We start from the raw sequence: 72,089 nt of genomic DNA on the forward strand, positions 1-72,089 counted from the left end.
TCAGCATCGCTGTGTTGTAAAGTATATGATCATGTTCACGCTTATCAAACTTGATAAGTGTTTTCGTTATGTTTCCTTTTTTCTTTTCTTCTGAAAGCACTGAAGTGAACTTCCGCCTATTTTCACTATTCAGATAGGATTAGTTTGAACATGGTTTAGACGAGGTTGGGCAGAGTAATTATTACCAGAGTATCTAGTGCAGCTCGAATTTGTCTTGTCAGTAAAGTTTATGGACTGTTCAGTCCCACGCCTAGGAAAAGATTACGGCGTCTTTTATCTGCCATAAAATGAGCCGTAAATTGACCCAAGGCGATTCGCTGTGAATTGATATGTCAGATCAGATGTCGGTTTGTGGTTTTACATCCAATTAACGCACTTAGGGCTTCACTTGTGAGGACAAAATCCATGTTATTAGTTCTTAGAATAAGTGCAAAAAAAAGATCTGCCTATACTCGAGCACAGGATGACTAATAAATGTAGCATTAAAATAAAAATCCAGAAGCAGAAAGTGACATTATGATGTTTTGTTGGCCATATTTTTACCCGTGTATCATGACAGTATCATGACGAGCTGCTTTTCCCCCCTCTTATTAACTTCATGAGCAAGACACAAGAGGCTGCTGAAGGATTAAGAGATGTTTCCTGGACATTCCATTACATTAACTGTAAATACAAATGGATAAAAAGTATAACATATCCTTCTTTAATATATAACATTAGCAAAATTCCTTGGAAAAGAACAGCACACATGGACCAGACATTAGTGTTAGTGCTTGTGTTTGTTCAGAAATAAGAAAACCTGCAGCACTGGATCTGAGTGCCGTGTTGTGCAAAAAACTAACCCAACATTGCTTGTGTAAAGTGTGAAGAGAAGAGCTTAGAACTGAACACAAACAATGCAAAACAGTTAGATTTGTGTTTATTTCTAAAACAAAATCCTTTTTTTTTTCAGTTTTACATGGACAGCTTCCCGTTTGGACCGCAATCTCATCACGGTCCTTACCGGACAGGCAGTGGAAACCTTCGACAAGCAGTTTCGTGAGCTCTACTTGAACTCCCGTGGCGTCAACCTGTCTAAAATCCGTCTGCTTGACCTCCCTGAGCCTGATCCCATCCCTGTCCCTGTACCTGCCTCGGTCCCATCAGCTGCTGTTGCCAGGAAACTCATCAACCCCAAATATGCCTTGGTGGAGACGGCAAGCCGAACATCGTCAGACAAAGACCCGAGTCAGAAGGATACCTCGCAGAATCCCTTGCCTCTGCCGGTTAAACGTCACCGTGAGGCAATTGATGAACAGCCCAAACACCCGGGGCTCATAGGGTTACCAAAGGCAGAGCTCATTCCATACCTGCCTACATGGCCAGAACCGGACCCACCTAGTGATGTCATTGGTTTTATAAACATTCGGGACACGAGCAAGCCGCTGCAGCCACACTTGATGCGCTCGCAGCTGTTTGAAACATCACAGGCCATTCGTTTTAAGGACCCTTTTATCGCTCCACCAGAAGAGCCACTGCCTGAAAAGGCAAGTCCACGTGTTAGAGGTACCCACAATGCCAAAACAAAACCACCAGACACTCGAGTGTTACCAGAGGACAAACCTGAAGGAAAGGTTCCACTGGAACCCAAGTTGCCACCTGCACCCCCAGACACTGCAAGCTCTGACAAGACTGATTCACCTCCTAAAACAACAGCGCCTCCTCCTCCTCAGGATGAAGCACAGACTCAAAGACCTCCTCCAGGACCTCCTGTGCCAAAGCCACGCACCCTACAGCTGGTAATGACTGCAGGTGATGGACCAGAAAATGTGCAAGTCAGCATGGTCAAGAGAAACGACATGAAACCTAATGAGACATCCAGCTTGGAGGAGTACAGGGAAGCCCCTGAGGCACATAATTCAGCATCTGCCAATCAGGATTCAGACAACAAAACTAAAGACAATGACACGGACAGTAACAAAAGTCTTAAATTAGCCCATTCGACACAAGACGAGGGCTCCACAGCATCAGATGAGTACTACGAGTGTACCGACCCCGACCACAGCAGGCTTGCTAATGGCGGACTCATCGGCTCAGGACGACTCCCTGAGAACGCCCCTGTGAATTTAATGGCACGATTCTCACAATCCATGCTGGACCTGAGGCCGGATAAAAGCGCAGATCTGGACCCCACAGACAGGAACTTGCTGAATGTACACAGCAGATACACAGGAAAGGTAGGGGAAACTCTGTGTGTGTGTGTGTGTAAAAGTGGAAAGTGACTTTTATCACAAGTTATGTTATCTTTCCAGCCAGCCTCTTTAAACCTGGGTGTGTCCTAGGTATATGCGGGTAATAAAGGTGTGTTTCCAGTCCATGTGCCTGTATGCTAGAAAATGTACCAGGGTGTGTCAGAGTGTGTTGCAGCAGGTCTGAGCATGCTGTGAGAACTTCAGTCAGTTCAAAACGGACACATTTTAAACATCTGCATTGAAAAGAATGACTAAGAGAAATTTAACAAGATTTAGAAATCTTAATGTACTATGAAGCTAACACTATTAATTATAGTAGTTTTTGTTATAGTCTTGGACTAAGTTTTTCCTGCAGAAATCACTCAAATAACCACTCTTTACAGCTGTGATGAGCAGAAAAGTTAGAACCAAATCAAATGCTCTGTAGAATATATTTGCCCCACCTCTGTAAACAAGCCGGACTTTTTCTGTGGTCTAACATTTAAAATTAGCAACACTCCTTCCCTGACTTCCTGTTTCAAAAGGAAATCATGACATGCATGTGAGATGATGTCTGAAGCCGAGCGATGCTTGCAACTTTAACAAATTTCAGACAAGAGCCGAGTTTGATCGGAGCCTCCAGGTAGATGGGGATCTATCCAGTTTTGAAGGGAAGCATCGTAGTTTTTAAATCTGAAGCAGGAAGCTCCAGAAACTTTGGTACTAGCAGTGAGATGTTAGCCAGCATGCCACACAAGCTAACCAAGCTATGAACTGCATGACATATGTACAAAAAACATATGTACAAGGGTTGGTCTGTTTTCGTGTCATCTACCAGTAACAAGCTAATTTTTCTTGGACGTTTTCCATAACTGCTTTTGAAAAAGCTGGTCTGTGCATGCCAGGTCACAAGAATCAGTTTCAAAATGCAATGATTTACGATGCTAAGTCATCTAAGTACAGGCTTTTTTGTTGTGTTGATTTGTACTAATTACTTAGGATTTGAAGGCAGGAATACTAACGATTTTTCAATGTTTCCAACCTAAAAGTGGAAAAAAGCCTCCATGACCCCTTAAACACGGTAAACATGTGTTCTATGTGTGAAGTGGTAGTAAAAGTCATCAATATTGCTGTATATATTTATAAGTCTATAACAATTGGTGACTGAGCTCTGAGCTAAATGTCTGTATTGTGTATTACCTGGGTAGAGCGCTCTGCTGATCATGCCTGGAAGGATGATGAAGATCATTGGTAGCATTTTCAGGTAGCTGGCAAAGATTGATGCCCCTTTAGCATGGCTCAGGTTTTTTGCTGAAAGTGATCTCTGCACGATAACCTGAAGAGTCACGATATTCATTAAAATTATTCCTGTTACACAATTATTAGTGTATTTAGCAAAACAAATAGCATCATTTAGCAAAAAAAATCCTATTTCAACATATGGAACGTGTTAACTGGGAATTTTCTTGGTAGTGAAGCGAAACTTCCGAATAGATTTCGGTAAAATAGTAGTATGTTGTGTGATTTGTGAAGCTGCAGTCATGTGCTAAAATGATGAGGCTTAGCTCTTTTAGCAAGCTAACTTGGCTAGTTGGGAAATGTGTAGTGTAGTTCAGGTAATGAAGCTAACTTGTATGTAACTATGAAGTAGCTAATCACCTTAAGATGGATATCAAAATTCAACAGTAAACAAAATAATCTAAATTGAAGCTTTTTAACATAATAAAACTAACATGAATCTAACAACAAATAGTAAAATGCAAAAATTAATACACATAAAGTAGAGCTTAAAATTTATCAATATAAAATTGTACATTAGTTTACTATAAATGTAAATGTTATGTTAAATTTCATATGTTTATGTTTTATGTTACGACTGTATTGCTTGGTGAAGAGGTGCCAATATTTATGAATTAGCCACAGCATTAACTGTGAATTAGCTCTATGATTGCAGACCAATTAGATGTAAAATTCATTGAAGTGGAAATGACATGGAATGTGAACATTGGCCATTTGGTAGCAGTTACATTTCTCAGCCCTATAAACCAATAGAAAGCCAGTGGGTGGGACTTCACTTTGGACTCACTGATTTTGAGTTTCTTGTTATCAGTGTTGACAGTTTTAACACAGTGGCAATATGCAAATTTTGTGACACTACCTTCCCTCTTCCCTCACAGGTGTATCATCCAATGGAAATCCCTTCCATGCGTGAACCCTACAACAGAGCCAAAGTAGTGATCGCCAAACCAGGGGTGTACCATCGCCCTCCGAAAAGCAGCACCCGGGTAATCGGAGGGCACCGATACTGGCAGGGCAAACTCTCCATGCCGCAGCACGATGTGGGCCGACCGAGCCGCTCACCCAACAGGAGGATCCCGCCCGGAGGACTCAAAACCAGCCAATCACCGACTCAACGGATCTCTCACACGCACTCCCCTTCACCACGGAGGAACGACACGCAGATGCCGCTAGGAATCCATATTTCTAAACTCTCCAGTCTCCGACACCTCAGGGAAAGGGTGCCGGGAGTCATGGGTGACAAAAAAGTCGCACACGGACGCAAGGAAAATTAAAAAAAAAAAGCAGAAACAACGTATGCTAATTTACATTAGCATGTGACTACTACAAATCTAAATTCTTTTTGGTGTTCTCAACTGAATGCAAATTAATTCTGATGCCCTGAGGTACTTTTGGACCAATCCTGTGGTGCAGGTTGGTGGACTTTCAGGACTTCATGTGGTATTTCCGGATCTTGCTTTCAAAATGGTGGAGGCAGGTTAAAGGAAAATGGAAGAACTTTTAATAATAGTGGCCTTTCTTATCATGTACTGGTCCAAATGATTTGGTTCGTATCGTCGGTTGCTTTTGGAATGTAATCTCTACTGTTTGAATGTGGATTTACAGCCAAAATCGTAGCACATTACACTGACTTGCAGTTTAGCATGTACTGGACTCTTGGTGTCTAACACACCATGTTAAGGGGCTGCTGTGAATTGGAATGGTGATGGATTTGGGATCATAGTGGGTGAACAAGATAACAAGTATGTTACAAACCAGTTTATTTTTGTGTAAACACAAAAAAAAAAAAACAATACGAAAGCAAACTACAGTGTTGGAACCTTATTCCGTCATCGCACACAAACGATTTCCACGTCATTTTCACTCAAACAGATTTTCCCTTTCAGAGGAGATCAGATTTTATGAAATAGGTGTTAAATATGATTGCTTATATTTGTTAATGGTACATCTCAGAGCTTTACCAGCTGAGGTAAGGTATTTAAAGTTAGGAGGGAAAAAAAAACATTTTCTTAAATTCTCATTCTCTGGGTTTGCTACTGAATATGAATCTGCTTATATGACTTCATAGGGATTCAACAATCCTGTTTTTGTCCTTGCAATTTGTTTAAACGGCAAAAAAATGTTACTTGAAGTTGTTTTCCTGAGAACAGCCATGTCGCTGGCAGTAATTAAAGCAGGTTTTTTCAGAGGCTGCCATGTTTGTTTGGTTCTTTATTTTTCCTTGGATTTGGCGTGAGCTGGAAAGTTTTACCTGATCGCCAGTTAGTGTTAAGTCTACAGATCTTTATTTTGGCAGCAGTTCTTGCCTCAAAGCTAGAATGTTTTCTTTTCCATGTTTAAATTTAGCTGCCTGAATGTCACGTGAAAGGAAATTATATAATTTGCTAGCTAGCATCAGTCAGCAAATCTTACTCAGCTAATTCTATTTAAAATGCTGTTATGTGTTTCTGATGTGTGCTGTGAGGTTTTTTTGATTTCTGAAGAAAAACTAGCACTACATATGCTAAAATATTTTAAGGGGGTGACATGATAGTAATGGCTATCTGTAACATTACCTGTGCAAACTGCTAGCTAACCAGACACCCTAAACTAGACACCCTACTCAGTGGTGATGCTATTATGTAAGCTGAGATGCTGGCAAACAAGTGCGTGTTGAGGAAGTGTACATGTTCCGTAGTTAAAGGTCAGGCCATTATCTTTGTGTATGTGTGTGTGGAGGGTTTGCTAGGTGTGTTTACCTGATCAGTACACCAGTACCAGGTAGCCAGGATGGTTAATCCAAGCGTCATTCCCGGCCAGGGAAGGTCACCGTGCACTGGATCTCGGAAGAGGTGCATGGCGTCATGCCTTGGAAGGTGGCACGTCGTGTTCGGGATTATCTTCTTCGGCACGGCCTCAAGATAAATGCTTTCCAATTTGCCATAACCACCAATCTCGTTGAACGCTAGATGAAACAAAATGTAGACTCAGGGAAGAACATGTACAGGTGTAACCCAATATCTTGGTTCCCTTCATACATAAAGAGAGTACAGTGTGGTGCATAAGTATTCACCCCCCATTAAACTTTTCCGTGTGTCATAATGATGATCAATTTAAAAAGTGATAAGTTTTCACTCCAGGTTCTGTAAAACCACTGAATTAGTTCCCATCAGAGAGAGACCACCTTATCTCAATCGACAGAGTGTTGGAGAACATACCTAAACAATAAGCATCATGAAGACCAACATTCTGGAAAAAGTATTAGCTCTTCCATCCAAAACATTTGAAAGAATTAAAGAACACAGCACAACCCTGACCGTGAGGAGGCTGTCCACTAAAAATCAGTGACTGCAGCAAAGAGGCCAAGGGTAACTCTGAAATAGCTGGGCAGAAGCCATGTGAAATCTTGTTTGGAGTTCGCCAGAAAGCTTATTGCTGACTCAGCAAACATGTGTACAAAAGGTTCTGTGGTCTCGTTGAGACCAAAAATAGATTTTTGGTCCTTGACCAAAGCCTTACTTTTGGTGAAAACCCAACAATCCTCCTCAACTCATCGTCCCCACTGTGAAGCATGGTGGTGGCAGCATTTAGTTCAAGCAGGGACTTGAAAACTGAACAAGATTGAAACCAAATACTTGAACAATTGAGAAAAAAAACATATTCTAGTCTTCAGAAGACTTGAGACTTTAGGAGCTTGAGTACTTTTGCCAAGATTCAGAAAGCTGATAGAGATATCCCAGAATCAGCCAGAAGTGGTTCTACAAGTATGCCTATGAACAAGTTTTATGAATAAGTTTTTTTCTCGACTGTCCAAGTGTCTTGGAACACATGATGTGTTCAATCTTGTCCAGTTTTCGAGTCCCTGCTTGAACTTAATGCTACCACCATAATGCTTCACAATCTCCTCGGTTCTTCTCACCTCATGAGCAGAAGTTTTGAAAAATACAGTAGGCCCTCTTCCCATGTCCTTCAGGAAGCACATGTTAGTAAGAGATACTGAACGGGTGGGAGCTGGCACTAGCATGTAGTTCCTGCAGGAGAGCTGAACAGTGGGTTGGAATTAGATACGAAAATTCCAATTACGTCCATTTCAGTTCTTGGTTGAACTTATACAAGGTGGGGGATATGTAAACAAGGCGCTGTAACATGTTGGCTCTAAGCTCTTGAGCAGACAGAATATCCCAAATCTGAGCTGTCACACCCGACTCCTCAAATCTGTCTAAATATCTTAATCACTAGCATTAAGCCTGTTTTTTTTTTGCTGAGTAATAAATCTGGGAGCAGACAGGGTTGGGCAGCATTTCATAAAAAAATATGTCTGAGAGTCATTGTCCTGGAGCATTGGTGTATTTATGACACAAATCTGTATTGCAAACAAACGAATAAAAAAAAAAAAAAAGCTTTTCTAAATTTCAGACTGAATAGGTGGCTCACATAATGCAGTCTGGGAAGTGAGACGTTTTCACAGCGAGTGTGCAGTTGTGCATGAAGAATAGGAGATGATGGATGTTTACTTGGCACAGCGTGAGAGGGGGTGTATGGCATGATAGGGCAATGCTATCCTTTCTCCTCTATAATTATTTTTTTTTCTGAAACAATCCCTCCTTTTGTTAGGATCAGATCACAAGCTGTGATGGGATTAATGAGTGTTTGAACAACTGATTGTATAACAGCGAAGATGTTTGTTTACACAAAGTTAGTGTTCATCACGAAGTAACACAATAGGTAAGGAATAAATCACCATGGGGCATAACAAAATAGATCAAGAACCGATAGAGTGATCTGATTGCCAGAAAATGATTATTTTCCAGTAACGACACACCTGGAAGAGCTTTATTTATACCACAGCAATTTGCCACAATTTTTAAAACTGATTGAAGATATTCCTGATATAACAGGAATTATATATACATATATATGTGGAAAGAGAATCCAGTGTTAATTGCAATTTCCAAACATCTTCAGGGCAGTTTGTAGCTTCTACTATCTCAAAAACATGTAAATGTAACAATAAATGGATAAAAATGATAAAATGCTGTTGTGTCCATAGAAATTAAATACAAATTGAAATGATTGTCAAATTGCTGGAGTGTACAAACCTTCAAAATTAGCATTTTTTGTTTTAAAACTAGCTCTAAATAATTCAAGCACCGTGACCTGAAAATTCCAAACTCACAATATCAGTACTAATATTTTTTAAGAAATCTTGCACTCACAATTAAACTCCTCAAACAGAAACGAATCCAAATATATTAAAGTAATTCAAATCTAAACAGGTGACAGGGTGTATGGAGGGTTTCCGAGAATGCCACATGCAAATGAAATGAGAGGGTGAAGCCCATGAACCCGCAGGGATACCAGGAAACATTATGAGTGTGACATGATGCTGCACGAAAGCTGAAGCCTTTGAAGATCTGCACCGACTCGCCCCAAACAAGAAAGCAGTTTAGATTAAAAAACGTGAGCTGAAAGTCATCCAGGAGCATGTAAAACACCTGAAGTAAATCATAAAAACACAAACCACAACATAGTGCAAGAACACGGCTAGAGATACGGTGTTTATACCTCCAGATCTGGGGAGGAATAAATGCTAAAATATCTCGGATTCACTCCCATAAATCCTTCAGGAACACGACTTACAATAAAAACTATAGCACTTCAGCAGAACAAAAAAGCATTCGTATCGAATCTGTCTGTTAAAATGAAAGCAAAACATGTCAAAAACTAACAAAAGTTAGAATTATAAAGAATAAAGTAACTTGTTTGAACTCCTTTTAGGGGGAATTAGCTAAGTCAAGCCTAAAAAGTCACCCGATTCCGTTGCCAGCTAATTTGCACATTCGTTGCATGCATGGTGTTCATTTGCATATCAAAGCATATCAAACAACACATAATAGTGTTGCATTAGAAAAGAAATTAATAAAGTATATCATAGAAATCCTGATGATCTCTGATTGGTTGTTGGGAACAATAGTGAACAATGGTGATCTCTGATTGGTTGTTGGGAGAAGTGGTGATCTGATTGGTTGTTTGGGAAATGGCGATCTCCGATTAGTTGTTGGGAGAAATGGTGATCTCTGATTGGTTTAGGGGGAAATAATGATCTTAACTTGGTTTAGGGGGAAGTGGTGATCTCTGATTGGTTGTTGGGGGAAACAGTGATCTCTGATTGGTTGTTGGGGAAACAGTGACCTCTAAATGGTTGTTTGGGAAATGGTGATCTCTGATTGGTTGTTGGGGAAAATGGTGATCTTTGATTGGTTGTTGGTGGAAATAGTGATCTCTGATTGGTTTAGGGGGGAATAATGATCTTAACTTAGTTTAGGGGGAAATGGTGATCTCTGGTTGTTGGGGGAAACAGTGATCTCTGATTGGTTGTTTGGGTAAATGGTGATCTCTGATTGGTCACCTACAACAACATGTTCAGTGTTAAAGTTGATAATGTTGCCAAATTGAGCAAGAAAGTCCGCAGCACTTCTTATATAGTACACTATCTGGAACATGGAGCAACCAAACGATCAAACCTCTCAGTGAAGAAACATTTCCTCTGAGTTGTTTGGATTTTCTGAAGCCAGAGATAACTGACAGGCAAAGACGTGTTTGGAATTTGGAACAGTTTACAGGAAATCAGGAAAACGGTGCCACAAAACCCCAGAGAGATCACAAGATCAGCATCAGGATTTCCTGTAACCTCGCCTGACCTTTATCAGTTCTTTTAATTTTCGTCAAAAAGAGGAGGCAAAAATCATTAAAAGCGTACTGTTTAATGTTGCACTTTTAAGTCGTCTGTTAGAAAAAGAGAGAAAAGCGCTGTGTTTCCTGAAGCATGTTGCTGATCAAGACAAATGAGGATAACAGTTTTGCTTAATGGTGCGAGGGAAAGTTTAATAGAGAAGATTCTGTGCTTATCTGACTCGGGTGTGGCTTCAGGGACAAAAAGCACAAGAAGTGTTGCTTGATTTTAGAGCTTGAATATAAAAGCATTTGCTAATTTCTGGCAAACAACTTGTGCTGAAATGTGCAGCATTTTATTTCCTCTCATTTGTTTCAGTTCTCTTTCAAGAACATTTCCAATGAACTTTATAATCAAATGAAAAACAAATGCAAGAGTGTAAGACTCGATAAGGCAGGAAATAGTTCCGAGATAAACGTTTCCGTCTTTTTTGACTGTTAAACATCTAAAGATTTCTATTTAAGGGAAGTTGATATTGGGATATGATGATTTCACCACATGAATGTGCAAACAGGAATGTTCACTCACACACACACTGAACACACACACACACACTACACACAAAACCATGTGACTGCACCATCACATGATGTTTTTTCTTCTCCGTTGCTTTTTTTAAGCCTTGAGACTAAAGGAATAAAACAGTAAAAAGTCGACAGCGTGGAGGTGGCCAGATGAAGCGGACTTTCTGTTACTGACCTGAACTTCTTGTTTTTCTGCAGCACCACTTCCCAGACGGAATTATTCCTCTTTCCCAACAATTATAATTTAAAATAGATGCATCAAATATTTAGAGCTGCGTTAATGTTATGGGAAGCCCAAAGTTTGAAGCAGCCATAAAAAGTCATTTCCACACAAATGTCTCTTTATTTCTCTCTCAAAGCTCATTATGTGACCCAGAAACCATCCATCCATCCATTTTCTACACCCGCTTTATTCCTAATTAGGGTCACGGGGATCTGCTGGAGCCTATCCCAGTACACATTGGGCGAAAGGCAGGGGTACACCCTGTACAGGTCACCAGTCCATCACAGACAGACAACCACACACACTTGGACTGTGGGAGGAAACCGGAGTACCCAGAGTAAACCCACGCAGGCACGGGGAGAATGTGCAAACTCCACACAGAAAGGCCCCTGCCTGTTCGAACCCAGGACCTTCTTGAGGCAACAGTGCTAACCACTAAGCCACCATGCTGACCCAGAAACCAGAAAACCTAAACTACTGTTCTGTAGACTTGGGGAAAACCCTGACACTGGAGACTCCTTCCCTAAACCAGAAGCTAAATCAACATTTCCTACACAACAGTTCCTCAGTATAGATTTACTTCATGAACATTATTTCCACATCCCTGAAATTTCCATTGATTCAAGTTTTTGGACCCCTAAATTTCTTTTTGGTATCTTTAATCATGTGGGTTGTGATTTCCACACAATGTAGCAAAAAAAGAGAAATAACCACAAAAATCCAGGCCCTTGGTGATGCTTCACAGATACACAGACCCACATTTCAAGAACCGGGGTTCTAGATGATACAGAGTGTCTGACAAACAAGTTCCTGTCAATCAGCCGTTCAGACGAGTCCATGACTATAAACCCTGCAGTCTGATCTACTTCCCAGAGCTGCTGCTATATCTGCTAATATAAAGGATAAACACTCTATAACCTGAAACTTGAGTCTTTTCTTCCAGACACACCTCCATAATGTAAACCTTTATCACACCTTCATCCTCGTTACTGAAAGCGCAAGCAATGGAATTAATGAGCAAGATGCTAACAGTTTACTGTTATTATTAATGCTAATCCTATATGACTCAGGTGCTATAACTCCGCCCTGAGACACTTCACATATGTTTTCATATTGATGCTGAAATATTTGTGATGCGTTTCAAGTCAAATTTATTTTAAATAATTGCTGCTGTATTTGTATTATTCCTGTGAGAAGTTAGCGGCTCTGGTAAAATCACACTGCGGCATTATCAGAAGCGTGTTATGGGTATTGTAGGAAACTATACTACGTGATAAATGGTGAAGAAACGCTGTGCTGAAGTGAACATCCGCTCTAATATCAACAGTACTAGCTAGTTAGCTAGTCAAATGCTGCAGGGAAATAGTTAGCTAGCTCACGTTCAATCATACGTGTTTATAGCTACATAGTTAGATACATATTTAATGAACGTCAAAACTTTAATATAGAACTTTCACACTGTAGAACATAACGTCACATGGCTAGCTTGTCTAGCTCAATCAGCAAGCTAATGGATTAATCGTACACGTTTCACAGCTGGAAATATTTCCACATGCTCACAAGATACGTTGAGTCAGAGATGTTCATCTGTCTGTACTGTCTCAGACATTGTTGCTTAGCATTTTAGCGTCTGACATGCTAATGCCCTGACTTCCAGCAGGCTTTAGTCTGAGATGTAATTTTTGAGATCTTTTACACAATATCATCACACACTTGTGTCCTGTATCAAGAGTTCATCTGCACCACCTGGTAGTAACATAACTGACTGACCTGTGATGGTGAGGATGACCGCGCCAATGATCATGATGAAGGTCTGCAGTGTATCAGTGTAAATCACCGCAGCTAAACCACCTGGGGCAAGAAATTGGGGTGAAACAGTCAGATAGACATGACACGATTACAGATGTGTGTCTGTGTGTGTGTGTGTGTGTGTGTGTGGTACGATTGTGCTCCTGAAGTGATGTAATCCTTTTCTACAGAGACTCAAACACTGTATGGGCGTTCCCAGACGTTATTTATATGAATGTCAAAAGGATCAAAGCTTAATCCGAAGATTGAGGATGAAAAATACATCATGGCCTGTAACCTGCCCTGCATTCCTAAACTATTGTTAACACGTCCTCAATGACTCCTTAATCGGAAGTGTTTATTATCCAGGGAGTGTGTGTAGTGCCGAGAGAGAGAGAGAGAGTGAGAGAGAGAGATGGAGGGGGGAGTAGGCAGGTATAGGGAGAGAGGAAGAGAGAGAGAGAGAGAGAGAGAGAGACAGAGAGAGAAAGAGACAGAGAACAGAATGAGTGAGAGTGAGAGACAGAGAGTGAGATGTTCATCTCCTTTGAGTCATATCATCATGAGAATCAGTAAGCTAACATCTGGATGATTATTAACGTAGCTCTCTGTAAAATTATATAAAACTAATAAATGTTGCTTCACTAATGATGAATATTCACTTGGTCTAATCATCGATTCTGTGTCTAAATCTGAAGAACACCGTAAAGATAGTTGGGAAGTTCGAATGACGTCTTTCAGAATAAATTTCAAACACCAAAATCTTATAAATTTGTCTTCACATGCGCAGGACGGAACCATCATGTAAAAAAATAAATAAATAAATTCATACTATTTTGGGAATATTTCGGAAAAGTTAACTGTCCAATTCCTTAAATAGCTATAAAATAAAATGAAAAAAAAAAAAAAAAAGTTTGAGAAGCTCGAGCTCTTTTCAGTTGAAGCCTCAGACTTTAAACCGGAAAACAAACAAATCCGGAATATCAGTTACTTACTGAATCACGGAGGACGTAGCTCATTACCACAATCTGTTAGAATACGTTTTAAATGCTTTGTTATTTTAACAGAGACACTCGTATTGTTTCTCCATGTTCCTTATTGTTTTCGGACACTCCTGATTCGTCAGCGTCTTGCTGACATGCTAACACAAACCGCCGCATGCTAATCACACCAATTATCTCTTTCACTTCTAACTGAATTTTCCTGCACTGAACCGTTTCACTACTCTAACTGACTGTCCCTAATCGATAAGGATGTTTAGGAAGACGCTAAATGTAAATAAGGAAGTTAGAAGTAACATTAACACATTAGCATTAACAGATAAAAGAAGATGGAGTTAAGTAACGAATGTATACAACTGAGTTAAGTTAGAGGAGTAAAGTAGGTTAAGTAAACGTCTGAAGAGGAAGTAGTTGAGTAACAATTAGGTAGGTGTGAAATTAAGAAGAAAATGGAATTCGTGGTATATAAGGCAGAAGTAAGACGTTAGTTATGAGTAAGTCAAAGTCTCAGGGTGAGTAAATAAGTATTAGGAAGTAAATAAATAAGTTAAATTAAACTTTAGAAAGTAAAGTAAGTGTTAGAAGGGATAGAACTGAGTAAGTGTGTAATTGAGAAGAAATAAAAATTCTACATATAAGTTAATAGAAATGTGTTAAGTAAACTATGCAAGAAATAATTAAATAAATGAAAGTTTCTAGGTAAGTAAGTAAGTGAGTGAAATGAGTAAGATGTAAGTAATTAGGGAAAGTTTTTAAGAGAAGTTAAGTAAGAATTAAGTAAATTTAGGTTGGTAAGTTACTAAAGTCTAAATAACTAAGCAGAAGTAACAAAACTAAAGTAAATAACTTTCTACATCAATGTAGGTAGGTAGGTGGGTAAGTAATTAAGTACATAAGTAAATAATAATAATGAATTAATAAGTAATATGTTAAGTAGGTTATTAGGTAAACATCTAAAGTGAAAAATACATAAGTAAGGTGAGAAGGTGAGTAACAATTCAGTAGGTGTTTAATTAAGAAGAAAATGCAGTTCTATACGTAAGTGAGAAGTTGGTTAATTAAGTGAGGAAAACTAAACAAGTCATGATTGAGAAAATTAAAGTTTCTAGGTAAGTAAGTTAGAAAGGAAGTAGGTTGAAAGGAAGCAAGTCTAGCATGAGTAAGACATAAGTAACTAGGTAAACATAAGAGTTTTTAAGAAAAGTTAAGTAAGAAGTAAGTAAATAATTGTCTGTAGGTTGGTAAGTTACTAAAATCTACAAAATAAATAACTAAGCATAAGTAAGAAAAGTAAAGTAGAAGTAAATAATTTTCTACATCAGTGTAGGTAGGTAGGTAATTAAGTACATGAGTAAATAATAAAATGAATTAATAATAAGTAATAAGTTAAGTAAGGTATTAAGTAAACACCTCAAATGAAAATAGGTAAGTAACTAAGTGAGTAACAATGAAGTAGGTGTTTAATCAAGAAGAAAGTGCAGTTCTCTATGTAAGTAGGTAAGAATTTGGTTAATGATGTGAGTAAGTCATGATCGAGGAACTAAAGGTTTCTAGGTAAGAAAGTTAGAAAGTAAGTAGGTTAGAAACAACATGAGTAAGATGTTAGTAACTAGGTAAATAAGGAAGAAATTAAGTCTGTAAACATAAAAATAAGACTTCAGTCACTGTCTACATGGATGTAAGTAAGTAGGTTAGTTATTAAAGTATATAAGTAAGTAATAATAAGCAAACAGAATCTATAGGTAATTAATTAATTAAGTAAAAGTAAGAAGGTAAAAAGTAAACAATAAATAAGTACAAAAAAACATAACTTCAAATTAAATAAATAAAAATCTACAGGTTAGTTCAGTAAGTTAAATGAACTAAGAAAGTTAAATCATGTGAATAAATTTAATTTAATGCATTAAACAAATTAAATTAAATAATCTAATTGTTAAAAGTTTTGGCACCCCTCACCTGCAATAGTGTAGAGTGCCGTGACCACCAACATGAGAACAGTGGAGAGGTAAAGATTCCAACCCAAACACACCTGAATAAACAAGGCCCCAGAATACAGGTCTGTCTGCACACACACACACACACACACACACACACACACATAGAATGAGAATAATACAGATATCATATGTGTGTTATACACATTGTCTGTACATGCACAGGTATGATGCCAGATATGCCAGATGTGTGTGTGTGTGTGTGTGTGGACACTCACTGAGATTTTGGTAAACACGGATAACATCAGACTGAGAGCTGACAGATACATGCGAATTCTCTCACCGCCAAAACGCCGACCCAGATACTCGGGCATTGTGACAATCTGAGAGTGTGGGAAAGTGTGTGTGTGTGAGAGGGAGAGAAAGAGAGAAAGAGAATTAGAGAATAACTTCAATGTTTCAGAAACTTCATTTCTGCATGCAGGCACTGTTAACAATAAATTGAAATAATAGTGTGTGTGTGTGTGTGTGTGTGTGTGTGTGTTGTATTACAGCTTCAGACATACCCCAGAGGACACATACACTGGGACAAAGATCCAGGCCAGGGCCAACAGTACATAGGTTGCCTAGAAAAAAGTAATAGAATGTATAGTATGTGCTTTAATAAGCAAGCCGGCCTCTGTCGCCCCCTGGTGTTCACAAAAATAATGGCACCCTATAGCTTTATTCTTCAAATTCAAAATTCTAATTTTATTTGTCACATACACAGTCATACACAGTACATGTCGTGAAATGTTTTTTACGACTGTCCTATAGTGAAAATAAACTCGCATATAAAAATATAAGAGATACAATTTAAATCAAATGTAAACTAGAATATAAAATAGAAGAAATTATTTATATAAAATTTAAAGACTAGAATATCAAAATACCAAGAATATCAAGTATAAAAATGATTATAGGAGACAAAATATAAAATAAAATAAAATAGTTAAAAAATTTTATCAATTATACAATATATAAAAATAAAAAAGAAATTAGAATAAAAATAACAGCAGTAGACTAGATGTGAATGGAATAAACAGAATGTTTAAAGTGACAAGACAAGGTGATGTGATGAAGCAAGTTTACAGTTACTTCAAAGAAGTTGATTATTTTCCATAAACAGCACAGATCAGTGTTTTATTTGTCTTTATTTGCCTGAAAGTAAAATGATTAATGAATGAAAAGTACTTGGAGTGATTTGAACTGATGATGAGACTCACGTTCCATTCGAACCCTGCCACAGCGATGCCTCCTGCTGCCCCGGTGCCGGCCAAACCGATAAACAGTCCTGATCCTTCACTGCTGGCAAACAGAGACGCTCCGATCTACACAACACACACACACACATTTTTGCTTTTTTTTTTTGCCAAATTATGTAATAATAATAATAATAATAATAATAATAATAATAATAATAATAATAATAATAATAATAATAATTATAATAATAATTATAATAATATCAAAGTATATTGATATTGATCATTTATAACATAATACAATATCAGCTCACATATTGCTAATAATTAACAATTTATTAATTTTTTAAATTTATTTATTTAATTACATTTCATTAAAAACAATCTATATAATAGATTTGAGTCTAGATCACTTATTTATTCAAGAAATGATCAGATCTGAATTATTGTAGATGTATAAAAATATTTATTTATTTATTTATTTATTTTTCACTCATTCTGGGCATATAATAACAATCTCTATATTTTCTTAATTATATAGAGCTGAGTTTTGTTTATTTATTCTTATTTTATAAGATAAAATATATTCAAATTCAAATCTCAGTTGAGAAAATTTCATGATTAATAATTATTGCTATTATTATAATAAATTATATACTTGAATTTTAGGCTGTTTTTATGTTCATGTGTCATTAAAAAAAAGAAAGAAAAAGTTTGAATGGTTAGAGAAATTATACACAGATTTAAAAATTTGATCCAAAACAGAGTTTAAATGCGTTAAAGAAATATTTACTATAATAAACAAACAAATACACCCAATCATACCTACAGGTTAAATTTAACTTCTTTAAATTTAATGTATTAATTTTGTACATTTTTATTTTTATTTAATTAATTTACATATTTTAAGACTTTATTTTAGTTTATTTCATTTAATTTTAATTTAGTTTATTAATTTTGTACATTTTTATTTTTATTTAAGCCAAAATTTATTTGTGTTTTATGTTAAAAAATTTCTTTTGAAAAAAGAAAAGGTAAAGATAATAATCAGTTAAAACACTTTTGCTTGCTGAAGTGTAATTATTAGTTTTAGTTCATAAATATAAGCAGCATTAGGAACAGTTTAATTACATTTTATTGACAATAACAGTGTTTATAAATTAAAGAACTACATGTTTATTACATGATAAACAACTTGTTTATTAAAGATTTTGTAGAAAGTAGACGTAACATTTGGTAGAATGGAAATGTAAACAAAAATAAAGCTTAAATATTTACAAAAAAGTATAAACTGAAAATCGTTTATTTGTAGTAATCAGTAAACACATAATACAATGTTTTGCCCTGAATTTGTTTACTGCTAATGTTTGTAGCTCGACTGTTAGCTGTGTATCTATGAATATCAGGAATGTTGCTTGTTTGTTCAGTAAAAAATCTAATTATTCCTTTAAAACATTATACTGTGAATCTTTTTCTTCGCTTTGTTGATGATCGCGAATGTTGTTGAGATTTTAAAAGCAAAAAAAAGTTTGTTTTTTATTTTGTAAAGTTCCATTTTTATTATTTTTATCATTTATTATTTTTATTTATTTTAAAAAGAATTTTTTCTCTTACCGGCCACCAGGCCATGTCTCTGCCAGCCAGGAAGTAGCCATTAAGTGTGTTTCTGCTTACTCTGCAAGATGACTAACACACACACACACACACACAAACACACACACACACACACACAAACACACACACACAAACACACACACACAAACACACACACACACAAACACACACACACACACACACAATTCACAAGTTTTTTTCAGTATTACTCATCAACACTGAACAGAATCCAAATGAGTTGAATCAACAGTTATAGTAACACCTCATTTTCATCTTTACTATCAGTTTGGAATGGCCTGTAGAGTGAACACACACACACACACACACACACACACTGTCTTACCCATATCCCGACAGCAACGTTGAGTAGAAAATAAGCTCCGATCACGATGATATCGGAAAAACTAAAAGACTGCGAGAGAGCGAAGAACTTGGTGGTGGCGTTTGACGCCATGACCCGTCCACACACTCGACGACACACACGTGAAATGGAGGGAGAGGGGAAAAAATGGAAGGAGAGAGGGAGGGATACGGCTGAATTGATGATTAAACGCATCAGTTTAATGAGGCGACTGTGTGTGCTCACATAGGAGACAGAGACGGTGAGGGAAAGAGGCTTCTGTTGGATTTGGGAATTTAGGTTTGAATTTGGTTTCAAACACACACACACACACATGCATGCACACACACACACACACACACACTTCAGGCGTGTTCCCCCAACACCTAATGTGGCCAACAGAGTCGAAATAACACTTCTAGACACTGCTAACAAGATCAATGATTGACTCAGAGTCTCTGGTGCTTACCCATTACATTACACACACACACAAACACACACACACACACACACACACCATTAGCATTAATCTTACACAAGACACACACAAACAGACATCATCTATTCGTTCTAGGCAACAGGACCCTTGCACTTCATTCTTTCAATTTTACTTTTATTCCAAATAAAATTTTCTCTAAACTGGATTCAGGAGTCTGCTGCGCGTGACATCAGATAACTTTAACTTCTTCATCAGCCGTTCTTCAGCGTAGCCTGATGTAGAGAGGACAGCGTGTTGCTTTATTAAAATCGTAGATTCTGATGGAAAAGGACAACGTTCATAATGACATCAAACAAAATGGAATGAAAATTAAGAGTCTATCAAAGCTGACGCAAATTTCTAGCACTAAAGTTGTACATTTGTTTTGATACAACTGGTGTGTTTCCATCACCGGTGAGGCACAAACAACACAAAGAATATCATTAAGCAGGGTTGCCAGGTTTCGGCACAAAATCTCTGAAAAACAAACTTTTCAAAAGAATGTTAATGATTTGGAAAAACAAGACACATTTTTCATTCTTGGGAAACCATTTCAGATGTACAGAATTATTATTTTTCATTTTTTCCTGATTGAATTCTGCTATCAGACAAGATCTTTGTGGTCATCCGTGGATATCAGTTGCCATAAACAAACCCAGAAATATTTTTTTAATTCGTTCATTTTGGGAGATCGCGATATCTGTCTCAGTTGTCCTCCGTTAGCGTTTGTTGCAATACCAATTCTTGACCACTAGGTGTATTAATAACCCTATAGAGATACACAGGAGTGTGGGCTCGGGGAAAAAGGAATCGTGTCAGTTCAGCATTTTTGTTTTTTCATTCATCATTGTTACTGAAAACAGGTTGTGAGTATTTAAAATGTTTTTAGAGCTGTGAAGGTAAAGATGAACAGTTTATTGAACAGCTGATTTTGTGTGTGTGTGTGTGTGTGTGTGTATATATATATATATATATATATATATATATATATATATATATATATATATATGTGTGTGTGTGGTGTAATTCTTCACACCGCCAGCAGGCGCCATTACAAATCCAGGGAAAGATGCAGAAGAGTGATGTAGGTTAGAGCTGAGCTGAAATTAGACATCCGCTCCAATTCTGTGTGACACCGTTACATCCTTAACGTGAAGGATGTTTCAATGAAAACACGGTCAATGAAAGGAGAAATCTGAGGCGCGCATCATTACTGATTTGTTTGCGTTTATTTCTATCAGTGATTAAACACACTAGGCACCGGGAGAGCGCGCGCACCCTCACATACACACACGCCTCTAATTTTAATCTGTCAAGATCATGCGGGGAAACGGGGCTATTTGGTCACACCCCCCGCTGCAGCACCATAAATTTAAGCAATCGCGCGCACACACACACACACGCGCACGCACGCACGCACACGCGCACATGCACGCACATGTACGCACGCGCGCGCGCGGATTACAACCTCTCACACACCGTCCGCGCGCACATCCCACCACATCACATCTGCCCGGATGTTTACGTAACAACCCCGTCGCCTTAGATAGGGGTCAGGAAGCGGAGCAGGCACGGAGCTACGACATTTTTTAATTTTTTTTTTTTTGCAGTAATGTCCCTTTAACCTGGAGACGACCGCGACGACCGTCACATTCCTTCATACGGGATTTATTTTTTTGAAATCGCGCGACCACATGTAGCACATCCTTTTTGTTGTTGTTATTACAATTATTATTATTAAAAAAAATTCGGTAGCCGTCCTCACACAGACCGGACACCGAGTCTCCCCGGTGATGGAGGACGCGGGTGGAGCGGCATTAACGGCGCCCTGGCGGTGGCCGAGCCCTCGCGCAAGGATGCTCTGGATGTAGAGGACGCCGCGCGCGCTGCTGCGTGTGTGTGTGTGTGTGTGTGTGTGTGTGTGTGTAAATAAAATATGGGGAAAGATCAAGAACTCTTGCAGGCGGTGAAGACTGAGGACCTGCTCACGGTGCAGCGGCTACTGCAGAGACCCAAACAGGGCAAATCCAGTGAGTGGTCTCTCTCTCTCTCTCTCTCTCTCTCTCTCTCTCTCTCTCTCTCTCTCTCTCACACACACACACACACACACACACACACGCCCATCCATGCAGGCCATGGTGCACGCATGTGCTTCTACAACGGTGTTCTTCTAAACGATCACGTGCAGCCTGCCTTGTCAAAACCTCAAAGAAATTCTCTGTTAGTGTTAAACATCTTACAGCCCTGATTTACCTTTTTACCTCTCACAGGGTTGAATCGTCTCTTGGGGGCTTACATTAACTAACATTAAGTGTAGAATTACCCTGAATGGTGTAGAATTCACAGCTGCAGAGGAGGATTCAGAGTTAGTGTTGAGTTAGCGCTTATGAGTGTTGAAAATCTTACAGAATTCAGACATACAGTATGGAATTGGCTCTTACAGTGTTGTAGTAGATTATACAGTATTGAATTCATGCTCACAGGGTCCAGTTAGCTCTTACAAGGTCGAATTAAAGCTTACAGTGTTGAATTATCTCATGGTGTTGAAACTAGATATACAGTGTTTGAATTAGCTCTATAGAGTGTTGTTGAATTTAGATAACAGCTGCTTAGAATACTGAACTTGTTAAGGTGTTGAATTAGATTAGATACAGTATTAGCGGTTACGGTGTTGAATTACCTTGAACAGGGTTGAATTAAAACTCTTACAGTGTTTGAATTATTTCTTACGGTGCAGAATTTATGAAGCTCATACATTGTTGAATTAGTAACGAATTAACTCTAACAATGTTGAAATACATCGTTGAAAATGAGCTGTTAGAGTGTTTAATTTCCTCTGACAGATTTGAATGTGTTCCTATTTCGTAGTAAGTCTTTAACTAGCTCCTACTAGAATTTATCTTGAATTTAGAGTGAATTCAGCTGATTAGAGTGTTGAACTTGTTAAGGTGTCGAATTAGATTCGACAGTACAGTATTAGCATTTACGGTGTTGAATTACCTTGAACAGGGTTGAATTAGAATTCTTGCAGTATAGAATTATTTCTTACGGTGCAAAATTTCTGAATTTCTTAGTGTTGAATTAGTAATGGATTAACTCTAACAATGTTAAAAATCCTTTGAAGAGTGTTGAATTTCCTCTGACAATGTTGACTTTGTTCCTGGTTCGTATTAACAAGTACAGCGTTTAATTAGCTCTCACAGTGTTGAATTACCTTTAACTGTGTTGAAATTAGACATACAGTGTAGAATTAGCTCTTTAGAGTGTTGTTGAATTTAGATTGAATTCAGCTGATTAGAGTGTTTAACTTGTTAAGGTGTTGAATTAGATTCGACAATACAGTATTTGCGTGTTATGATGTTGAATTACCTTGAACAGTGTTATTAGAATTAGAATTCTTGCAGTGTAGAATTTTCGACAGTGTTGAATTAGAATTCTTGCAGTGTAGAATTTTCGACAGTGTTGAATTAATACTAAATTAACTCTGACACTGTTAAAATCCCTTGAAGAGTGTTGAATTTAGACTTACGGATTTAAATGAGCTGTTAAAGTGTTTCATTTCCTCTGACAGTGTTGAACTTGTTCCTAGTTCGCGGAAACACACAGAGTGTTTAACTAGCTCTTAGTGTTGACTTAGCAGCTGCAGTGTTGCACTAACATTAAAACAAAAACATTAAAGAAGTGGTGCATTCGCCGTTACAGTGTTGAATAATTTCATTCAGTGTTCAGTTAGCTTGCGCTAGTGCTCACTTATCCAGCGGTATTCAGTTGTATCTAACAATGTTGAATGGTCTGTCACAACATTTAACTCACATCTAGAAAATCTACCAGAAATCGTATAGATCTTGTGGTGTTCATTTCAAACTTACACTACTGAATTATTTCTTACAGTGTTCTTTCAGTCTTACAGTATTGACTTAATTCTCACAGTGTTTGTTTCAATCTTTCAGTACTGAATTAGTTCACAGTGTTTGTTTCAATCTTTCAGTACTGAATTAGTTCACAGTGTTTGTTTCAATCTTTCAGTACTGAATTAGTTCACAGTGTTTGTTTCAATCTTTCAGTACTGAATTAGTTCACAGTGTTTGTTTCAATCTTTCAGTACTGAATTAGTTCACAGTGTTTGTTGCAATCTTTCAGTACTGAATTAGTTCACAGTGTTTGTTTCAATCTTTCAGTACTGAATTAGTTCACAGTGTTTGTTGCAATCTTTCAGTACTGAATTAGTTCACAGTGTTTGTTGCAATCTTTCAGTACTGAATTAGTTCACAGTGTTTGTTGCAATCTTTCAGTACTGAATTAGTTCACAGTGTTTGTTGCAATCTTTCAGTACTGAATTAGTTCACAGTGTTTGTTTCAATCTTTCAGTACTGAATTAGTTCACAGTGTTTGTTTCAATCTGAAAGTAATGAATTAGTTCACAGTGTTTGTTTCAATCTTTCAGTACTGAATTAGTTCACAGTGTTTGTTTCAATCTGAAAGTAATGAATTAGTTCACAGTGTTTGTTGCAATCTTTCAGTACTGAATTAGTTCACAGTGTTTGTTTCAATCTTTCAGTACTGAATTAGTTCACAGTGTTTGTTTCAATCTTTCAGTACTGAATTAGTTCACAGTGTTTGTTTCAATCTTTCAGTTCTGAATTAGTTCACAGTGTTTGTTTCAATCTTTCAGTACTGAATTAGTTCACAGTGTTTGTTTCAATCTTTCAGTACTGAATTAGTTCACAGTGTTTGTTTCAATCTTTCAGTACTGAATTAGTTCACAGTGTTTGTTTCAATCTTTCAGTACTGAATTAGTTCACAGTGTTTGTTTCAATCTTTCAGTTCTGAATTAGTTCACAGTGTTTGTTTCAATCTTTCAGTACTGAATTAGTTCACAGTGTTTGTTTCAATCTTTCAGTACTGAATTAGTTCTCAGTGTTTGTTTCAATCTTTCAGTACTGAATTAGTTCACAGTGTTTGTTTCAATCTTTCAGTACTGAATTAGTTCACAGTGTTTGTTTCAATCTTTCAGTACTGAATTAGTTCACAGTGTTTGTTGCAATCTTTCAGTACTGAATTAGTTCACAGTGTTTGTTGCAAACTTTCAGTACTGAATTAGTTCTCAGTGTTTGTTTCAAACTTTCAGTACTGAATTAGTTCACAGTGTTTGTTTCAATCTGAAAGTAATGAATTAGTTCACAGTGTTTGTTTCAATCTGAAAGTACTGAATTAGTTCTCAGTGTTTGTTTCAAACTTTCAGTACTGAATTAGTTCACAGTGTTTGTTGCAATCTTTCAGTACTGAATTAGTTCACAGTGTTTGTTTCAATCTGAAAGTAATGAATTAGTTCACAGTGTTTGTTTCAATCTTTCAGTACTGAATTAGTTCACAGTGTTTGTTTCAATCTTTCAGTAATGAATTAGTTCACAGTGTTTGTTTCAATCTTTCAGTACTGAATTAGTTCACAGTGTTTGTTTCAATCTGAAAGTAATGAATTAGTTCACAGTGTTTGTTTCAATCTTTCAGTACTGAATTAGTTCACAGTGTTTGTTTCAATCTTTCAGTACTGAATTAGTTCACAGTGTTTGTTTCAATCTTTCAGTACTGAATTAGTTCACAGTGTTTGTTTCAATCTTTCAGTACTGAATTAGTTCACAGTGTTTGTTTCAATCTTTCAGTACTGAATTAGTTCACAGTGTTTGTTTCAATCTTTCAGTACTGAATTAGTTCACAGTGTTTGTTTCAATCTTTCAGTACTGAATTAGTTCACAGTGTTTGTTTCAATCTTTCAGTACTGAATTAGTTCACAGTGTTTGTTTCAATCTTTCAGTACTGAATTAGTTCACAGTGTTTGTTTCAATCTTTCAGTTCTGAATTAGTTCACAGTGTTTGTTTCAATCTTTCAGTACTGAATTAGTTCACAGTGTTTGTTTCAATCTTTCAGTACTGAATTAGTTCACAGTGTTTGTTTCAATCTTTCAGTACTGAATTAGTTCACAGTGTTTGTTTCAATCTTTCAGTACTGAATTAGTTCACAGTGTTTGTTTCAATCTTTCAGTTCTGAATTAGTTCACAGTGTTTGTTTCAATCTTTCAGTACTGAATTAGTTCACAGTGTTTGTTTCAATCTTTCAGTACTGAATTAGTTCACAGTGTTTGTTTCAATCTTTCAGTACTGAATTAGTTCTCAGTGTTTGTTTCAATCTTTCAGTACTGAATTAGTTCACAGTGTTTGTTTCAATCTTTCAGTACTGAATTAGTTCACAGTGTTTGTTTCAATCTTTCAGTACTGAATTAGTTCACAGTGTTTGTTTCAATCTTTCAGTACTGAATTAGTTCTCAGTGTTTGTTTCAATCTTTCAGTACTGAATTAGTTCACAGTGTTTGTTTCAATCTTTCAGTACTGAATTAGTTCACAGTGTTTGTTTCAATCTTTCAGTACTGAATTAGTTCACAGTGTTTGTTGCAATCTTTCAGTACTGAATTAGTTCACAGTGTTTGTTGCAAACTTTCAGTACTGAATTAGTTCTCAGTGTTTGTTTCAAACTTTCAGTACTGAATTAGTTCACAGTGTTTGTTTCAATCTGAAAGTAATGAATTAGTTCACAGTGTTTGTTTCAATCTGAAAGTACTGAATTAGTTCTCAGTGTTTGTTTCAAACTTTCAGTACTGAATTAGTTCACAGTGTTTGTTGCAATCTTTCAGTACTGAATTAGTTCACAGTGTTTGTTTCAATCTGAAAGTAATGAATTAGTTCACAGTGTTTGTTTCAATCTTTCAGTACTGAATTAGTTCACAGTGTTTGTTTCAATCTTTCAGTAATGAATTAGTTCACAGTGTTTGTTTCAATCTTTCAGTACTGAATTAGTTCACAGTGTTTGTTTCAATCTGAAAGTAATGAATTAGTTCACAGTGTTTGTTTCAATCTTTCAGTACTGAATTAGTTCACAGTGTTTGTTGCAATCTTTCAGTACTGAATTAGTTCACAGTGTTTGTTTCAATCTTTCAGTACTGAATTAGTTCACAGTGTTTGTTTCAATCTTTCAGTACTGAATTAGTTCACAGTGTTTGTTTCAATCTTTCAGTACTGAATTAGTTCACAGTGTTTGTTTCAATCTTTCAGTACTGAATTAGTTCACAGTGTTTGTTTCAATCTTTCAGTACTGAATTAGTTCACAGTGTTTGTTTCAATCTTTCAGTACTGAATTAGTTCACAGTGTTTGTTTCAATCTTTCAGTACTGAATTAGTTCACAGTGTTTGTTTCAATCTTTCAGTACTGAATTAGTTCACAGTGTTTGTTTCAATCTTTCAGTACTGAATTAGTTCACAGTGTTTGTTTCAATCTTTCAGTACTGAATTAGTTCACAGTGTTTGTTTCAATCTTTCAGTTCTGAATTAGTTCACAGTGTTTGTTTCAATCTTTCAGTACTGAATTAGTTCACAGTGTTTGTTTCAATCTTTCAGTACTGAATTAGTTCTCAGTGTTTGTTTCAATCTTTCAGTACTGAATTAGTTCACAGTGTTTGTTTCAATCTTTCAGTACTGAATTAGTTCACAGTGTTTGTTTCAATCTTTCAGTACTGAATTAGTTCACAGTGTTTGTTTCAATCTTTCAGTACTGAATTAGTTCTCAGTGTTTGTTTCAATCTTTCAGTACTGAATTAGTTCACAGTGTTTGTTTCAATCTTTCAGTACTGAATTAGTTCACAGTGTTTGTTTCAATCTTTCAGTACTGAATTAGTTCACAGTGTTTGTTGCAATCTTTCAGTACTGAATTAGTTCACAGTGTTTGTTGCAAACTTTCAGTACTGAATTAGTTCTCAGTGTTTGTTTCAAACTTTCAGTACTGAATTAGTTCACAGTGTTTGTTTCAATCTGAAAGTAATGAATTAGTTCACAGTGTTTGTTTCAATCTTTCAGTACTGAATTAGTTCACAGTGTTTGTTTCAATCTTTCAGTACTGAATTAGTTCACAGTGTTTGTTTCAATCTTTCAGTACTGAATTAGTTCTCAGTGTTTGTTTCAATCTTTCAGTACTGAATTAGTTCACAGTGTTTGTTTCAATCTTTCAGTACTGAATTAGTTCACAGTGTTTGTTTCAATCTTTCAGTACTGAATTAGTTCACAGTGTTTGTTTCAATCTGAAAGTAATGAATTAGTTTACAGAGTGTTTAACACTCAAAGGTTAAACACTGCTGGTTTACATGTTGGTTTTATTATAAACATGAGGTTTCACAGACCTTTCTAATGCCATCCATCACGGGTTTGTTCCTGGATTTGCATGTGTGATTGAGAAATAGATTTAATTCAACACCGTAAGATTTTATTCAATACAGCATTAGGTGTTAAGAGTGTCACAGACTAAACACCATCCATGCAATCATCTCTTATGACTGATATTATTGTGATAAAACTGTGTGTTGGTCCAGATGATAAGCTAGAGAGGGATGGGGGCAGGAGGAAGGGGATTATGGGTAAGAAGGCACCAGATGTCCATCGTAATGAAGTGTTTGAACTGTATGAGGGGAGAGAGAGGGAGAGAGAGAGAGAGAGAGAGTGCAAGAGAGAGAGGGAGGGTTAGAGAGAGAGAGAGAGAGAGAAAAGGAGAGAGAGTGCAAGCGTGAGAGAGAGAGAGAGAGAGAGAGAGAGAGGGAGAGAGTGCAAGAGTGAGAGAGAGAGAGAGAGAGGGAGAGACAGAGAGAGACAGCAAGAGACAAGAGAGGGAGAAAGAGGGAGAGAGAGAGAGAGAGAGAGAGAGAAATTAAAGAGAGAGAAAGCGAGAGAGGCTTCATTTGACGTCACTACAAAATTGATTCTCATTTTTTATTTTCTTTACATAGTTATATTTATTAACACACACTGTCCACTCTGATAACACAAATGAGCCAAAAAATGAACACACACACTCACACACACACACTCACACACACACACACACACACTCACACACACACACACACACATGTCTATAATTGAAATACAATTACCACCTCCAGTGCTGGGTAACATCCCAGGTGGTAGCAGAAATTGCTTCCTGCCATAGAAGGAGGAGCTGCTAGAAATGGAAGCAGGGCATTCTGTGTGTGTGTGTGTGTGTGTGTGTGAGTGTGTGAGTGTGTGACAGCCCTGCTTAAAGAGCTCATCCCTGACACATGAAAAATCGGTGTCACCTTGAAAGGTCAGATATGTTTAGTAAACAGAAGAGAACACGTGTCTGAGGTCAACGCTGCAATTCATTAAAATTCATTTGGTCAGTGTTCGGCTTTGGGAAAGAAATGTGTGTGATTTCCCGTAAGGACATGTTTAGTACTGGTAATGAGGGAAGGAGTCTCCAGTGTCAGTGCTTTGTAATTATAAGGGGAAACACTGCAACTTTGCGGCTTCTCGCAAGAAATATAACAAGACAAATAATTAAACTTGTGGTATAAAAGGAATAAAACACAGGAAATGAATCAAATTTCAGGGGGGGAGGGCAGTTACTCTTCTTCATCACACGTGATTATTTTCTTATAACAGCGTGACACGTGTTTTATTAATGAAATTAAACACAGCTAGCTAACATAGCAAGTTCATGTTTTGGACGGTTTTTAAGAATTTTTTATTTTTTTTATCCATTTATAGTTACATGTGCTGACTTGAAACTATTCCCTTCCGGGTTTTCTGACTTCTTGATGTTTAAAGCTTCCTCCATAAGATAAATGGAGAAACACTGATTATATTTCTTACAAGAAGTCTGTGGTTCTTATAGCTGTCTTTGTTTTGAATTTTTTTTCGACACACCTTTAAAGCATTGTTTCATAGTTTGTGGTACTTTGATCCCTCGGTACATTGAAAGGTTAGCATCCATCCATGTGGAGCTTTTCCGAGTCGAGCGTCTCGCCTCCTTAGACCGAATTAAATTCCGCTCCGGATGCTTATGAGCCTCGGGTCATTTCATTTCCTGCTTTTTAATTTGATTATCAGTCTGATTTCAGTCTGTTCAGGATATGTGAAAAGTCGAGCGAATAAAATCAGGTGAAATTTCCGGTTGTAATTGAATCACAACCTCAATTAGTGCAGCTAATCCATCATAATGAACGTTATTACTTCATTTTCCATCGCGATGGTTACAGTCGATTCGTCGTCGTCCGCTTAGCACTTAGGAGACCGTTTAGATGAGGATGAGCAGCAGTGCTTAGAGATGGACAAAATAAAAAACATGAATAAATGAGTGAATTTTAAAGAGGGTTCATTATTGTGATCATCGTGTTAGGAAAGTTTAAGAAAAATAAGAGTAAATATGTCTGGAAAGCAAGAACAGCCACTCGTCCATGTGTAGAGGAGGATATTAGTCGCAGTTCTTGGACCCTCGTTATAAAAATATATGGTCTCCAGATACTGGTCAGATGCTCCAGGCGATCAGTCCACATGGGAAATGAAATGGGAAATGACTGACAGGAGTATTGAGCTCCACCTCTTTCCTCCATCTCACATTAGTAATCTCATGCCTCCATTTTCCACAATGTCTCCTCCTGTATTTTGCTACCTGTTTGTTTCGTGTATGATCTGTTTCTGGTTTCTTGGATTTTGCTATTTGGGGTTTGCCCTCTGGTTCTGGTTGCTATGCTGATTGTATTTTCTCGTTTTGTTTTGACTCCTTGCCTGTATTTACGACTCTGCCTTGTCTTACGTTTTGATTTATATCGCCTGTTTCATTAAAGAGTTGTCTTTCCGCACATGGATCTGACTCAGAGTCCCTTAAACTTGTTTCTGTCACAGTAAACGAAGAATGTTTTGGTATCCATTAATGCGGAATAAAATCTATTAGTGTGTGTTTGGATTAGACAAGGTGTATCACCAACATCAGTTAGCTGTGTTTACCACGGAATACGGTCAGCTAAAGTGTCAAGTCTAATACTTTATAACAAATTTTAATGCTAATTAGAATTGGAACGCACTGGTCAGCATGGGTAAGCTTGTCACTGTAGAATTGTGTGTATTTACAGGATTTTATGGTGACCACCAGGAGACTGGAGGTTTGTGGGAATGGTTTAAAAATTTCAGTGTGCAAGTTTACATGTGTTCCTCGATTTGGAAAAAAAGAAGGTGGGATAAGGATGAAGGATAATCCATCAAAATTGAAAATGCCTCCTTGTCGTCGTTGTTGGAGCGGTGAAGAGGCTTCTTCTGTCATTAGTTTGATTTGATTTGCGCAGCTAGCTTCGCTAGTTTCTAATATAAACAAAGCATGTGTACTAGCCTGCGCCTTGAGGTTTTGACCTCAGTGTGGTTACATATTTAATTCTTTTTTACTCACGACTTGAAAATATTCCTTTAAAAATATTATAGAGTTTAGATAATATGTGGAGTTGATGAGCTTCAGCTCGAGGAGCTGGAACTGTCTGGACACCAGACATGCCTGGACACACACACACACACACACACACACAAATCCCAACTGGTTTGCTGGTATGGACAAATATCATTTTGAATAAAAAGTCCCAAAAGCTAAACATTTTAATCTGCTGCTACTTTAAATATCATGCCATTCCTCCCATGACGCTTTTTTACTCCTTTTGTGGACGCTGACAGAAAGAGAGCAGGTTTTTCTCAGGACAGGCTTTTACTGGTCTTAATGCGAATTTCCCTTCATCAGCTTGTATGCGTTTGTTCTGAGTGCATATCTGCTCAGGGCTTCTGCACAGTGTGTGTGTGTGTGTGTGTGTGTGTGTCTATGTGTGTGTGTTCTCAGTGAACAGAGTGAGCTGGACATTCCAGAGCAGGGTGAAAAGTGTGTCAGAGCACATCAACTCGAAAAGCCATGAAACATCAATGCACAAGAGAGAGAGAGAGAGAGAGAGAAAGGAAAGAGAGAGAGAGAGAGAGAGAGAGAGAGAGAGAGAGAGAGAAAGAGAAACACCTGATTTTGACCAAATTTGAAAAAAAAAACCAGAATATTTTTAAAAAACAAAAAATATATTAATTTTAGCTTTAAAAAGTAGTTTAGATTTGCATTGTAAAAAAATTATATAAAATTTGGATTGAAAAAGTATTTATAAATCTGAAAATTAACAGGAAAAAATATGATTTTTAAATTATTTTTTTAATTTAAAAAATTAAGCACAACATTTGAAGAAATTTGCTACTGAGATTCAAGTGAATTTTTTTTAAATATCACAATATCATAAAATTTCTCACAGAGCAATTTCAGAATTAGTAATGAATTAATTAAAAAATTGATATGATTGGATCGTGTTTATGATGTCACAGTGATGCGTCTGACTCGGAGTATATAAATTATCCAAGGGGTTTTTATTTTCTAAGGAGAAATTTAATTTAAAGAAAGATTCCTCTCTTGTTGTCGTTCTCTGATTAAGTGAATTAAATTCATTTGTTCATGACCATAAATTTTAAGCCCTTCTTTACCGAGGGTGCCAATACTTCTGGCTGACACGTGTGTGCTGAGGCGTGTGATGTAACTGAGTGAGACTCGCTGAGGCAGGAGAGGAATCGGCTCGGTGTGTCTCTGTTGTCACACACGCAACATGAAATCGACACGTGCGTCATGTATGAGGTCAGACAAGTGGAAAAAAAAGGGATTGTTGTACCACATTCTCACACACACACACACACACACACACACACACAAACGACTCTCTCTTGCTTTTTCCTCAGGCTACTGCTACTCTAGCTAGACCCTCATTACAAGTGTGTGTGTGTGTGTGTGTGTGTGTGTGAAAGAATAAAATTATCCTAACATATGAAAAAATATATATTTTATATTTAAATATAAAACATTTGTTAAAGATTAATTGAATCTTTAAAAAATAAAAAAAATCAGATTTTGTTTACATTCTTTATTTGTTGGTTTGTTTTTCATCCCAACGGTCCAAGAGAGACCAGTGAGGAGCATGGGGAAGTGGTACAGGGCAGACCTCAGTGATAAACAGAGTGTGAGGGAGATGATTATCCAAGCAGCCACCTGTATGACATCCTTAGAGAAGAGCGGCCTACCGGGCAAATATAAGGCCGGGGGTTACCAACATAGGGTACTTCCTAGACTGCTCTGGCCTCTGCTTGTTTATGAGGTATCTGTCTCTAGCGTCGAGGGTTGGAGAGGAAGAGTAACACCTATTTAAGGAGGTGGCTGGGTGTCCCAAGAAGCTTCTGCTCCACTGGCCTGTACAGCACAGGTAGCAAGTTGCAGCTGCTAGTGACATCAGTGCTTAAGGGGTATAAACCAACAAAGACACGCCAGGCCATGATGTTGCGAGACAGCAAGGATGAAAGAGTACGCCAAGCAGGATTTTGGTAAGGACAGGTTGTAAATGGTCAGCCAGCAGAACACTAACGGAGGCTGTGGATCGACTGCAGCATGTGGGCATCGTTGGGATAGTAGATCAGGGCAGTCTTTGACTGGGTTACTTCACCAGAACGAGCTGGAACAAAGCTGACCCAAAGGAACACCACAGCATGGTACAGAGGGAGGTCTGCAAGGCAGAGGAGGAAACCCGGCATGCCAAGGCTGTTGCCATGAAAAAACAGGACAGATGGACAAGGTGGGAGGGCGTACAAGAAAGGACATTTGGACCATGGAAGGATGCCGGATACAGTTCTTGATGTGTTCTATCCATGATGTTCTGCCTACTCCATCAAACCTCCATACTTAGAGGATGGCAGAGAGCCCCAGCTGCACACTATGTGGAAAGCAAGCCAACCTTGAGCATGTCCTCTCAGCATGCCAGTCAAGTTTGGCAGATCGGAAATTCTGGTGGCGTCATGGTAAGATCCTGTCCAAGTTGGTGGAGAGTGTGGAACAGGCAAGGAGGAAGGTTAAACAACTTTCCGACGGGTATCCTTTTATCCAGTTCATCAGGACAGAGGACTGAAAGGGTTCTGGCCTCAGCAAAATGGATGGAATGACTGGAATTTACCAGTAGAGGTCGGCGGCAGACGTTTTGCTGGGCAGTCTCTCTGGAGATCCCTTGGGCTGCTGGGGATTGAAGGGATGGCCAGGAAACGGCTGGTAGGCAAGGTCACCGAACAGGCAGGAAAAGCATCTCATTGGATCTGGATACAGTGGGAGGTGCAGTGGCAGAGCCAACCTGTTGAAGGACAAACTATGACAGAGTTGGGTGGTGGTCAGCAGGGTTAGATCTAGGACTCTGGATCTGCTGTCAAGCCCTCCAGAGGTGTCATGGGCTTAAATCAGTTAAACACCAAGGAACGGGGGTGCCAATCTGACAACCGGCTGTAACTACCAACACTGTACAGTTGAGAGAAGTAGCCATGCCTTGGTCTGCTGCTTAAAAGGAGGAGAGAAGGAGAGGAGAAGCGATGCCACTGGCTCACAGTTGGTGCAGGGCTGAGTACTGTAAAGGTGGGCCAGTTCATGATGATGATGATGATGATGATGCTAGGATGCATCGCTAGGAAAGAAAAAAGGAAATTAAAAAATGAAGGTAGATAGAGAAAAAAGACAAATAGAAAGAAAAACAAAGAGAGAAATAGAGATGAAGGAAGCAGTGAAATAAAAAAGAAAAAGAAAAATGAAAGAATCTAATAAAGAAAAAAGGAAGAAAAAAGGATAAAAAAAACTAAAAAAAGAAATAGAGATGAAGGAAACATTAAAATGACACATTAAGGAAAAAAGATATATAAATATATATATATATATAGATTGAAAACAAAATGGAAAAAAAAGAAAAATAAAGGAACAGAGAGAGAAAAAAGGGGAAATGTCTAAAAACTAATAAACAAGAAAACAACAGAGTTTCTCCACATCATGCAGGAGATTATTACATTTACATCTGAGAATAGAGGTGTGTGTGTGTGTGTGTGTGTGTGTGATCAAGATTATAGCACTCGTCCCAGATTGTTCCACAGAGCAGAGATTAAACGTCTCTTCAGATAGAAACAGAAACAGGACACAAAACTGACACGCTGCTGAATTCTGGATTCTGATTGGTCAGGAGATCGGGCTTCACTCGTGTACTGGAAAATGTGAGTGTTTCTATAGTAACGGCTCATTCACAGCGAATGGAACTCACTGAGGAGGTGAAGGTTTCTCTAAGGAGAAGTTTCTGAGCGTTGATGGAAGGAGTCTCCAGTGTCAGTCAGAGGAAGTGAGGGAGCGTGTGTGTCTCTAGACAGTGTACTAGAATCCTTGCTCCTTGTATCGTGCCTTCAGCATCCTAGCATCATCATCATCATCATCATCATCATGAAGGTCAAGGTTTCCATGGTAACTATCACCTAGGTGCGGGTAGTGATAAAGATATGAATAATTTATCACTTCCGACTGTTTCCCCGAACACCTCACGCCGAGTGCGCATGTGTTCACGTGTGTGTGTGTGTGTGTGTGTGTGTGTGTGTCTGTATGTGTGTGTGCAAACTTTCCTTATGATTTTACATAGCTGGCTCCGCCTACTTTGTTTCGCCATAGAGATCATCAGTGATCATATTTACATCAGGTGTTTAAAGCCACCTTGTGTGTGTGTTTGTGTGTGTCTGTGTGTGTAAGCTTTCCTTTTGATGTTATGTAGCTAGCTCCGCCCACTTTGTGTCAACATAGAGATCGATATTTTCGTCAGGTGTTTAAAGCCACATAGTGTGTGTGTGTGTCTGTGTGTGTGTCTGTAAACTTTTTTTTTGATGTTATATAGCTGGCTCCGCCTACTTTGTGTCACCATAGAGATCCATATTTTCATCAGGTGTTTAAAGCCACCTTGTGTGTGTGTGTGTGTGTGTGATAAATCATACGCCGACTCAGTGTATGTGTTGGAGTGTAACTGATGCAGTATCTCTCGTTGTAAAGCTATTAAATGTTTTATATTTTACAGAGTGCGTTATAAAATGCTTGTAATTAGCCAATGAATGCTAATTAGTTCCAAATTAATTAATCTGAAATCATGGAGTGTGAGGAAGTCGGGCTTGTGCACACACACGGACAGGATTCATGAGCATGGTAGATATAATGAAAGCATTATTCATCGCAGAATAAGCATGCACACACACACACACACACACACACAAACACACACACACACACACACAATATTCACTGTTTAATGAAATATCTTCCAGCATTTACATATTTTTCCAATCTTCTTCTCCACACACACACACACACAGATACACACAGATACACACACACACACCCTCCCTCTTGTTTTCAGTCTCACACTCCCTCTGAGAAAGCTGCCATCTGGACCGTTCTCATTTCAAACACACACACACACACACACACACACACACAAACCTGGCATGCTGTGTTCACATCTGGAGTCTAGAGCGATTGGTAACGGATTCTGATTCTTAAATACAAAATACATTTCTGTTATGGACCATCGGGTGTTTTTACTCTAGTGGGACTGTCGTGTGTGTGTTTGTGTGTGTGTTTGTGTGTGTGTGTGTGCGCACATGGCTAATAACTAGCTGTGATGCAAGTTTTGTACATGTGTAATTACCCGCGCTCTCTACCTGCTGCTTCAGGATCCCTACAGTCAAATTTCATCAACACTTTTACAAGCGCTAGCGTTTTTATTTACGATACGCAAGACACAATGGAATAACCAGTGGGTAATAAAGAGGGAAATTGCCTCAACAGCATGAGATTGGGTCCTGTTTTCTTGTGTCCTGAAACTGTAGCCTGATTATAAATAAATAGTAACATCAGTGTGATTGAAAGACTTTGTTTTAGAAACTTTGTATGAATCGATTTCATCAGAATTATTGTAAAAAATAAAAAATAACGGTTTTCTGTAGCAGCAACCTGGCAGCTGTCTGGTTCTGCACAAATCAGTGAAGTGATGTTAGCGCCCTCTGGTGACGACTCCCTCATCTAATCCTGACATTTATTATAATATATAAGCTTTTAAATGTATTTTTGTGTCTGAGAATCTAATATAGGTGTTTATATGCTTTCGAAGCTTCTGCCTATTCAGGGTCAGATTACGTCCAAAATCACCTTCACCTCATTCTCACATCTAAGGTTGCCAGATATTTCTTCTGTATAAGTTATTTTTTACATAGTGTAAATTTTTCCCCCTTTTTATTCAAATAGCACTTGATCCAGCACATGATATTATTTAACATTTTATGAGTTTATAGATCATTTATTGAAATTATTTTATAATTAATTTACTTGTATACAATTAATTGTAGCTATGAGCAGTGGTGGCTGGTGCTAAAAAATTAAAACAAGCCAATCAGAGCTCAGCCTCAAGTCAGATGCTTTTCAAATGTTTATGGACCTACATACACACTCGTTTATCCGGCACCTCGCACACACACACACACACACACACACACACAAATTAACAAAATACAATTTTTTTTATTTTAAATAAATGATAATATGACAAACAGTAGAATAGTATGATTAAATGATTTTATTTCATTATTAAAATATATAATTTTTTTTCACGTGTTAATGTAGCATTCTTCTCTGGCTAACTTTAAGGGGGCGGCACCCCAGTCCCCTCTACTGATCAGCCGCCACTGATGTATAAGCTTTTAAATACATTTATATGTCTGAGTATCTATGTAGGTGTTTAAATGGTTTCACAGCTTCTGCATATTCAGGGTCAGGTTACGTTCAAAATCTCCTTCACCTGATTCTCACATCCGAGGTTGCCAGATATTTCTTCAGTAGAGGCTATTTTTTTTACATAGATACATTTTTCACCAAAAAATTCAAATAGTACTCGATCCAGCACATGATATTATCTAGCATTTTATGTGTTTATAGCTTGCGATAATTAAATGAGTTAATTGTAGCTATGAGATACTTAATCAAGGTCATGTAATCATAATTGTGTGTATTTTATTACATTTTAGGTTTAGGATCAATACAATATTGGAATTTTTTGTCCTTCATCATTCAGTCCTGTACGCACGCTAGAACACACAGTTTATTTACAACCAACAGATGAATTCAGTTAAATCAATTAAATACAGATAATTCATCGTAAGTATTAGTGGAAATAAAAAGATTATGCTAATCTCTTGTGAAGTATTTACAAAGCCTTACTTTTATTTTGTCCCTCTTTCTGTCATTCAGAGCTCCTGGGTTCTGCCAAGCGGATCAACGTGAATTTTCAGGACACAGACGGGTAAGTTCGGGTAAAAATGGTTCAGACACACAAACTGGGGACAAAAAAAAAAAAACAACAAGTTTAGCTGTAACAAGTATTCCGAGCAGTTTTAAAATTAAGTTTTCTTTACATCAATTCATCTATCTAATCACCAGTGAGAAATCGTGCCATGTGCTTAGGGGGCGGGGTCATGCGAGAAAAGACCACACCCATCGAGATAGTATAGTATAAAGGTGTCAAAGTAAAATATCAAACAATCAGAAGGACAGAGTGTTGATTCATGGGATGAGCTGAGGCAAAGTATGGCAACTGAATAAATAAATAAATAAATAAATAAATACACAGCTATCAGAGCTGTTTTCCCTTTAATTTGTCAGCTGTTATTGCATATTAGTAGCTTGGATGCTGAAATTAATTCTCAAGAACTTTGGAACATGTATTATTACCGTTAACTCCAAACATTCGCCAGTAATGTTTATATTTACATTTAGCTGCCCCTGCGCTCCGACCCCAACGTCCTTAGCTGGGGTATGCAAAGTAAAGAATTCCACTGTGCTGTAATGTATGTGTGGTGATAATAAAGGCATCTTGCCCCTCAGTTCATAAGTATACCTTACCACCTAGAGATCACCTGATCACAGCTAGGTAATATTGTTTACGGAACAGGCAACGGGTTAAAAACAAACCCAGTGGCCTCATGCTCGTCATATATTAATACATTATTCTGTTACGAAGACCTAATCAGAATGAAAAAAATCCTGTGCTCTGAACAGTCCTGCATGTCCGAGCCTGTAGCTGAACTCATCGTTAGCGGGCCTGTATTAAAACCTTTCCTCTTTTAAAGGTGTGAGATAATGAAGTGGTCTTCAGCACTTGAATGCTGATGTGCAAATTACATTTCCTTATTGAGAACTGGATGTGCGCAGGAAGTGATGCGTGCAATCTCGCTTTCAGACCAATGCCGAATGAAACATGTTAAATTTAATATGTTAAATCATTTACAAAAGGTTGGAAAGCAATAGTGTAAAAAAAAACAAAAAAAACAGTTAGTGCAAAATTATATACATTTCCTCAAACAGCAATTCTGGGGGTGAGGTTTATATTAATGCTCTTGTTCTAGCGTTAGCATTTCTACAGCAACAGCCCAACAGCAGGGACTACTAGAGTTCTCTGTTTCGTATATATTTATAGACAGAGTCTCCAGTGTCAGTGCTGCGTAACTGTCTTTTTACAGTTTTTACAGTTTCTCATTAAACGTAGCTATACACAGATAAAAAGTGTGTGTTGTTTGGAGATGTGCTGTTTTAGGAACGTAGTCAACCTCTGGAGGAAACAAAAACCTTTCTTACATAATAATTGGTTAATGGGTTAAAGAATGGATGAAGTACTGTGTGTGTGTGTGTGTGTGTGTGTACTTGTTACTAATAGAAGTAGGTCAGAGTCTGGTACTCAGTTTGTCAGTTGGGGAACAGAGAAAAAGAACAAACAAAGCTGTGTGTGTGTGTGTATTTGTTTAAGAAAAAAAAGTTGTGTGTGTTTGTGTTGCAGGTTCTCAGCCCTTCACCATGCGGCGTTGAATGGTAATGTGGAGCTGATCGCTCTGCTGCTGGAGTCACAAGCCGTCGTCGATATCAAAGATCAGAAGGGTGAATGTAACACATTTACACACACACACACACACACACACACACAGATGTCTGCTTCCCTCTACTTAACATTCATGACCTCTCCTGCTCTTTGTGGTCAGGGATGCGACCGCTGCACTACGCTGCCTGGCAGGGAAAATGCGAGCCAATGAAAATGCTGCTGAAGGCGGGATCGTCAGTCAACAGCCAATCGGATGAAGGACAGATTCCACTGCATCTCTCATCCCAACACGGCCATTACGATGGAGTGAGTGCTCAGGAGCGCATATATGTTATTATTTAAAATGACACAAGTCTGAACACGAGGAACTTTTCTCATGTAAATATGATCTAACTTTTAAACTTAAGGTTCACACACATTTATAGGCTGTGCTGTGGATCAAGTGCTGTTTTATAAGCTGCTCATCGATGAGTACGGAAGCCATTTTTTTGTTAAAATAAACCATAGAAATTCTACTCATGCAGCAATGTATCTAATTTGTCAGTATTCTAGACTCCTGTTAGGTTTAGTTAATTGTTTGCCTACTTATTTAGATACTTTTGCGGTTATTTAAGTTAAGGTCGGCTCTTGCTTTTGAAATATTTCCTCAAACGTTCAACAGATTCAGGAAAAAAATAAAAAATTATTTCCCACAAGTGCTCATGTTTATCTCTTTTTCCAAAACAGCCCACAAAATATATTTTCTGTCTGTTTTGGGAATTTCCTGAGGATTCTGACTCAAGGAACTTACCCCATGTAAACATCGACTGAAAAACTGGTGACAAAATGCATGCTTATGTTGTTTACCTTCATGTTAATGATGGTGTTTGTCTTGTAGAGTGAGATGTTGTTGCAGCATCAGTCCAACCCCTGCATCAGAGACCACGCTGGAAAAACCCCTCTGGACCTGGCCTGTGAATTTGGACGTGTCTCGGTCAGTTTCTCTTAATTAACTCTGACTTTTGCGGTCATCTTAGCCGAGCTAAAAGATTTGTGTGTGTGTGTGTATGTTGTAGGTGGTGCAGCTACTCCTGAACAGCAACATGTGCGCTGCTATGCTGGAGCCGAAGCCGTCGGATCCCAATGGCATCAGCCCACTTCACCTGGCCGCCAAAAACGGACACATCGACATCATCAAGTGAGATCCGAGCGCTAAATAACCGGACTTTATAACGCTTGCAGCTGTGACGGCAGATGTACCGGGCTAGCATCGTCACTGGCTAGTGGACTTAATCGTGTTATCAAGAGATAATGACACCATGAGGGACAAAGTAAATGTAAAATTGCGGTAATGTGACGGAATGGGCAGATGTTACGGGTTTAGTGAGGACAGAAGGGTAAAGGTTTTTAGTCTTTCTAAAAACAGGAGATGTAAGCAGGTCTGAATAAATAAAACATTTTTAATAAATAGTTTGGTTCCTGTAAATTAATTGAAATAAGGCTGAATTCTAGACCACAATTCTGCTGATTAATTTTAATATCCATGTGCTTGTTCTAATATGCTACCGTTTCTATAGTAACAGTGAATCCTAATAGCAAAAAACTACAACAACAACTTGTATAATTTGTTTGAGTTACAAGTTTCTCAATTAAAGAAATCCTGTATTTTTTGTCTTATTAACTTGAAGAGAGAAAAAGGAAAATAGAAACCTATAGTGTTATAAGTGCTTTATAACAAGAATGTAAGTGAGAACAGGAACTAACATGTCTCACATGCATTAAATGTAACTATAAAGGGATAAAAAAGCTGTATTTTTAATAGATATAACATAAAATCCACCTTTGTGTCATGGATTATTTTCCTATGTACAGTATGTATGGAAGTGTCCATTGGTTTTACATTTATGATTAAAGCCCAAATAAACAATAAACAACGCATCAGTAACGGAACACATCCACAGCAGCTTTAATGAATTCGCCTGTATAAAGGAGGTGGAACTGTGCAGGTTCTTCACAAGACGTGACGTCAAACGTTCTTATTAAACGTAGAATAGCTCAAAGGAACGAATAAAGGACAGAAATCTTAAAGCAGTTGGATCCAAGCGGAGTCACTAGACTATATAAAGAGGCCACAGTTACAAATGAAGGCATTCTATAAATAGGATGTTGGCTAATTAGTGGTTTGTACAAGATAGCGCTCTAAATAAATCATAAACACGCTCAGCTGAGCCAGGCAAGGGCAGAGGAATGATAAACCCATACCTAGAAACCTTAACTCAAAGTGGAAGACCCTTATACAAGCTCACGCTAGACAATCACACTGAAATAGCGCTCAACAAGCAGACATCAATCCATCAGCTGTAAAAAAAAATAAAAAAAAGTAAGACTTAACAAGACTCGTCAGTGCTGTAAACCCAGGACCCAGGACTATTCGCAGAACATGTTAGCTCTCTGGATGAGTGTTCACTGGAGTGCAGGGTTGCCAGTTCAAAAAACATCCATCCCAATTACTTTTCCACAAAAATCGAGCCTAGTTTGAACCAACTCGAACCACTGTACTGTTTTCCGTATTTATCCTTCCAAGCAATTCTATTGAAAGTGTAAATAATACACACCTGGCAACCCTTGTGTGGGTTTCAATGTGCTGTGTCTTGTGTCACACAGTTCTCTGTATCTCAAAAGTGCTTTTGTCCCATGCGATCTCCTCTCTATACGCACACTACACAGTATATCAGCTGAGAAATGCTAGCAGCTAGTATGCTAGAGTGAAAACAGCAAGCTTAGCTGAAATGCTAAAAGTTACTTTTCCAACACCTGATGTAACATAAGCAGCATTTAAAGATAAAAATCTATTTTATGCAGACAGAACGGATCGTATCAAACAGAATGATACAATATCATGCACCTTGTAACAAATTGGCAAAGCATAAAATCCTCACTGTTTTGATCTGGATAATTTTTAGAATTGTTCAAATATCTCTTGAAATATTCTTTGATTTCATTCCAATAGCCTGCAGGCGCAAATGCTCTCGTAGTCTCGCTGTGTTTGCAGTAGATATGGGAATAAACTCTGAGCTCTCTCTCTCTCTGTGTGTGTGTGTGTGTGTTCCAGGTTGCTAATCCAGGCTGGCATAGACATAAACCGTCAGACGAAATCTGGCACGGCGCTGCACGAGGCTGCACTCTGTGGGAAAACCGACGCCGTTCGCCTCCTTCTAGACGTGAGTATACACATTTTGTGTATGTTATGCGAAAAAAAAAAACTTTTCAGATATTAAATGATGCTTTGTGTACAGTATACACAGTATGCAGTATATGCACAAAAGTGTTTTAATTAAATTCCACATGAGAAGCTGTATTTTAAATAATAAACAAAAAGGTATTTACGACTCTGAAGGTAAATTATCCTTTTTGTTTGTTTGTTTCAGAGTGGCATTAGTGCCAGTGTGAGGAACACGTACTGCCAGACAGCACTGGATATCGTAAATCAGTTCACCACGACACAAGCCAGTCGAGAGATTAAACAGATGCTGAGAGGTATGAGAGAGAGAGAGAGAGAGAGAGAGAGAGAGAGAGAATAGCAATCACTCTATCCTACTTGAGTGTTAACAGCATACCATCCATTGTACAGTCTAGAAGCAAATTTTAAGCAGTGCTGCTCTTCCCCTGAGCATGATTCCTGCCCCAGTCTGCCACAATCAGCATTTTCTGCAGTTCCCATTCTGACCACTAGGAAATAATAACTCTATGGTGCTATAAGAGGCACACCATTAAACCTTTAATGGTCCACTCATATAGACAAGCGAAGAAACTGTAAGGGCTCCGTATATTCTATGAGTATCAATATATGAGACCACTAAATAATTTGCTCTTTATATGTACAACATGCCTACATTTAGACATTATGCCACAGAGACAAGTAAATTATGTTGTGTGTACATGCAGATGCCTCTGCAGCCATGCAGGTGAGGGCACTCAAAGACTACTGCAACAACTATGACCTGACGAGCCTGAACATCAAAGCAGGCGACATCATCACGGTAATTACCCAGAGTGCAACACTTGGAGGACAAGCACTTTTCAGGGGCGAAAAAAAGCTAACTAAAACCTGACTGCAAATGGCCTGTTATTCAAGAAAAGCTTCTGAATGGATTTAACACAGTGTACACTGCCATCTGCTGGATTTACTCCACTTGGGTTCATTAAAAAAAAGGAAGACATGAAACAAAAACAAAACACATTCAACAATAAAAAGACTTATGATGATTTATGAATATATGAGAATATGAGCACTGGAATAAATGAATAGTACTAATTCATATTTTTACATGAATCACTGGGTTAATTTAATAAAATGGCTTCCACATTCATTACTTCAAAAGCTTTTTTTTTGCGTTTTATTCTCAGGTCCTGGAACAGCACTCTGATGGCCGCTGGAAAGGCTGTATTCACGACAACCGCACAGGAAATGACCGTGTTGGATACTTCCCCTCCAACATGGTGGAGGTCATCAAGAGGGCAGGTGTGCCACAGTGTAATCACATGACCATTATGGTCATGTGACCTACGCTGCTGTCCTAGTTCAAACTAACTCATCCATGTGCTACACGCAACCTCTCAGTGCTTTATGTGTGTGTGTGTGTGTGTGTGTGTGTGTATACACGAGAGGAAGAGCTGCCTATGTGTGTCCCACACATAGATTAAGCTGATAATAACAAAACTAATACCAAAGATTTATTTAAAATAAATAAATAAATAAATAAATAAATAAATAAATAAATAAATAAATAAAACATCAGTGGGAATCTTGGTGTGGGAAGATACAGTAGAGCTTTTTGCGTGTCTGTGAGTGTGTGTGTGTTTGTTTGTGTGTGTGTGTGTGTATGTGTGTGTATGTGTGTGCACTCACCACCTTCGAGCGTGCAGCACTTCCACACAGTGATTTTAATTAGAATGGTCAGCCGGACGGGAGGAGAGAGAGAGAGAGAGAGAGAGAGAGAAATCGAAAGATGATGAAGAGTGAAAAGATGAGTCCATTTCTATCCAGTCGTGTCTTCATTTCCATTCTCCTTTTTCCTCCCACTCATGTCATCATTCCATCTAGAAACACACATCACATAATGCACACAGACACATGATTGCTGTCAGGTAAAAGGACAAATTCATTTAGTGTGGTTTTACTGGTATTAGTCTGTTTGCTGAGTGTGAATCAGAGTGAGATTTGTACTTTTGGTTTTTTTTTGCTGTTTGTTTTGGATTCCTGCACAAAACCAAAAAGCAAACTGAGGCATGTGTATGAGGTTAAAAACTCTGATTCAATGGTCAGAAATGTATCATCACATAAACCTTTATCAAGTGAGTGACAAGATCAAAATCACCCATGGAAAATGCTTTCTCTTTGTTGATGCAAAAGTTAAGAGAAATTGTGCAGCATTACAGCTATGTCCTTTAGCTCAGTCTTTGCCTCATGGGTCACTTAAGCAGCTTGCATCTACAAAAACTATGCTGAAACCCAAAATACATGACATATTTGGTTCAGTACCTGCAGACGGGATACAGAGTCAAATGGCTCTGTACTTGGAGTGGTGTGATTGGGAGGAAAGGCCTCCAGGATATGGACCCAAAGGGTGAAAGGTTATTGGACTTCTATGCAGGCCAAGGATCAGCAATAACAAACACTTTTTTGAACATAAGCTTGCTCATAATTGTACGTGATACCGAAGCACCTTGGACCATCATCGAATTTGAAGCCATATTTGTGGACACTTGTGCAAAGGAATGTGCAGATCTGTCGACTGATCACCAATTGGTGGTGACTTGGATTAAACCTACAGGGCACCGGCCAGAGCCTCACCAGTTGTCTTATACCAACAAAAAGATTTCTCCAGTATACCAAAAGGCAGCTACAAGTAGCTGAAAAGCAGTTGGTACCTGTCATTGCAATAACCTTTGGACATACAAATGGATACCAATGATGAGGGAAGCCATCAAGCTGAAGAAGGACACTTTCCAAGTAATACTCACATGTGGGACCTTCTGTTTCTGGAGCCAGACGGGCTGCTGCTCTCGGTTCATAGAAAGCTCAGGCATAGAAAGCGTTTGGAAATGCTGTGAAAGCACAAGCTCTGCTAAGCATGTGCTGGGGATCGTTGACCTCTATTGTTGAATAATGGAAGGAGCATTTTGAGGAGTGCCCAGGCCCTCATTATAGGAGGCAGTGCCTGAACTCTCCGGTGTTTTGGAGTACTTCTCTGTGGTTAAGGTTAATGTGGTGGTTGGAATGGATGAATTGGTGTTGACAGCATGCCTCTTCACTCTCGCATGGAGACAATGGAAATGAGGTTCTGGGTTTCTGGGCTATGGATAAAAAGAATGCCCACAGTTTAGCTTTTGGTAGAGCTGTATCTGGCACATCCATCTAGATGGAGACCTTGTGGTAGACCTAGGATTCACTGGAGAGATTGTATCATACGCTTGGCTTGGAAACATCTGGGGATCCAAAAAAAGAAATGAGGAGATGAAACCTTTCAGTGGAGACAGAAAAGACTCTTTCTCAGCCAACAGGGAATGTGAAAGGAAAATGAAAGAATGACTTATATGCAGTTTCGAAACCAAAAGTATGGATTTTGCTCTGTTTAAGCTCAGAAAATGGACAAATAGGTGTGAAAAATCCCTTAGTTTAGAAGTCCACGCATTTCCTCCTCTTTCACTGTACATACATGACCCTATGAGGCATGCGACGCTACATATCTTTATAGTTGATTGTTGTAAGTGAGTCTTTTGCATTGGAATGGTGTCATTTTATTGTAACAGTACACACACAAACCTTTTGATTTCCTCCTTGCATGCTATTCAAGAAGCTCTTTTAATTTGATAAGTTGTTAGGATCTATAATGTTTAGTGCCTAGAGCTAGCTGTTTTTTTTCTTGAACATGTTTTATTTTGTGTTTCCTTCCCCTGTCGTGTTGTGTCGTGTCGTGTCGTGTTTTGGTGTCATTTGTGTTATTATTTCCGTCGTGCCCAGGACCCTCTACTCAGCAGTATCTTAAGATACACATCCGTCCGCCGGCAATTGGCTCAGTTGCCATGGTGAACGGTGACTCCCACATTCTCTCTCTTCCCCTGACCTCTTTGCCCCCTCCTCCCTCCCTGATCTCTTCCCATCAGCCCCTGTTCACCTCATTCGGGTATAACACACCCACCTGCAGCTCATTTGCGTTCGAACCGCCCTCCTCCCGCTCAGAGGGGCCGAAAAGAGCGAAAGGTACAAACACACACACATGAGTGCACACACACACACACACACACACATATACAGTATAGGCTTATGAATTGATGTATTAGATCAATTTAAAATACTTATAAGTTGCTTTAGATAAACATGATGATTTTTAGCCACTCTCATTAAAATCTGATAATTTGCCTAATATGCAAACCCCACTTTTTGTTTTTTGCTCTTCACATTTCGGGATATTTAGACAGCATCAGCATTCATCAGAATACTTAGAATTTTAGATTTCTTTAAACAATATGGCCACCACTTCACAATTAGTCCTTGTTGGGTGGAGCTTAAAATAGTCATTTATCTGTAAATTATCTGTAATGACAAAAAATGGGTGTGAGGTTATGACATGTTGTTATGCAATTGTTCAGTTTGTTAATCAATGAAACTAGAATCGGAATGAAAACACTGACAAACCTCCATCTACCCCATGACAGGCAAGAGCAATATCGTTCTGACTGGGAGGTGTGACTAATTTCTGGGCCTGAAAAATGGAAATAAAATGGGTTTGTTTAAAATGACTTGTTTAAAATGTCTTTTAAACCTTAAACGTATCTAAGATCATACACAAGATACAGCTTCAGTAAACAGAATTAAAATGAGATGTATAGAAAGCATCTGAGGTTTAAAACCCATAACACACATTAGATCAGATGCATTCATTAATGTGATTCATAATCACGTCTAGAAGGAGAAGTCACCTGCCAAGAACTGTTTTTTATGAATTTCATGAATCAGAAAATAGTTTCCTAGAGAAGACCACAACATTCCTCACCAAACCTGTTGATCAAAAGCTGATCTGATTAAGTTGAAGCCATGTTTCGAGTGTGTTACCTATTCATTATATGGTGTTATTTGATAATAATGAAGGAAATTCTATGCAAATACAGTGCAAATAGACTTGTCAAACAGAAAGACTGATTGTTGCAGGTTTTGTCATGTATTTTTTTTTTTATTTAAATATACACTACTCACAAAAAGTTAAGGATATTTGGCTTTTGGGTGAATGTTCACGCTACAGTGATATTATATCATGAAAGTAGGGCATTTAAGTAGAAGCTGCAATGGTGATTTCCTCATCTCAAACAATTTCTTGGAAAACAAAAGCCAACAACAGTGGTGGGTATACCACAACAAAAAATCTCAGTGTCTCAATAATTTGTCATGTGCCCTTGACCATCAATTACAGCTTCACAACGATGTCTCATGCTGTTCACGAGTCGACTTATTGTCTGCTGAGGCATGGCATTCCACTCTTCTTGAAGGGCGGCCCTCAGGTCATTGAGGTTCTGGGGTGCAGGGTTACGAGCCTCTACACGGCGACTCGGCTGATCCCATAGGTTTTCTATGGGATTCAGGTCTGGAGAAAGTGCAGGCCACTCCATTTGAGGTACCCCAGCCTCCAGCAGCCGTTCCCTAATGATGCGACCTCGATGAGCTGGAGCATTGTCGTCTATGAAGATGAAATTAGGCCTGTGTTGTTCATGCAGGGGCACAATGACTGGATTAATGATGTTATTCAGGTAGTACTGGCTTGTCACTGTACCATTCACAAGATGTAGGGCAGTTCTGTATTGAGTGGACGCACCTGCCCAGACTGTAACACCACCACAACAGTGGCTGATGCATAGCGCTCTCCTTGACATCTCCAACATCGTTGGCGGCCATCATTTCTGCTCAACGTGAATCGACTTTCATCAGAGAACAGCACTGAGGCCCACTGGTCCCTCGTCCAGCGTGAATGCTCCCTGGCCCGATGCCTGTGCCTGGTGGTGTGGTCATGTACCCATGCAGGTCGTCTAGCACGCAGACCATGCTGATGTAAATGGTTTCGAATGGTCTGACGTGACACTTGGGTGTCTCTCACCTCCCTTAAATGTGCCTGGAGTTGAGTGGCATTCATCATCCGGTTCCGCAGGGCACTGTTCACAATGAAGCGGTCATCAACATGGGATGTGCCCAAAGGGCGTCCACTTCTATGCCTTTCTGTGACTCTCCCAGTCTCTCTGTATCTCTGTCGCAACCTGCTGATGACACTCTGTGACACTCTAAGCTCAGTGGCCACTTCCCTCTGAGAACATCCTGTTTGAAGCCTCACAATGGTGAGGTACTGTTGATCAATTGTTAGGTGTGGTCTTGGTCTCATGATGTCAAAATGTGAACAGCATGATGAAGAGGACTGTTTAAATACCAATTCTAATTGAACCAGAAAATTTATTGGTGGATTCATGGATCAAACACCAGTTGTGAATTTTGCCGTTAAGCACCTTGTTAGAGAACAGCAAGTTCTGCAGAAAGTACTGAAACACTGAACAGTTGGACATGTGCATTCAGAAGTGTAGAGAAGGTCAAATTAAGTTCACCTGTAAAGGTTATAGTGCATTTTAGGTGCATCCTGAAATTTCACCCGAAAGCCAAATATTGTTAACTTTTTGTGAGTAGTGTATATCAAATAAGCACATTTTGTATTATTTTACTAATACTTTCTAATCTATAAAGGTGTATTTTGCTCTTTGGCTCCCTGAATATAATTCCCTGCTTTCTGTGTGTAGATATATTTTTTTTTTTGCAGTGGAATATAGGCATATGTAGAAATCTGTGTGTGTGTGTTTGTCTGCGTATGTGTTTCAGGTTCCCGAGGTTCGGTGTCCAGCCCCCATGGCTCCCCGACGTTAAGTGGGCAGCAAAGCAGTTCCAGTGAGGAGATCTGGGTCCTGAGGAAACCTTTAGCAGGTATGGATTTGAGTACACTGATCAATCATAACATGAAAACCACCTGCCTAATATTGTGTAAGCCCCCCTTCTGCACCAAAAGAGCTCGAGCCTGTTGAGGTATGTACTCCATAAGACCTTTGAAGGTGTGCTGTGGTATCTGGCATCAAGACATTCACAGCAGATCCTTTAAGTCCTGTAAATTGTGAGGTGGAGTCTGCAAAGATCAGACTTGTTTGTTTAGCACTTGACACAGATGTTCGATTGGATTGAGATCTGGAGAATTTATAGGCCAAGTCAGCACCTTGAATCATGATCCTTAAACCATTCCTGAACAGGTTTTGCAGTGTAGCAGGGCATATTATCCTGCTGAAAGAGCACACTGAACTGAATACCGTTGCCATGAAGGGGTGTACATGGTATTCATGCGTAACATTGTTTTGGTAGGTGTCCACAATGCATCCTGGCACCATCTCTTCCCTAGGTCACTGGCCATCCACATGATATGAAAAAAAAAAAACCAATCACCTTTTTCCGTTTCTCCATGGTTCAGTTCAGATACTCACAAGCCCATTATAGGCACTTTCAGCAGTGTACAGGAGTCAGCATGAGCACTCTGAATGGTCTGAGGCTATGCAGAGAAGTGACTGTTCACTTGCTGCCTTGTATATATCACATACCTTGACAGATGTCATTGTAACAGGATAATCAGTGTTATTCACTTCACCTGTCAGTGTTTTAATGTCATGGCTAATCAATATATGCATACATATGCAGTATGAGCATTATTCAAAAGGTGAGTACTTCATTCAGGATAGATTATGCCATTTTTTTCTAGAGAAGACTTGTGTTGACCAGCATATGTGTAACTGCTGCACACACTTATTTTCAAAATAAGTTATTTCAACTGAACCACCAGCTCATCTACATGCAGCCAATGCAGAATGCAAAACAGAGACAATTTTTTTTTTTTTTAACTTACATGTTACTTATTCATTATTTGTTCACTAGGTGCTGGCAGCACAGGGAGCCTTACCAGTGGCCGCTCTTCAGTCAGTGGTCCGGTGGACAATGCCAATGCTCATCTTGCCAGCTCCCCTGTGCCTGTCCCAACCACGCCAACACATTCCCCAGGGCTCAACACACATGGCGTTAACGTGCCTGGGCTACACGCACAGGCAGAGGGGGTAAAGGTGCGAAAAACACACTACAAGTCCTTTAGTAGCAAATCTACACAGAAATAATGTTTCTCTTATTTAAAAAAATATTTTGTGTTTGTGTTGTAGTTGCTGGCTACAGTATTGTCTCAGTCAGCCAAAGCAAAAGAACATCTCCTGGAGCAGGACCCCAGTGCAGGTACCCTATTTTTGGGTCCAACCCATTAACCAGCATTGCATTTATTCATCAGATATAAAAAGATTTTGTAAAAAAAAAAAAAAACTGGGGTTGTAGAAATAACATTTTGTTGTGTACTCCAGCTTCTTCGCAACTTACCCAGAGTGCACCTGGTGGTCCACGTCCAGAAAAGAAAAAAACATTTGTTGATCCTTTACTACAGAGAAAAGATAGTGCTGCAACAGAAAGCAAGGCAAGTCACTGTCGTATGTCGAAAATGATGAGAACATGGAATCAAATGTCTCCACATACAATAATAAGTATATAAAGAACAACTGAATTATTTGTGTTGTAGAGCTCAGAGGCCGTGGCTGAATGGCTTACTAGCGCTCAGCTACAGTTTTATACAACAAACTTTCTTACAGCTGGATACGATCTTCAGACCATCAGTAGGATGACACCAGAGGTACTGACACAAACTTTTTCAAGTACAAATGAATCTTTTGAACTTGGGTCATAAATTCTGATTATGTTTATCACAGAAACCTGTATAGTGTTAATGAATAAAATAGAATTCATTGTACAGAAATTTGATCTCATTATGTTTGAACTCCAGGATCTGACAGCAATTGGGGTGACAAAACCTGGACACAGGAAAAAGATGCTGTCTGAGATTAGCAAACTCTGCATTCCTGACTGGATACCTAAAGAGAAACCAGTAAGACCTTTAGCAAAATGTTATTGAATGAATTAAATTTCATGTCAATCATTGTGGAGATAGTTAGACTTCACAGCCTCTTTCTTCCTCATCTTCATGTTCCTGTAGACTAGCCTAGCAGAGTGGTTGTCCCTGATTGGACTTAGTCAGTACTATCAGACTCTTGTCCAAAATGGTTACGACAACATGGACTTTGTCAGTGACATCACCCTGGAGGACTTGCACGAGATTGGCATCACCAAGCTGGGTACTGAAGAGTCTGAATGTATAGATATAAAATTGGAGTATTTCTTTAATATATTTAACCATATTAATAGTGTAACAACAATTCCTTTACACTGCAGGACATCAGAAGAAGTTAATGTTAGCTGTTAACCGTTTGGGAGAACCTCTGAAAAAGGAGGACACTTGCAAGGAAAGGCAGTCCAATGAAAGCACAACTTCAAAACAACAAGCTGCTCCAGAATCCACCCCTGCACCAAGGGCACGCAGAGGAATTGAAGGACATGGCTCTCCACGGCACACCACCCAGGGGCGTGGTATACAACGAGCAAATGCTCCACCTCCTCTAAAAAAGCCTGCTTTGTGCAACAGTCCAGCCCACACACCACCACATACACCCACTAAAGTCAAAAGTTCATCCCCTCACTCAAATTCTCAAGCCCGCCCAGTCCCGTTGCTCTGTCTTCCCCATGAAAGCACAGTTGAGGAAGATGAAGATGGCACACCTCCTTTACCTAGACGGAAAGACCCACCCTTCCCTGATTCATCCATGAAATATGCCATGGTGGGTGGGGGTAACCGTACAGCGTCCTCCCTGGATGTTGGAGGGGTAAACCGTAGCCAGTCCTTTGCCACAACACGACCTCGCAGGAAGACACGCCCCCCTACACCTCCAAAGCGCTCTTGCTCCTCCATCTCCACAGGGAACCTGCTAAATGAAGGCGGGGTTAACCAAGGCGAGCCGTGTGATTCGTTTCTCAGTGTGACATACAGAGAACGGCGCCGTAGCGACTGTGGACCTGCATCTGAATCAGGGGTTTTAGGTGGAAGCGTTCGAGACATTGCTGCCATGCTAGAAATGTCCACATTAGGGGGCAGGACAAAAAGTGGTAGCAGGAATTACTTACAGGTAACACCATTTTTATGAAATCAAACAAAAACATTCTCATCCTGTTACATTTCCTCATGTTTTTGTTAACATGTTCTTGATATTAATAATGAGTCAGTTACATTATTGTGAATATGAAATCTTAAATTTCTCCAGGCAAGCCCAGACATTCTCAGAAGAAACCGTGACACTCTGAGTTCAGACGAAGAGATCCAGTGTCGACGTCGCACAATCAGCGGCCCTATAACTGATTATGAGAATCCCATTGCACAGCAAGATGGCACCCAACAAGTTACTAAATTTCTGCCATTTACTGAAGAACCAGTGGAAAATCTCCATGTGAGGCGAACTCCAGAGCCCCGACCCCGCTCTATGCTCACTCAAGAAGAATGGTCACGTGTAGATGCCACAGCGACCTTAAGGAGGCCCCGCACACCTCACGACGTGGGCAGTGAGAGGTTCCAGCTCACTGAAACCAGCACTGTGAGAAGACGGCCAAAGGTCATAGCACCATCTCAGATAGATGATGTAGCTGCAAATGCACCAGATGGTGCTATTCGTGTAAGACCCGTATCAGAGGTGGAAAATATGTATAGGGAAAGTGATATGAGTGATGATTTTAGGCGAGCATTGAAGCCTCCAGTTTCCCCCAAACCAGCCTTGGGCCTCAGAAAGCTTGAGCCTCCCACTCCAACCAGGAGAGTTCCACTTCCAGGACTGGAGAACCAACACAGCACAGGTATTGCTAAATTAGTATGGATAATCAGTTTTGAAAAATTGGTCTGAAGCATGTGCTGAAAATGACAAAATTCTGTCATAGTGAATTTGTTCAATACTAGACTTTAAAATATTTTGCTGGACATAACTGTCTTTAAGTACATAACATTATTTATGATTATTTTGAATAGTTAATATATATTATTACATTAACCAAATTTTTTCTCTGGTGTTTCTGTCACTGCAGTGGAGGTCAAAAAAGTTCCACCGGCTGTGTCTCCAAAGCCAAGCCCTCCTCCAACACTTCCTAAACCAATCAAAATAAAGCCCCTGCCAACACACACACTTACCCCACCCAGTGAGCTAAACACACACCCACTCTCCCCGACTGTTCTTTCTGAGCAAGAGGAACATCCCGTACTGAGTCCATCAACCCCGACTCCGAAACCAGCAGAGTCCCACACTTTGTCCCCACGACCGTTGACATCTCCTGCTCAGAGCCCACAAACTCCACAAACTCCCTCTACTCCCGGGAGTGGATCTGCCCCGGTCAAACCTCCAAGATCCTCCATGGCAGGGCTGTCAGTGGACATTCCCAGCCCTTTTGAGGCAGAGCCACGAGAGGTGGAAAAACACAGTGAGGATGATGAGAGGAAAAGGCAGAGGAAGGAGGCAGCAGTGGTTAAGGGGCAAGAGATAGGAACCTCTAATGAGGTCACAAGGGTCACAGAGGGGTCAGGGCAGGTGCTGATGAGGCGCAGGAAAGTAGGTGTGGCCAGACAGATGCCAATTGAGGGAGAAATTGAAAGCACAACAGAAGATGGTTGTGTAACTGCAGAGGAAATTCCACAGGGGGCACCAATTGCCAGAGGATTGGATGAAGCCAGACTTCATGGGGAAGAAGAAATATACCAGCTAAGGCTAGATGAGACCAGTGCTTCCTTAGCTGCAGCGCTGGAGGTTGTAGAGGAAAGGATCATGACTGAAGACAAGTATTTATAAATTTTTTATTCATCATTAAAAATGAAATGTTTTTTGATACTAATTAAAATGTATGCATGTATATGTATGTATATGCAGTGTTGGGGAGTAACTAGTAGTAACTAGTTACATGTAACGGCGTTACATAATTTAATTACAAAATAAATGTAACAGTAACTCGTTACAGTTACTGAGAAAAATGTGTAATTAAATTACAGTTACTTATGAAAATGTAGGATATGTTAAATGATATTAATTTGTTGCTAGAGTTTATTAAAGTGGTGCTATTCTGATGCTTTTGATTGGTTCTCTGGTTTGAATTTGCGGCGCGTCTGCCAATTACGTTAATCCACAATTGCCGCTGAAAGCTTTAGGCTACTACAACCTGTCCGAAAGTTGCCACCATGGCGAGTGATAAAAATGCATTTCAGTCCTGGAAATTTAAAAATAATTTCATCCTGAAATCCAATAAGGGCACAAATACACTGAACAAAATTATAAACGCAACACTTTTGTTTTTGCTCCATTTTTCATGAGCTGAACTCAAAGATCTAAGACTTTTTCTATGTACACAAAAGGCCTATTTCTCTCAAATATTGTTCACAAATCTGTCTAAACCTGTGTTAGTGAGCACTTCTCCTTTGCCGAGGTAATCCATCCACCTCACAGGTGTGGCATATCAAGATGCTGATTAAACCAGTCAGTATCTACTAATCCACTAAAACGCGCCAGCACATTCATCGAGCTCATAGTGTACTCAAGACCTGTATTCAAAACATTCAGAACAAATTAGCTTGTCTGCTAGCTACTTTTACCAGGCACACTTCTATTTATGAACCCTTGACAGAAAATATATAGCTCACATTTTTCCTCCTTGTAAATGTGTTGGTGTCAGATCTAATATAACTTAGTTATTTTAGCGCTGTAGCGTACATTATGATGACTCTTTACAGATTATGTTTTTTTTTCAAGGCATTGTTACTTGCCAGTGTGTCCTGTCATAGCTACGCAAAGATCTGATTCCTAAAACAGTATTAAATTAATATAATCTTAATTCAAATGATGAAAGATGTAAAATTCTAACAGTAAACAGAGTTGAGTTCTACTGTAAGGTTAACCCTGCCTGGGATAAATGTTTGGAAATGATTTCGTTGAAAATATCCGTTAGAAACTTAAAAGTAATCAAAAAGTAATCAAATGTAATCAGTTACTTTACTTTTATAAAGTAACTGAAAAGTCACAATTTATTACATTACAGGGTAATTTGTAATCTGTAACCTATTACATTTCCAAAGTAACCTACCCAACACTGTGTATATGCATATATATATATTTATATATATATATATATATATATATATATATATATATATATATATATATATATATATATATAAAAAAGGTTTTTCAAATAAAAAGACATAGACATATTGAAGACCAACAAATTAGCATTGTACTGTATTTATCAGAAATCCCACCTTCTTCCTTTTCTCCCATGTGTTCCAGTTCTACAATGGAGAATAAAAGCACAGTCAACATTCTCGACGACATTGGAAGCATGTTTGATGATCTCGCTGACCAGTTGGATGCCATGCTGGATTGAAAAAAAAAGCACAAATAAATCATAGACACAAAAGCACAGCATAGTCTTCATCTGAGCGCCAGATCTATTTAAAGCCTTGCTTTAATGATCAAGCTAATCCAAGGGGAATTACAATAAACGATATGATAAACATGGACTTGTTTATAAAGTTGTGGACCTTCTGGATGACAGATATCTTGGGTTTAAAATGTGAAATCCTGAAACATCCATGTTTGGTGAAGGTTTTGGAGCCAGGATGTACGGACCGCTCTCATGCTGCTTCCAGAGATAAGCACAAATAAATGCTAACAAACTATTTAAACATTGTTAAGGTCAAGAAATGCTAGCAATGTGTCAGAGTGTATGTGTGTGTGTTTCTGTGTGTACTATGTTTGGGCTTTTCTTCACTGGCGATCGACGTTCGTGTATTCATTTTTCAGAAATAATTGGAATCACCATTTTTGTGCTTTAATGTGAAGCTGGCTATGAGGTTTGGTGATAACTCAGATTTCAAAGGGGAACACGGGGAAAACAAAAAGGAAGAATATGCTAAAGATTGAGGAATTTTGCTTGGTAGCTAAAAAAAAGTAGGACAAGCCATTTAATGGGTTCCCCTTTGAATCCATATTTTAAAGCAAAAAAAAAACCTGAGATGTTGTGATCCTTATGTTGTCACTGTATTTGTTTGTGCGTGAATGTGTTTAATTGTGTAGTTTCTGCATTGACAAATCCCAATTTTCAGCAGATAGAGCAGTGTAATTTATAATTTATAATTTATAAATGCTGCGTGACATAGTGTAAATGTGACATATAGATTACAGAGTAGAATTTGGAATGCAACAAGCACCCCTTCGATCCCAATTAATGTGAACGAGCATTATGGGCCGTATTCAGAGTGCCAAAGTCATGCTGGGAAAGTTACAGAGTTGGGTTCTGCACCAGTTTAAGTTAGTTTTCTCAGTTTGCGCCATTCAGATGATTCAAATAACCTGTGTGTAGTTCATGCATCTCAGGATGCCAGATTTTTCTTGAGTAGAGCACCTAAGACCAACAGCATCTAGACCACCACTTTTAAACCTAAAAAGTAAAACACTCATTATTCAACAGCTTATAGAATAGCACCTGATCTGGGACATCCTATTATTTAGCATTTAACTTTTTTATGTCATACTCCGACAGTTAATAATTTGCACAATTTAACGAGATATTAAATCAAGGTCATGAGAGCCAATGTCCTTAAAAAATCTTAACCTGTGTTTTAGCCAAAATCTGTTCCATATGCATAACTCTTATGTAACTTCTGAATAGCACATAATTCTGCAGTTATGTCTGCAGTGTCAATTTCAATATTAAATCTACACTTAACTCTGAATACAGTCCTTTGTCTGTTTGTGTGGCAAAGAGTTTAGGGAGTGTGTATGCGTGTGTGTGGGCAGGGCTTGGGGTATGTGTGTGTTTAAGATGCAAAATGAGATGACACAAGTTTTTTTATGTTTTGCGTATGCATTGGCCCATTGGAGAGAGCTTGCAGTCAAGATAATAGTGGCCAAAAGTACATTTAAGTGTATATGTTATATAATTACAGAGCAATATTTCTATCAACTCTCCATGTTGGTAATTTTAGTTTTATGACAATCCTTTATCATGTTTGATTAATTCTGTTAAAGGTGGACATTAGAGATAAAACTTATATCCTATATAAAAAAAAGTCTATGTAATATTCAAGTTATTTTGTGTACATGCTCAACTGGCTAATGTGTTTGACCCTGGTGAAATGATCCTTGGAGACCTCTTCCATGTAAAGCATATTGAGAGTATGTGGAAGTACGATAAATAAACTTTATGAATTATGGACAAGAAGTGCATCTTGTATTTATACATCCTACTTAAGCACTTTTTTGCCTGGTTAGGGTCCTTTATCCTGGCTGCAATCCTGCACACAACTCATGCATAGCTAGTGGCAATTTAGTGTAGCCAGTTCACCTGCTAAGAACAAACTTGAGAACCCAGTGGAGTCTTTACACTTGATCAGATTGTGCACATCCCTACTGAAGCAATAAAGAAAAAATACTGTGGTGGGGTACATACAGTATGTAAAGACTTCCAGATCCCATCAACTCAGTCATTATTGCAACACAAAGCTTTATATAGGACAGTGGTGGGCCGTCAGGGTCAGCAAGTCCTTCTCTGCTGGCCTAAACAGCAGTGATTTGAATCACTGACTTGCATTTTAATATATTTAATATATTTTTCCATGAATGTGTATTAAATTATTCCCAATAGTCTATTCTCTACATTTCATAGATTTTCTCTTGGTTGCGCTGCTTTCAATAGTGTATATTTATGATAGGAGTATTTATCCAATCATATTTCAGCCAGTGGCTGACATCATGTCTTGCCAGGGTGAAAGAAATCTGCCTTAAGGCCTTCAGAATCAGTAGTGCAGGCCCCCGTAGCTTAAAATAAGTAGCAATTAAATTGTTACCTTAACCAATCAGATTTCGAGTTGGCATCACTGGGGCCATCTAGTAGACATACGATTACATCAGCAATTATCTGTCCTTTGATTGGATAATTGCAGTTGTCAGACTCCAGTTATCCCGCCCATATACATTGTGACCTGCCCATATACATTGTTTCTACGTTCACTGCGTCTCATTTCGGATGCTGCGTCCTCCGGAGATTTCAGTTTGCTGCATACGGCATCAAGAATGTCTTTTTTGAGAAAAGGAACTGTAATAAAATGGACTATTCCTTGTGAGGTGTGAAATACTGTAGACTAATTTCATTTTTACTTTGCTATTTGATTAGTATTTGATTCTATTGCTGTGGCGTCCTGGGGCAATTCTAGGATTTTAGGGGGGCTCAGCCCCCAATAAGGGTATAATAGTAAATAATAAATGAATAAATAAAATAAAATAAATGTTTGACTAACAGGGTAGGATGGTAAACGTATTGCAGCATTCCACTGTATTACATAGATGTGTATAATATTTGAGTACTGAACAAGCCAAATACAAATCTTCCTGATCACACACACACACACACACACACACACGCATCCTCTGATCCTCTCTCTGCAAAGCTTCGGTCTGTGGATTGAAGAACACGCTGAAAGACGGGGCTGTTTTCATATAAAATTTAAAGGGGACTGAGGCGATCATGAATTTGTGTACAGTTTATGGAGAATTGCAGTCATTTAGGGGGCTCGCCCGCCTTAGTTTCTCCTGCAACAGCAGTTTCCTGAGTTTCGGTCATTCATATTCTGTTCTTTAATAAAGCCACGCCTGTTGTGTGCCCACCTGATTCTCCTGACTCTGCACGCTCTGACAGATGGTATAGAGATGGATTAGTTCAGGAAGGACACCAGTGAAGGCCTAGGTGTGAAATGCACGGCCCGCCACTGATATAGGATAAATAATAATATTATAATATGTTCTAAATGAAGGGTAAAATTATTAATTTCCACCTGTCCACCTGTCTGTGGACAGGTGTCTTTCATACAGTTAATGAGCTGAGATTAAGAGCACTCCCCGAGAGTGCTCCTACTGTAATCTCAGCTCCTTACCTGTATAAAAGATACCTGGGAGCCAGAAATCTTTCTGATTGATAGGGGATCAAATACTTATTTCACTCAATAAAATGCAAATCAATGTAGAACTTTTTTGAAATGTGTTTTTCTGGATTTTTTTGTTGTTATTCTGTCTCTCACTGTTCAAATACACCTACCATTAAAATTACAGACTGATCATTTCTTTGTCAGTGGGCAAACGTACAAAATCAGCAGGGGATCAAATCATTTTTTCCCTCACTGTAACTTCTCCCTGGCCCATGCAGGTCGTCTAGCACGCAGACCACGCTGATGTAAATGGTTTCGAATGGTCTGACGTGACACTTGGGTGTCTCTCACCTCCCTTAAATGTGCCTGGAGTTGAGTGGCATTCATCATCCGGTTCTTCAGGGCACTGTTCACAATGAAGCGGTCATCAATGTGGGATGTGGCCAAAGGACGTCCACTTCACCTTGTTAGAGAACATGCAAAAAGTACTGAAACACTGAACAGTTGGACATGTGCATTCAAAAGTGTAGAGAAGGTCAAATTAAGTTCACCTGTAAAGGTTATAAAGGTAATTTCACCCAAAAGCCGAATATCCTTAACTTTTTGTGAGTAGTGTATACACAATATATACATATATGTAAAAGACAAATATAAATGTTATGACAATATAAATACAGTATGCACAGTGTGCATACATAAGATATATATATATATATATATATATATATATATATATATATATATATATAGTGACGGTGCAGTGTGCACACAAAGATGCACACAAAGATGTACAGTGGGTGAGGTTACTGTGTGTGCTGAGTAGTGCAGAGTGTGCAATTATTGTGTGTGCAACAATCAGCTGAGGTAGAATGTCATGCCATATGTGGGGGAAGTCCAGAAAGTCCAGGTTCTAGGTGTTCTGTTTAAGGGCCTGAATGGCCTGCTGGAAGAAGCTCCTCCTCATTCTCTCTGTCTTTGCCTTCAAGGATCGGAAATGTTTCCCTGACCGCAACAGAGAGAAGAGTCCATTGTTGGGGTGGCTGAGATCCTTCATTATCTTCCTGGCCTTGGTACCACTTAAGAATCTGGGCTCATTGGGGTTCAGTGATGAAATGTTTTCCCTCCAGACAGACTTCCAGAGTAGGTTGGTTGGTAATGGCCTGTTAAACTCTTCTCACGAATGACCACAGATGATAGGTGTTGCAGAGGCCAATCTTATAGAAGATGGAGGCCCTCCTGGAGGAGTTAGAAGATGAACAACATTAATGGCAAGGGGTAACATACAGTCGCTACATGGCCACAAAGACGGTAGTTGACACATCTCCACAAGGACCTATCTTTCTTCACAAAGAAAAACCCTGTCCTGGCAGGTGAAGAGGAGGTACATATGATGCCAGTGGAAAAAGAGTTCTGAATGTACACATTGATAGTCTCCCACTCAGGTCCTGAAAGATGGTGAAGACACCCCTTGGGGGGCATGACACCTGGCAGTAGGTCAACAGCACAGTAAAGCCAGTAAAGAGGCAGGGATCATAGTTTAACCTTAGTGAAAACTGTCCCAAAGTCGTGGTAGATGGGTGGTAGGGTACTGAGGTCAAGAAGTGGTTTGTTGGACTGGGTGAGCCTGGGCTGAAGTAGTGAGTGTAGCAAAAAGTACCCCAGCTAATAAACCAACCATTAGTCCAGTCTATGTAGGGGTTGTTTCTTCAGCCAGGAAACCCTAAACATGATGGGGGGAAAATGTTGAAATGATGAGAAATAACAGGCACTCCTGGTGGTACTCAGCCATGGTTACCAGCAGAGGCTTCGTCTTGCATTGGATAGTGTGAAGGAATGTGACCATCAAGAGCTCGAACTTGGAGGGGGGCTGGTAGCGGCTCAGTCTCAATCACTAGTTGCAACTCAGTTCCTGGTCTATGAATTCAGAGTCTGCCCCTGAATCCAGGAAGACTGCCAGGTCATGATTCTGAGAGTAAGCCATGATGCAGGCCTTAAGCAGGGGTTTGGAGGAGGCTGGAACTGGTGGGCTCACTGCTGTCTGCCCTTTCAGGCACGAGCCCTCCCATTTTCTGGACAGGAAGATGTAAAATGGACCAGGTTACCGCAGTAAAGACAAAGTCTATTCGATTTTGCTTTTTTTCTTTCAGTGTCAGACAAACTGCGGTATCGGACCTCTATGGGTTGTGGCGGAGCCAGGTAGGGGGGTCAGGAGCTGTGTTGTTGGGGACCTTGATGAGGCTGAGGTGCTTGGTGGGGCCCACCGGGGCCTGGGGCACTAACTGCATGATGGTTCCTTCTCAGCACGTCACTCTCTGTTCAGACAATTGATTCAGGTGGCTTTGGAGCTCAGATAATCCAGTTCTGGTGGAAGTTTGTGGGCAGCAAGCTCAGAAGGTGTCACAGAGGGCGGTCAAATTCCATTCGGTGTATGCGGCTGCTGTACAAAAATCCAGGCCCAGACAGTGGACTGGTTTTCTCATTCTGCGGTTACCCATAGGCAGGCTTTGCCAGACAGGAGGGAGATAATGTAGGCCACCTTAGCTTGTTCTGAGGAGATGGAGGATGGCTGCAACTAGAAACTGACCCTGCACTGCATCAGGAATGCACAGCAGAGACCAGGTTCCTTGGAGTGCTCTGGATGGAGCAGGTTGGGTTAGCTGGCTGGGGGTGTGGGACCAGAGAGCTGGTAAGCTCGCTTACTTGGTGAGCAAGGTACTCACTGTTCATGGGTAATAGAGGCTTGGGTCAAGTTGTCTAGTTGAACCTGTAGACTCGGAGCACCTGCTGGGTCCAGTTCTGCCCACATGGGGATGTAACAAATAGCAGGAGAAACCCAACTGCAAGGCACCAGGCAAAGCTAGAGTTTAGAATTCTTTCAATGTAGTAAATAGTCCAAAGCAGAATCCACAGTTCAATGTTCAAACAGATAGAGAGAGAGCACAGTTTGAAATCCACAGAAAGGCACAGTTCAATATTACACAGGGAGAAAGGCACAGTTCAGTGGTCCACAGAGAAAAAACACAGTTCAATAATCCACAGAAATGTACAGTTATATAATCCACGAGGAAAAGGCACAGCTTTTCCACAAAGAAAAAAAACACAGTTCATAACACACAGAGAAAAAGAACACTGTTCAATAATCCACAGGGGAGATCCAGAGGCATAATTCAATAAAACAGTCCAAAAGTACCGATCAGCAAACAGTGGTGACAAGGGGGCAGGCAAAGACAAAGACAGGAGCAAGTAGAGTCAAGAAAAAAGACTCACCACATAGGCTAGAACTAGGCAGGCATGAAGAACAGGAACAAGCAGGGGCCATAACAAAGAGAGAATGCAACAGGGAGTGGTGGGATGTCTTCACAGGGCAAAAGGCTGACTGGAGAGACCATCTGGCGGTAAGTGGATGATCAGAAATGGCCACCAACCTGGAAGTGCTTGCTGTGACAGAAAATGTGGGGTAAGAACATGACAGTCCCATGACTGGACAATTTTCCTTGAAATGCCCATTTTCCTGCCAACATTTGCCCAGGCTCCACCCCTGCACCCATGGCTTTATGAGTGGAAGTGGAAGAAATAGAGATATAAGAGGGGTTACACTGGGGGATTAAACTTACTTAGGGTGAGGGTCAGGAACTTTGCAAGTTTACTATGTTGGGTGTTAGAGATTTCAAGTTTGCAAAATTTCCAATGTTACTATTAAAGTTACTATTAAAGTACCATTAATTACATATTAATTAATGATACCATAATAAATGTTGGTTTGATAAATTGATGGTTTAAGGTTTTACCACCAGGAGGTGCTGGCATGAGGGTTTTACTTTTTCCCCAATTTAAATTTCTGAATGTAGCCACAAACTGGGAATCCCATTTACTTGCAACTTCTCTGTAAAGAGAGAGAGAGAGAGAGAGAGAGAGAGAGAGAGGTAATTTCCCTTTTCCCTGCAAAACACAGATCTTAAAATACAACAACTTGTCAGCATAAGTCTAGCACATTAACTGAACTTGCAAATCAAACATATCAGATGTCCAAAGATATGATAGGTTACACTTAGAGATTGTACAATACATGACTCAGCAGTATGCTCAATATTACTTTCAGTTTCAATTGTAAGCCATATTCCAGTGGGACATTTTTTTAGACTATCTGGAGAACAGAACAACAGCTCACTTGGGTGTTGCCAGGATATGTAAAAGCACAAACATTGTGTCAGGAAAAGAAATTGCATTTGGACAGAGATTCAGCTTCAAATAGTAGGTAAAAATTCTCTTCCTCTATATATTAGATTTCTTACCCTTATATCCTACTAATGCTTCTAATGTTACTGATTTCAAGAAAGACATTTTAAACAGACTAAAAACGTGAACCTTTGCCATGGATAACAGACAGGAACGATGCAGCAGAGGTGTTCTGTAGTAGACACCTTGATAATTTTTTCACTCTGTCTCTTTTGTGTTTTTAATAGTGGTATAATTTGAGTGTGCTTGTATTGTAGACCAATTTCAACATGAGATATTGTAATCACAGCTAGTGTCAAACAGTATGTTCTCTCCGCTGTGGTAAGGCACAAGGGCTAAGTATTTATTTATTTACACATTTTATAAAATGTCTGGGTCTTCTACAAACTGCCATCGACTACATATGAAGTTGACCTAGAGGTTTGCCATTTAGGTTCCAATTTTTTTGAAGCAAGCTTTACTGTAACTATTCAGTAACAAAAATGAATTTTTACAGACAAATGGATCCGCTCAATCTATTAACTATTTTTAAGGATTTGGCCGGAAGAACAAGACATGTCTTGGATTCTAAAATCTCTTTTTGGATCATCAGATTCAAATTCCAGTCCTCCGCCTTCGCAAGGTGAGTAAGCCTGGCCTTTTCTCACGAAAAACATTACAGTACACAAGTAACCATTTTCTGTGAGCAGTTTGGAAGTGTTTAACATCTACAAAAGGTGAAAACAAGTAAAAAGGAATGCCAGCAATTTTACAGTGATATACTGCAGGTTCACTATAAGACTTTGTGGTACATCTGGATGTTTAAACAGGGGGTAGGTTAGGAGGGGTAAGAGTAGAAATCTCTAGTAATTTTGCAACATTATCTTTTTTTCAGGACAGCACATGCAGCAGCCCAAGCAACAGCCCATGCAGCAGCCTACACCACAACCCACTATTGTACCAGAATTTGACAATGAATGGAGGCACATAAACTGGGAGTAAGTAACACTTTTATAGAAATAAAGCTATTGGTGCACAGCCATGCTAATCTCTGATTGTGTGACATGTGCCTTCTTTCTTGTGCTAGTGGGAAAGATCAAATTGAGGCAGATCTGAAAGAATTTAAAATCCATCATCCAGAGATCACCCATCTTCGAATCCTTCTTCATGGAGCAGTTGGTGCTGGAAAATCCAGTTTTATCAATTCAGTTAACAGTGTCTTTGAACACCGTGTAATGACCAGAGCCGGGGCAGCGGCAGGTTCAACCCTGACTCATACAAAACAAGTAAATAGAGTTTTATTTTACAGTTATATTGGTACATCTAAACAGATCATTTTAATATTTTCTTCATGTAAAGCTAGTTTAGTCTTATGCATATAACTATTAGTGGATGCGCTGAATTTACAGTCAGGGGAATAAAAAGTATTTATAGGAAAATAGGTGTGAATTTTGCACCAATTCTTCAAATGATACGATGCAGGAGTGAAGGGGAAAAACATTTAACAAAATCCAAGATGGAATAAAATCTGGGACACACAGTTAAAAGTTATGACGACAGACTAGATGGTTCTAGGTCACTAGCAGAACTTGGAACAAATTTGGCCAGAATGTTCCTTAGACCCTCTTAAATCAGTGTTCCCAAACTGTTCCCAAATTGGCTACCATAAACAACTTAGCCAGAAGATAAGAATTGAAAAGAAAGAATAAAAGATAAAAAACATAGGGTACCTGTGCACCTTCAGTGCTTGGGCCCCTAAATAGCACATCATGATTAAAGAAAGAAGAGTTTAGGGATTGAGCCTAAAAACACACCATGCCAACAGTGAAGCATGGTGGATGAATGTGTCAATAAAAACCACAGACATGCAGCCGAAAGAACTTAAGAAGGCATTGTGTGGCTGATCTACTGTCTTGAATCCTACTGAAAATGTGTAGAGGACTATGAAAATTACCTATGTTTATAATATATACATAAGTACGAAGTCAAAAGTCATTATTTGTGTAGATTTGGAATGGATAAACATTCACAGAAGACAATAAAGGAGTCTTTGTTGAATCTTTAAGATTGTGTTAAAATATTCTATTTGTGATGTTTTTGTAGTACAAAAGCCTCAAAATCAGGGATGGAAGAAATGGAACCTTACCATTTATTTTAAATGATATCATGGGGCTGCAAGGAGAGGGGATACCGGGAATCCACGCTGATGACATCATTAACGCTATGCTGGGCCATGTGACAGAGAACTATATGGTAAAAATTAGTAAAAAGTAAATTTATATTTACTCCTATTTGCTGAGAGACAATTTGTGCCTAAAATGTCCATCTGCCTATCAAAGTATATAGCCTAGCTTCTCTATGTGCATTCCTGATGGTCAGAGTACTTAGTTTTTCCTGTCCAGGTATACTCCTGCCTTTCCCCATATATTCCAGCATTTTTAAATATATTCCTGAATGTCAGAGTATGTCAGGCAAAAATATATTTAATTTTTTTCAGTTTAATCCTTTGAGTCCTTTAAGAGATGGTGATTCGGGGTACATTCGCTGCCACACTCTGAATGATAAAGTCCACTGTCTGGTGAGCATTATGTCAGCACAAACCAGCTCTTTCATGCATGAGACAGTCATCAGAAGCTTGAAAATTGCTAGGGAAAAGGCCAGTGAACTTGGTGAGTAATGCATGTAAAACTTTACTATTGATCATTGTGCAGTCCATTGTGCTTCAGGCAAGTGAAGAATAAGTTTTGTTCAACAAAACTTAGAGATAAATGTAATGAAATATAAGGAGTGCTCATGTTACAAATATAACCTTGATCAAGATCAAAAACAATATGAAGAGAAAACCTGAGGGAAATTATTGAAGTTTGTATGAACCTATGTGAGATGCAGGACTGACTCTCATTCTCTCTGGGTGACAGATATCCCTCAAGTCCTTATCTTGACACATATTGATGAGGCCTGTCCACTGGTTAAACAAAATTTGAGAAACGTCTACATCAGCAAGACATTAAAGAATAAGGTTTGTCACATAATTTTCTGCTTTATTGTACAGATGTTTTTTTTTATGCTGAATTACTCTGGGTGGTGAATGTGTCATCTATGAGGTACTGTGGCTTGCAGCAGAAGCTGATTACCAAGATGTCATGTTTTAGCTTATGTGTTATTTAAAAGGATATTGTGAAGAATGTGTGAAATGATATAATCCCCTCCTCCCAATTCAGATGCTCGAATGCAGTAACACACTGGGAATCCCCATGACCTGCATCTTTCCTGTAAAGAACTATCATGAAGAGTCTGACACCAATAATGATATTGATGTTCTGGTTCTGTTGGCTCTCCGGCAAATCCTCAACTTCGCCAATGATTATGTAGCAGACTTAACTAACTGACTCTGTTTCTCTCAGCTTCTAGAATGGTGCAAATAGATTTGAATAAAATGACATGTTTAGTCCTTGTTTAACGTTAGCACTGCTAGGTTGCATAAAAACATTGCTGAGCGACTGCAATGTAAGTAAACATGATTTGTCAAAATTGTTATTTATTTAGACAAAATACAGTAGGTAATTAGAAATAACTGTATGCAAAAACAGGTGCATTTAAATATATATAAATATACATACACTACCAGTCAAAAGTTTGGACACACCTTCTAATCCCATGGTCTTTCCTGACGTTTATTTCTTTCTACATTGTAAAACAATGCTGAAGGCGGCCGAAATCCACAATAATGTCCTTTGAACAGTTGATATTGAGATATGTCTGCTACTGATGCTCTGTAAAGCCTTCATAACGTCTCTAATCTGAGGTGCTGTTAATTGGTGATTTCTGAGGCTGGTCACTCTAAATGAACTTCTCCTCTGCAGCAGAGGTCAGTTTTGGTCTTGCTTTACTGGGATGGTCTTCATGTGAGCCAGTTTCATCATGGGGCTTGATGGGTTTTGCAAATGCACTTGACAATACTGTTCTTGCAAGAACTATTCCAGAACACCTGACCTTCGTGTCTTAAAATAACAACCGACTGTTTTTTGTTGTCTTTACATATGGATTACTGAAGTCCATGTGTGTTATTTCATAGTTTTGAAATCTCCAGGATTGTTCTAGAATGTAGAAAATAAATCCCTAAGTTTAAATAGAAGAACTGTGGAACAAACTCATGTAAGTTGTGAAGTAGAGTCAAATGTTCAGCAGAGATAACTGGAGTCTTTTGTGTTTTTAATATCCTAGATTAAGCTGAAATATCTACCCTGATTAATCAAAACCTGATTATTTCAATACTATACAATATACTGTTGCTCTAATCATTTTTACATTTATACATTTATAAAAAGTTATAAATGACTCTTTTCATTGGGTCTTTTTGTTCTTTACAGTTTCCTGCATGTGTATTTTTATGAATCTGTGTTTCGTCCTGTCTCGGTCCTGCTATCACTGCTTACCTAATGTGGGCAACTGATCAAATTTTTCTGAGCATCTTTTCTTTGTCTCATTACAAACACTGCAAGAATTAAGTAATAAAAAATGATGGAATATGGAATATATGGAGCCTAGTTCAATTCAATTCAAGATAAGAAGCACAACTGTCTGTCAGTTAAATTAGCAAATTTTAAGATTGAGTGGGATATTTTGTTTTACCAAAATGCTCTGTGTAGCATGGGATGGGCATGCTTCCTGATAGTCTTTAACTTAAAAAAAAAAACAAACACATTTCCATCTGCTTATCTAGCTATAACCATCAAAAATTAAATGAATGAAATAATTATCTGATCATAAATGCTTATGGATGATAAATAGATTAGACAGTCTCATCTATTCATCATCCATAAGCATTTATGATCAGATAATTATTTCATTAAAATAAACTGTACGTGGCTTAATGAATGCATACTGTAACTGATTTAAACTTATATACCTCATTTCTCGTGAGGTTTGAATATGGCACTGTAATGCAGGCAAAAGAATTTCTGAAAACAGTTTTCAGTTTGAGCCAACCTCAACCGTGCCCCCGAGCTCCCAATCACCGGACTTTTAATTATCACCACCTGCACTCTATCTCACGGTGCTTATTTAAAGCGCTCACTCGCCAAGGGCAGCGGCGAGTATTAGGACTTTTATAAGTGTGTTTCCGTTCTGTCTGCCTGCTTGCCTGCCTATTTACCTTAGCCTGGGTTACGTTTTTCCCTGCCTGCCTGCCTGTGTTAATAAAGTGGCATTTGGATTCTCTCTCTCCACCTCCTGAGTCCCACTGTTACATGAACCTTGTAAAAAGAATGGAAACGTGTCCAGCGAGTTGCCTAGAGTCGATTCGCAGATCTTCACACTCGATGTGTCGCTTTTGTCGAATCTTTATTTTACCTCAGAAAGTTTAGATACTGTGGAATAAAAATCTACTGTACTCACTACTGAAATCTGACTCCAGCTCCACACTGACCCGACAGCTCAGTCTGAGTGAGACTCATAGTTAGTAAGGCCTCAAAACTAAATAAGCCAATCAAGCAGACTAGATGAATACAGATAAGAGATTTTATTTTGTAATCAGCGCTGACACAAGAATTGAGATGCTCACGCATGAACGTCCCAACAACCTCTACCTGGGGAACTCCAACTACAGCCTTTATATACATTTCCCTTATCTTCCCAATGCAACACGTCACTGGTTCTTTGCCTAGACAATCCCACCCATCTTTTCTTTTTTTGACCTTTTAGATTCTTTTTTACACCATTATCTTTGGATTTACAACTTTTCGAATACCATTATAATTAAACTTTCCTGAATCATTATATTAAAAATTGGGCGTTTCCGCCCCCACCAGTGGGATTGTCTTTGGCCTCACTCTCGCCAATACCTCATTCTTCTTCAGGAGACAGCATGGGTAAGTTCTCAGTTCTTCAGGGGCCAACACCCTTTCTTTTATTAACTTTTACACCTCACGGATTTTCTGATTTATCCGCTGTCTTCTACGTATGTTCTCTAGATATTTCGCCTGGTACCACCATTGCCATCCAGCACGCGCTGCGTTTACTTCATGATGAGCTCACTACCGCTCAAGGTACCAATGGAGCGAAGATTGACCACAACAATCTAGGGTGCGTCTCTGCCATTGATTGGTCCAAGTTTGGAAAGCCTGGTACCGCAGAGAAGGCCTGCCAGACTGACATCATTGGTACAACTATTTGTTCTTTAAAGCCCTTGCAGCCTGTGTGCAAGGCCCGTGACAGGCCAACATGCCGTTTTAAACCTTATATTGTTCATAAGCTCAAACGACCTAACGAATAAACTTTACCTGAGAACTCACTCCTGCTGTCCCCCTGATTATTTCACACATACCTTATACATATATTCTCATTTACAAAATCATCTCCCACAATACTCAAGAACAAAATAATATGAAATAAAACTGGACTATCTGTTAACAGAAGAGGGCACGACACACAATCCAATGTGAACTACCTTGTTGTTACTGATAATTGGACTATTAAAAAAAAAAAAAATGCAATGATTTAGCTAGCTAGCTCCAATATATTTATATTTATATATATTTTATAGTGTTAGCTAGATTACATCATAATTATACTACCTCCTTTCGAGAACATGCATTTTTTTATTCTCTCTCTCTGGCCAGCGATGTAAAATATGATAAGCAATCTTCCTCTTCAGAGCTAGCGGTGATCTGCTATTTCAGTCGCATGTGCTAAGCATGTGCTTCAGAGGCAAAAGATACCAACTTGTTTAACGGAGGGGGTCTTTCAGTATTTGCACATAATGTTTGGAAATTTCCCCACTGTGGGACGAAAAAAAGACTTATCTTATGGCAAACATTGATTGGGAACCACACAAAAAAATGTTACTAAATAAATTAGTTATACATATGTGAAAAAAAATACTGAAAATATTTTTAAAAATGAAAATAATATATAAAATGTTGATGGTGGTGTGTTCTTAACCCAAGTAGCAACAACTCCCCTGGATAGCAGCCATGGATAGCAACAACTCCCCTGGATAGCATCGATAGCATCCATAAGGACACATTTGAGACAGAACATGTTGGAAATATTCGAACATTACCAAAGGAAAAAAGACGGTGTTTGAAACAGAGGTAGGTAAGCGCTCATCCTTGCTCTGCATGTTTAATTTGCACAGTATAATTTAAATCCATGTTATAATGCTTATGTTAAGAGTTTGGTAGCGAAACTAAAGGGAAAAAGCTTCAATGAATTTGCCTTGATTTTCCTGATGAACACTGATTACTAAAAAAGTACTACCATATTGATTTTAGTTAAGACGTGAATCTCATAGTCAGTAGGAATAGTACAGCTGCTACAATTTTTCCCATGTCTGATGAATTTTCATAAAGCTTCCAGTATCAGCATACACTTACACCTATGATTATCAGTGCATTATATAGAGACTATTATAGCGAGACTGTGCACAAATAAAGTGTTTCAATATTATGCATTATCATTTTTCCATGTCTGCTTAATTGTATTTATTTTCTTTTTCGCAACTTGCTACAGGTCACTCAGTGTGACATCCGTAAGCACTAAGTTCACAGAAAATACGAAATGGAAAGGCAAGAATTTCCAGGTTAGCATGTTGTCCACGACTTGTATCCTTCTATGACAGGTGAACAAAGCCCTGGGCTCACAGGAAGGAAGGACGTTTATTATTAGCTTGCTATAATATTAAAAATGGCATACTACAGAGAATATAATGCAAAGTCCTCACCTGGGCAAGGAGGGCTTTTAGTTGCAAGACAGAAAAACACAAGTGGAGAATCCTGACAGCACCCAGGGATCTAGTTCTATCTGTGAACAGATTTTGAGTGCTTGATGTCTCTGCTGGGTCCGTGGTTAACTCGGTGTTCCTGTCTGACCAGGCACTCATTTCATGGCAGCAGTGTGAAAGTCAGTTTTCACAAAAGAGAGGATGGAAGTAAAGTGTACAGAAAGTTCCGAAGGTTTCAATAATAATGTCCACAAATACAAACATTGCAAAAACAGAGTCTATATAAATCTGGGAAATTAACAGTTTTTAACAAAATAACCGTCCAAAGGTTTTCATTCTTGGTTTACGTTTTTTCTGACAACTCTGTATTTATTTAATTAATTAATTTATTTATTTTACAGAGAAATCAGGTTGAGGATGTTTTGTATATAGAGTTACATTTTGGTAAAAAAAACAACAAACAAACACAAAAGTTAATAATTTCTGGGTCAATGTTTTGCAGATTTTAATTATCCGTGGAGGACAACAGATTGGGAGTAAGTAAATAAAAATGTTTGAATTTACTGTGTAATCAATAGAGAAAAAGATAAATTTGTAAAATGGCACTAATTAAACAGTTTGAATGGGTTACACTTCTGTAACTTAAAGTTCCAGCTTTACCTTTGACTGTTACAAAGCAATAAAACAGGAAGTCCCTTCCATAATTGTTAAATAAATGTCTTCTTACAGAAAATGTTACCAATCAGAATTTAGCAGTGCTGTTAGATGTAGCATAATACTGTAACTTCATATCCCAAATATTACAATCAAGCTTTTTTTTTTCTTTTCTTTTTTTTAATGACTGGCATTAATATTTATGTAACTCAACAGTGGAAGGAACCAGATGGAAATATTTTTAAGACACTTTCAGATCAGCAATCCAGAAGTCAGTCATCTAAGGATCTTGGTACATGGACACACAGGAGCAGGAATTTCAAGTTTTGTGAATTCAGTAGATAGTGTCTTCAAACAGAGAATTACAATGAGAGCACCAGCAACACCAAAAACCATGTCCGTTTGCACAAAAAAGGTAAATATACCATTTGATTTGATTCTTTTTACCAGGCTCACATCATTTTGCATATATATTTTGTCCCACTCCTTTTTACAATATTGTTTCAGT

At 38.7% G+C, this 72,089-nt stretch overlaps 3 protein-coding genes across 4 annotated transcripts in view; 2 read left to right on the forward strand and 1 right to left on the reverse strand.

Annotated features, from left to right (window-relative positions):
- LOC131346747 (protein FAM83G) overlaps positions 1-5,525 on the forward strand; it is an 11,887-nt gene extending 6,362 nt beyond the window's left edge. The window contains exons 4-5 of the mRNA XM_058380349.1: positions 953-2,216; positions 4,388-5,525. Coding sequence (XP_058236332.1) covers positions 953-2,216; positions 4,388-4,783 — 1,660 coding nt within the window. The 3' untranslated portion in view covers positions 4,784-5,525. The remainder of the gene's footprint in view (positions 1-952; positions 2,217-4,387) is intronic.
- slc5a10 (solute carrier family 5 member 10) overlaps positions 1-19,139 on the reverse strand; it is a 37,515-nt gene extending 18,376 nt beyond the window's left edge. The window contains exons 1-9 of the mRNA XM_058380350.1: positions 18,893-19,139; positions 18,550-18,621; positions 16,957-17,061; positions 16,258-16,317; positions 15,970-16,074; positions 15,714-15,819; positions 12,739-12,819; positions 6,248-6,453; positions 3,411-3,546 (exon numbers count right to left, since the gene is read on the reverse strand). Of these exons, the coding sequence (XP_058236333.1) occupies positions 3,411-3,546; positions 6,248-6,453; positions 12,739-12,819; positions 15,714-15,819; positions 15,970-16,074; positions 16,258-16,317; positions 16,957-17,061; positions 18,550-18,621; positions 18,893-19,105 (1,084 nt within the window). The 5' untranslated portion in view covers positions 19,106-19,139. The remainder of the gene's footprint in view (positions 1-3,410; positions 3,547-6,247; positions 6,454-12,738; positions 12,820-15,713; positions 15,820-15,969; positions 16,075-16,257; positions 16,318-16,956; positions 17,062-18,549; positions 18,622-18,892) is intronic.
- Positions 19,140-20,812: 1,673 nt separating this feature from the next.
- On the forward strand, positions 20,813-56,522 carry si:dkeyp-9d4.3 (caskin-1). Of its 2 annotated transcripts, XM_058379834.1 has the most exons (22): positions 20,813-21,397; positions 37,393-37,444; positions 38,975-39,072; positions 39,174-39,319; positions 39,891-39,986; positions 40,069-40,190; positions 42,105-42,213; positions 42,421-42,529; positions 42,938-43,032; positions 43,400-43,514; positions 46,017-46,256; positions 48,906-49,007; positions 49,998-50,179; positions 50,273-50,342; positions 50,465-50,574; positions 50,677-50,787; positions 50,938-51,039; positions 51,148-51,286; positions 51,384-52,171; positions 52,307-52,889; positions 53,115-53,859; positions 55,355-56,522. In XM_058379834.1, exons 1-22 carry the CDS (start codon positions 21,304-21,306, stop codon positions 55,449-55,451), a joined length of 4,305 nt encoding a protein of 1,434 aa, XP_058235817.1. In that variant the 5' UTR covers positions 20,813-21,303; the 3' UTR covers positions 55,452-56,522. The 2 variants fall into 2 exon arrangements, with proteins under 2 accessions (XP_058235817.1, XP_058235818.1); XM_058379835.1 differs by lacking the exon at positions 46,017-46,256.
- Positions 56,523-72,089: the final 15,567 nt, after the last annotated feature.

The sequence above is a fragment of the Hemibagrus wyckioides genome, linkage group LG26 (genome assembly GCF_019097595.1).
Source record: "Hemibagrus wyckioides isolate EC202008001 linkage group LG26, SWU_Hwy_1.0, whole genome shotgun sequence".
NCBI classification, from domain to species: domain Eukaryota; kingdom Metazoa; phylum Chordata; class Actinopteri; order Siluriformes; family Bagridae; genus Hemibagrus; species Hemibagrus wyckioides.

Coding starts and splice junctions, on each gene's coding strand:
- si:dkeyp-9d4.3 (XM_058379834.1), top strand. CDS start 21,304: ATGGGGAAAGATCAAGAACTCTTGCAGGCGGTGAAGACTGAGGACCTG. Junction 43,515..46,016: donor GGAGGTCATCAAGAGGGCAG/GTGTGCCACAGT, acceptor CGTCGTGCCCAG/GACCCTCTACTCAGCAGTAT. Junction 52,890..53,114: donor GGAGAACCAACACAGCACAG/GTATTGCTAAAT, acceptor CTGTCACTGCAG/TGGAGGTCAAAAAAGTTCCA.